Source organism: Caretta caretta, chromosome 5 (genome assembly GCF_965140235.1).
Source record: "Caretta caretta isolate rCarCar2 chromosome 5, rCarCar1.hap1, whole genome shotgun sequence".
In the NCBI taxonomy this organism is placed as follows: domain Eukaryota; kingdom Metazoa; phylum Chordata; order Testudines; family Cheloniidae; genus Caretta; species Caretta caretta.
The window spans coordinates 3,001,405-3,061,149 of NC_134210.1; the positions used below are offsets into that span (position 1 = coordinate 3,001,405).

Below are 59,745 nucleotides of genomic sequence, written 5' to 3' on the forward strand. Positions count from 1 at the left end.
GTCGAGCACCCCCCGGGAACTCATAAAGTCGCACGGTGCCTCTGTCTCCCAGACAGCCTCCAATTAACACAGCGATTTAATAACGGCAGAGATGTGATCGACTCAGCCGCCCGGCCGCACGACACTTCAGTGAGTGTTAACGGGAGGTCGGAATTAAATCCTGCCGGCACATTAGCATGAGAAAAGGCTGGGGGGCTGGCGGGAAGGTGCCATCTGTGTCACTCCTGCCATGTTCCAAGGCCTGAGCAGCAGGAATCACCGTTCAGGTTTGAATGAATTTGCCGTCTTGCCAATCCGCTGGAGGTAAAAGGCGAGGGCCCTGGGAGGAGCTCAGTGTCTGGAATAAATTAAGCCCAGCACTGGAGGGCAAAGAGGAGAGACGCTGGCTGAGAGAGACCACCCTTGGAGCTGGACGGGAGGGGACCCCTCGCGGAGCCCAGCATTGCTTTGCTTAGACTGGCCACAGGGGGCACCACGGAGTGACACGAGCTGCCACCTCTTCCCCTGAGCTGAGCATGCGGCCTCCACAGCTCTCGCGATCCCTCCCGCTTCAGTCCAGCCCTGAACCTGGGGTGGCTGCAGGTTGTTCCCCGGGAACCGCACACACCGTGCTCTCGCCTGGAGACTTGACTTTGGTTCTTTCTTGTTTCCCTGACTCTCGCAGCAAAGCCTGTTTCCACGGGAAGTTTGCATCTGCTCTGAGTGCGTGGGAACGTAGCCCTGCACCTGCGAACAGGCCGGAAAGCAGTAAAGGCCCAGGACAAAGCGCCAGATCTGCCTGGAAGGGCTTGTTGGCATGGGAACGTGTTTTCAGGGGAACTTTAGATTTCTGGCATGAGCTGCTGTTCCCCCCCACACACACGGCGTTTTCTCAGCGGCTCTGGCGCCCCATCCCACTCTTGCTAAGCCACGTTGGAAGTGACGAACCCTGGTTTGGCATGAGTGATGCTGGCATAAGGTGTGTGTGGCTGCATCCCAGATTCGCCAGAACGCTTCGGGCAGTCCTCCCCCTGCTGTCCCACACTGCATTGCTTCCTGGCCTTGTGCCTTCGACGGCTCTAAGCTCCTCTTGCCCAGATGTCGCCTCCCTTTGTCAATGCTGGCACACGGCCGGCCGTGCCCCTTGTGATCCTAGCGTGCGGCGAGTTCACAGACTGCAGCCATTCCCCGGGCCTCTGCGTGCCTGGTCCGCAGGTGCGGGCCGTCCTTGGCCTCCGGGCTGGTCCCAGCGGAACAGAGGTCAGCAGCACACGAAGCTATGGGAGCAGCTAGTGGAGAAAAGTGGGGGGAAGGGGCAGGGTGGCGGGCCGAAGCCAGGGAGCTCGGGCAGAATCACAATACCCCTGGGCACAGAACAGGACCTGCCGTGATGCTCCCATTGCCTGCATTTCCTCTGAGGGGTGCTGGGCTTTGGTAAGCACGCGGTGGGTTCGGCGTGCTGTGGGCACGCAGCAACCTTTGGGAACGAGGTTTAGTTTCCGGAGGCCCTGCACTAACTCTAGGGCTGTTTGCACAGGAGGGCTACTCCACCAGCCCCAGCTGCAGGGCGAGTGCCACTCAGAATCCTGCCCGCCCTCTGTCCCTGGTGCGGCGCCCGTTCGGAGGGGCAGGGTCCAAGTGTGGGTGCAGCCCTTAGGCTGGCCTGGCGGGTTGGCCTGTAGCAGCTGTGAGTTGGGAGCCTCCCCCAGCCCCACGCTGGCACTGCTCTCCCAGGGCTGCCAGCGTTACCCCTCCAGTCGCCCAGCCCGGCCTCCGCCAGGATCGCAGGCTGCTGGCACCGGGCATCCCACAGGGCAGCACGCTGAGTTTCCTGGGCATCACATTTCTTATGGCAATAGGCAGCTCAGGGTGCTCTCCCGCTAACACCGGCCGGCTCCAGAGGTCTACGCGCCGTTCGTGATCACAGCGAGTGCACTGGGGGTGCCCCCTAGGGGTGGGGCTTGGCTTGCTGCCGCCAGGCTGGGCGTGCGGGGTGGGCCCGGGTTGACTAGTGTGCTGACACGTCATAGCTCCGTCCCCCCCGGGCGGCACAGCCGTGCTTCATCCCCAACGCGCCCCTGACTCCAGGGCTGCAGGGCCAAGCCGCTGGGCGCGGGCAGACCCCTCTGGAGCTGGCATTGGGCCCAGCCCGTGGCGGAGAGTCACTGTGCAAACATTGCTGCCATCTAGCGTTTGGCACAGCCGTGCACCCTCACGGCCCTGCGCACTCAGGCAGCATCCCCCAACGCGGGCGGAGATCCTGGCCCCGCTGTGTGGCCCGAAGTGGAGGGGTCACCCCCTACTTGCAAGGAAACGATCCTGGGTGCGTCTGGCTCAGTGTCCGAGCAGAGCTCGCACAGGAGGGGGGTTCGTTGGTGGCTGCTCCAGACCAGCACAGCACACTAGGGAACAGGACGACGGGCTCCTTACGCGCCCGGCTAGAACGTGTAGGGGAAATGCTGCGTGAGCACAGGGGACGGCCACTTGCCGGACACATGCTGGGGCTCTCCTGCTGCCAGGGCTAAAACACCCTGGGCTTTATTAACATTACAGACGACAGTTTCCTAACTCCGTGTTGCATCCAACACGGAGAGTTCTAGATCGGAGCTCGTCTGAGGCTGGTGCAACCGCTGCTGGAATACTGCCCGGTTCTGTGCCCACCTTTCCAGAAGGATGTTCTAAATTAGAGCGAATTCACAAAACAGCCTCAAGAATGATTAAAAGGTTAGAAATCCTGCCTCCTAGTGAGAGACTCACAGAGCTCAATCTATTGAGCCTAACAAAGAGAAGGTTAAGGGGTGACTTGGTCACAGTCAATAAGTACCTACATGGGGAACCTGTACTCAAGTGAGACTGGCTGGGGAATCAGTTGGGAGTCAGTTGGGAACTTGCCCGGATGTTGGGATTAGCTATCCTGCCCTTGCTGGAAGTCTTTGGGAGCTGGAGGGTCACTGTCTCCCCTAATGAGGGTGCAGTGGGACAGAACGATCCCTAGCAGAGTTTGTGATGACTGGAGGGATCTGTCCGGGGGCAATGTATGAATTGTGGCTGATGGCACGGAGCTGTGATTATGAAATGGTTGTACATGAAGGGAGACTGGACAGAGGAGCCGTACCCTGAGAATGTACCCAGGGACCCCAGCCCAGGGGACATGTCTGGGCTCTGCTCAGACTCTGGAGGGTTAAAGCACACGGGGCACGGTCGAGTGGGCCCCAGGCACAGTGGGCTAGGGAAGGTTCGGCCAAGGGGAGCTCTGCCAGGGCGCAGCGCGGAGATGCAGGGGACCAGTACTCTGCGAAGGGGAAGGGCTGGAGCAGGGTCCTGGGGACAGGCTGCAGGGAGCCGAGGGGCTGGACTGACTCTTGCCCACCTCCAGTGCCTGCCCTGCCGTTGTGATGTCAGGACCCAGGCTGGGCCTGGCCCCCTATGATGCGCCTTGGAACAAACGGCCCCTCAGGGGAGATCCAGCCACAGCAGCAACCCCAGCGCGCGTCATAGAATCAGAGAATACCAGGGTTGGAAGGGACCTCAGGAGGCCATCTAGTCCAACCCCCTGCTCAAAGCAGGACCAATCCCCAATTTTTGCCCCCGATCCCTAAATGGCCCCCTCAAGGATTGAACTCACAATCCTGGGTTTAGCAGGCCAATGCTCAAACCACTGAGCTATCCCTCCCCCCACACTGAACTATCCCCCACTGAACTATAAAAATCATGGAGCAGGTCCTCAAAGAATCAATCCTGAAGCACTTGCATGAGAGGAAAGTGATCAGGAACAGCCAGCATGGATTCACCAAGGGAAGGTCATGCCTGACTAATCTAATCGCCTTCTATGATGAGATTACTGGTTCTGTGGATGAAGGGAAAGCAGTGGATGTATTGTTTCTTGACTTTAGCAAAGCTTTTGACACGGTCTCCCACAGTATTCTTGTCAGCAAGTTAAGGAAGTATGGGCTGGATGAATGCACTACAAGGTGGGTAGAAAGCTGGCTAGATTGTCGGGCTCAACGGGTAGTGATCAATGGCTCCATATCTAGTTGGCAGCCGGTATCAAGTGGAGTACCCCAAGGGTCGGTCCTGGGGCCGGTTTTGTTCAATATCTTCATAAATGATCTGGAGGATGGTGTGGATTGCACTCTCAGCAAATTTGCGGATGATACTAAACTGGGAGGAGTGGTAGATACGCTGGAGGGGAGGGATAGGATACAGAAAGACCTAGACAAATTGGAGGATTGGGCCAAAAGAAATCTGATGAGGTTCAATAAGGATAAGTGCAGGGTCCTGCACTTAGGACGGAAGAACCCAATGCACCGCTACAGACTAGGGACCGAATGGCTAGGCAGCAGTTCTGCGGAAAAGGACCTAGGGGTGACAGTGGACGAGAAGCTGGATATGAGTCAGCAGTGTGCCCTTGTTGCCAAGAAGGCCAATGGCATTTTGGGATGTATAAGTAGGGGCATAGCGAGCAGATCGAGGGACGTGATCGTTCCCCTCTATTCGACATTGGTGAGGCCTCATCTGGAGTACTGTGTCCAGTTTTGGGCCCCACACTTCAAGAAGGATGTGGATAAATTGGAGAGAGTCCAGCGAAGGGCAACAAAAATGATTAGGGGACTGGAACACATGAGTTATGAGGAGAGGCTGAGGGAGCTGGGATTGTTTAGCCTGCAGAAGAGAAGAATGAGGGGGGATTTGATAGCTGCTTTCAACTACCTGAAAGGGGGTTCCAAAGACGATGGATCTAGACTGTTCTCAGTGGTAGCAGATGACAGAACGAGGAGTAATGGTCTCAAGTTGCAGTGGGGGAGGTTTAGATTGGATATTAGGAAAAACTTTTTCACTAAGAGGGTGGTGAAACACTGGAATGCGTTACCTAGGGAGGTGGTAGAATCTCCTTCCTTAGAGGTTTTTAAGGTCAGGCTTGACAAAGCCCTGGCTGGGATGATTTAACTGGGAATTGGTCCTGCTTTGAGCAGGGGGTTGGACTAGATGACCTTCTGGGGTCCCTTCCAACCCTGATATTCTATGATTCTATGATCCCTCCCCCAGGCCACACTCCCCAGCATGTCTGGCGTGGTGGTGGGGATCGCGCAGAGCTGGTTCTCGGTCTGCTGAGCAGAGCCAGAATGTCGCAGGTGTACGCTGGGTAGCCTTGGAGACCCAGCACAGCTTCTCCGGGAGACGCAGGATGGTGGGAGCAACCCCTGAACCCCTCTGCAGCCTTCCTGCACTCTCAGCACTGCCCTGACACAGCCCATGGGGTGCCTGAGGCCCCTGTTCTGACCAGGCCCCATTGGGCTGGCATGGCACATCCGCAGAGAGAGACACTGCACAGACAGAGCTCGTGGCTCCGTTCATTGACCGTTCCTTACTGCCCCCCGCCACCTCGCCCCAGCTCGTGCTAGAAATGCCAGGGCTCTCCCTCCTGGTCCCAAGGTTCCCCGGAACCGACTGGGCTCTGGCGATTTAGTTCCCTATGCTCAGAGAAGCTGAAGCCCTGTAGCCAGGTGATTTCCCCCTGGGACTGAGTTGCTAGCTGAGCTGTGACCAACAAACCCTCCCAGCTCCCTCCCAAAGCTGCAAGCTTTCCTGGGTCCCTGCCTCCCAGCTGGCCAGGGAGGGGGCAGGCCAGGGGGGAGAAAGGGAGAAGGCATGGACAGATCTTTGGACAGCCGTGGGGATGGTCGGATGTGGCTCCTGGCTCGGGCAGGCAGAGTCCTGGCTCCATCCCAGATGAGCTGGGGAGCTGGCTCATAGCTTGGGAACCAGTGGAAATGGTGAGAGAGGAGGAGGCAAAGCCCAGTCCAGGACCTGCCAGGGCTCACTGTGAAACCCAAGAGACAGCCTGGCCTGAGGGTCAGTGGGCCTGGTCCCCATTAGACACATAACACTGGGAGGCAGAAATCACCCCCCACAAGGGTCACACCCAGGGCACAGAGACAGCAAAGGAGGAACCTGCCGGCCCTCTCCCGCCAGGTTACTCTGGGGCTGATGCTGTTTCGGCTCAGGGCAGGGTGCCCAGCCGGCTACAGTGTCTGTGTTTGTCACCCAGCTCCCCAAAACAACAGGGCCTTGAACGGCTCAGCCAGCCCCAGCCTCATAGCTAATGTCCCAGCACACAGCCCTGCTTGGGCTTCCTGGGCTCGGGGTGCAGGGTTCCCCAGAGCCCCAGGGGCGATGCAGCAGCTCCTACGGCCTCGGCTTCTTGAACACTCTGTAATCCCCAGCTTGGCTGGGCTAAGTGTAAGGGGACTGTTGGCCCCTTACTAAAACTCAGTGGGGTTTTTGGTTGGCCAGTGCCCAGTACCAAAAGGAAGGGGAAGGGTGGATGCGAAATGAGGGCCCTGAGACTGACAATCCCCAGGGGCCATGGGGAGAGGCCAATGCTCCAGGTCAGCCTGACCACTGAAATCCACTAACTGCCGTGCCAGACTGACCACTGAAATCCACTAACTGCCGTGCCAGACTGACCACTGAAATCCACTAACTGCCGTGCCAGACTGACCACTGAAATCCACTAACTGCAGGACAGGTGCAGAACAGGCAGCAGCGGTTCAAGTTTCTCCAGACTGTCCCAGACGTAAAAGGGTCCTAACTCGTCCAATCTCTTTGCCTATTCAGTCCTGGACTCTTCAGCTGAGAGAGCCAACATCCAGCTGTTCACAGTGATGGCCAGGTTCCAATGCCAAGCTGAGTTTCCAGACTTAGGAGCATAAGAACGGCCAGACTGGGTCAGATCAAAGGTCCATCCAGCCCAGTGTCCTGTCTGCCGACCGTGGCCAATGCCAGGTGCCCCAGAGGGAGTGAACCTAACAGGTAATGATCAGTGATCTCTCTCCTGCCATCCATCTCCACCCTCTGACAAACAGAGGCTAGGGACATCATTCCTTACCCATCCTGCCTAATAGCCACTAATCAAGGTTTTCCCTCCATTATGAATCTATCGATGCTGAACTTTATGTACCATTACATCAGTCATTCCTCTAGCTTGGTTAAATCCCACATAAATTCTTCACAGTCTTCTCTGGACTTCACTAATCTAAATAAATGTCATCTCAAATTTTGCTACCTCACTGCTCAATCCTTTCTCCAGATCATTAACAAATATATTACAAATATGTCGTGGACAGTATGCTTATAAAATTTGTAGCTGACACCAGACTAGTGTTGCAAGCACTTTGGAGAACAGGATTAGGATTCAAAACAACCTTGACAAATTGAAGTATTGGTTTTAAATCAACTACATTAAATTCAGGAAAGACAAATGCAAAGTACTACACTTAGGAAGGAAAAAATCAAACACACAGCTACAAGATGGGTAATAACTGATTTGGAGGTGGTATGGCTGGAAAGGATCAGGGGTTATAGTGGATCACAAATTGAATATGAGTCAACTTGTGACACAGTGGTGAAAAAGGCTAATATTTTTCTGGGGGGTATTAACAGGAATGTCATATGTAAGACATGGGAGGTAATTGTCCCACTCTGCTTGGCACTGACCCAGCTGGAGTTCTGTGTCCAGTCCCGGGCGCTGCACTTTAAGGAAAGTTGTGGACAAACTGGAGAGAGTCCAGAGGAGAGCAACAAAAATGATAAAAGGTTTAGAGAACCTGACCTCTGAGGAAAGTTTAAAAACACTGGACGTTTAGTCTTGAGAAAAGAAGACTGATCGGGGACCGGATAAGAGTCTGCAGATATGTGAAAGGCTGCTGTACAAAGGATGGTGATCAGTTGTTCTCCACGTCCTCTGAAGGTAAGACAAGAAGCAATGGGCTTAATCTGCGGCAAGGGAGATTTAGGTTAGATATTAGGAAAAGCTTCTAACTAAGGGTGGTTAAACTCTGGAACAGGCTTATCAGGGAGGTGATGGAATCTCCGTCCTTGAAGGTACATGTACCCCATGTACCCCTGGTTGAGAACCTCTGACATGTTCTATGCATATTACAAGCCTCGTTTGAGAATGCTGTGTGGTCACCTCTGAGCTTTCCCAGTGCTCAGCTCTCACAGTGGGACTGTTAATTCCATCTATTCACCGTCCTTTTATTTGCATCTTTAGCCAGGGGCAACACAACACCACAACATCAGCACCCTGATCCAAAGACCTTGTTGTTCCAGGGGACAAATCCTAAAGGTCGACAGTGCACCGGCGACCATGTGCATGCAGTTCGAGCAGAGTCTGTTGCTTCTTTGGTTAGAGGCGTCACAGTGGCACGATTCCTCATGATGGAAGCCCTCGAATGACAGTTAAAAGGGCACAAATCATGGAGCCTGGGGGCAGTTTATTCATTGACAGGTTAGATAGCATGCTTTGCTCCATGATATCGGGGAGCTATCAGCTTCCAACATGCGATGCTCTGTGTCTTGCACCATGGGGGTGAAGGATTCTAGCATGCCATCCTGCTCCCTAAGCCAAGTGGCCTCCAAAGACAGCAGCTCCCTGCACCTTGTAGCCCATGGGCTAGCCTGGTAGCTTGCTATATTATACCATCTCTTTTTCTTTATTGGTTTTATTGATTACATTGTTTTGACTGATGTTTTTGTGCTGAGTAATTTCAGTAAATATTACTTCATTTTATTTGGCTGTAGTGCAAGGAAATTACAGGCCTATATCCTGTATAATTAGCTAGAGCAAGTTACCATGAGTGTTTATAATCTTTGGCACAGATAAATGGCCTACCAGTTACCCCTTTTTAACTTTGGGGAACTGAATGCATTTACCAGAATTCTGGAACATACTGGTAACCATGGGGTACAGCAAAAGAACATGGAAGTAACGGCTCAAGTCGAAGGTAGCACTTATGAGAATGAGATAATCAGTATCAATATGTAAGAATATTCTATCCTATAGAGTAAGTGTACTCTAAGATTTACCTGGGTGAGGAAATTAGATAGGACATGGAAAGTTGGACACGGATATGAATATTCAAGATAGTGTCAGGACCCGAGAAGAGGGCGAACAACCCTGTGTAGATGCATCTGAAGAAGTTTTACCCACGGGGTTTTACCCACAAAAGTGAGGTTTTACCCATGAAAGCTTAGGCCCAAATAAATCTGTTAGTCTTTAAGGTGCCACCGGATTCCTCGTTGTTCTTGTGGGTGCAGACTAACAGGACTACACCCGATACCTGTGGAGAGGGCTCCTTTTAGAAGAACGGCCAGACTGGGTCAGACCAATGGTCCATCCAGCCCAGTCTCCTGTCTCCGACAGTGGCCAAGGCCAGGTGCCCCAGAGGGAATGAACAGAACAGGGAATCATGCAGTGAGCCATCCCCGGTCGCCCATTCCCAGCTCCTGGCAAACAGAGGCCGGGGACACCAGCCCTGCCCATCCTGGCTCACAGCCATGGATGGACCTGTCCTCCATGGACTGATCTAGCTCTTCTTTGAACCCTGGTATAGTCTAATATTCATATCCTTCGCAGCGCCCTCTGGCAAGGAGTTCCGCAGGTTGACGGGCGCAGGGCGAAGGAATACTTCCGGTTGTTTGTTTTAAACCCGCTGCCCCTTCGCGCCCCCCAGCGCTTGTGTCCTGAGCCGCAGTAGACAACACTTCCGGATTCGCCCTCTCCCCACCCGTCACGATCGCTCAGGCCCCTCTCCCGGCCCCCTGGGGCGCTTCGCCCGGCCACGCCACACCGTCTCCATGGCAACGCTCGGGGGCTGGGCAGGGACATAGCCTCTCCGGGGCCACACTCTGTCGTTTTAAACTAACCACTTCCGGGTCATTGGCTCCCCCCCCCCCCGCCTTCGCCTCTGAGTTCTGGAGAGGCCGCCTTCGATTGGCTCCTGTCACGGGGGAGTCCCGCCCCCGCTTCCGGCCGGCCGGGTGTGGACAAGATGGCGGCGGTCGGGGCGCTGCAGGACCGGGTGGAGGCGCTGGAGCGGCGGGTGTTCGGGGCCGGGGCGGCCCGGGTGGGGCCGCGCAAGGTGCGGGGCTGGGCGGGCCCCTCAGCACCCGCCCCCCGGCCTGTGTGTGACCCCCGCTGCGGGGCCGGCTCCCCCCACCAGGGGACCATCCAGGGCCCCTGGGCTGGGCCCGCGCGGAGCCTGCGGCTCGGGGCCTTGCGCCGCTCCAGGGGCGGGTGGCTCCAGCCTCCGCATTGCCCGGCAGCAGCGCCGGGGGGCTCGTGGGGGGCGGGGATTGGGCCCGGGGGGGGGCCGCGCTCTTGGAGGGGCGGGGATTCGGCCCGGGGGGGGGCGCGCTCTTGGGGGGGCGGGGATTGGGCCCGGGGGGGGCGCGCTCTTGGGGGGGGGGGCAGGGATTGGCCTGGGGGGGGCGCCAAGCTTTGGCTGTTGGTTCCTTCAGCAGCGCGGCCATAACCCCCCCCCCCCGGCTGCGGGTTCTCCTCCAGGGCCTTGCTCGCTCCACTCCTGCCCCCAGCGATGCTCCCCGGCGGGCAGAGCGCTCCCGGGCCGGGGGGGCAGGCCCTGCACGGGGGGCAGGAGGACTAGTGCGGGGCCTTTTGTCCCAGTGCCCCGACGGGCTGCCTGGCTCGGGGCTGCTTCGTTTACTTCTGAATTGCCGCCCCCTCTGGGGCACAACACGGGCTCTGTTTAGCAGCCCCTCGGAACGTCACGTGACCATTCGGGCAGCTCCTTGAACTATGCTGCCTGTGAATGTTAGTAGCTGAAACCGTTTTAAATAGGTTTCAGAGTAACAGCCGTGTTAGTCTGTGTTCGCAAAAAGAAAAGGAGGACTTGTGGCACCTTAGAGACTAACCAATTTATTTGAGCATAAGCTTTTGTGAGCTACAGCTCACTTTATCGGATGCATTCATCCGTTTTAAATAGACATTTTATCTCCTGTCACTGCTGGTCTGTTCCTGACAGTTTAGTCTTATTGGGATCCAGGAAGTGTCACTTAATCCCTGTTTGGTTTATACCATCTCTTACCTTCTAGGCAGCAGACAGTTTGGTGAAAGTTCAGGTGGCTTTGGGGAACATTGCAAGCAAAAGAGAGAGGATTAAAATTTTGTATAAGAAAAGTAAGTATTCATCCAGCATTTGTGTGTTGTGGTTTTTTTACCCCCAGGATTTAGATCCAAATTGTATTTTATGTGGTGGTCTTGTTGGGTGGCCTGTCTGAGATCATTTGAGGTGTGTTTTGCAGTGGGTTTAAAAACCACCTTAATTTGCCTCCCAAGGAGCTAATTATGGCTGAGTAGACAAGCTGGCATCTCTCTTGCATGCAGTGTACCTCTTGAGAGGTGAGAGTAAGGTGTTTTGGTATCCGAGATCTAAAACCTAAGGTTTCAGCTTTATTCCTTCCCTAGGACTGTGTGTGCTATCCACTGTCATAGGCACCAACCCCATGCATGCTCTGGGGCTGGAGCACCCATGTGGAAAAATTAGTGGGTACTCTGCACCCACCAGCAGCCAAGCTCCGTGCCTCTCCACCTCCTCCCCTGAGCATGCCCCGTCCCGCTCTTCTGCCTACCACCCACTGCTTGCTGCTGCCAAACAGCTATAGGGGAGGGGGGAGGAGCGGGAACATGGTGCACTCAGGGGAGGAGGCGGGGAAGAGGCAGGGATTTGGGGAAGGAGTCAGAATAGGGGCAGGGAGGGTGCTGAGTTGGGGTAGGGACTTTGGGGAATGGGGGTGGAGTCAGGGCAGGGCTGGGCCAGAAGGGGGGTTGAGCACTCACTGGAGCCAGAAGAAGTCTGCACCTATATCCTCTGTGATCAGATCCTCCTAGAAATCTGCAGCCCATCAGGCCTAGTGTTATCAGCAAGGGGTAGTACATATTCAGTGTATGTCCACCTGCAGAAAATTATGGGCTCTGACTTCTCACTGGCATTGGAGCTTATTTCTCCCTGTTGGATCTATTAAGGACAACTCCTATTGCAAGCAACCTTGGGATTTTTGTATCAGAGGAGAGATGTCGCTGAAACGGCATGCTGTGCCTGGAGAGGACACTGGTGCCACTTCAGCACACCCTCAGCCAGCTTCAGAAAGCAAGACTTGCGTGTGTAAAGGAAAGACATTTCAGAGGGCAGGGGAAGTAGCAGGCCACATGATGGAAAGGGAGCACTCGCTCTGTGCCTTCCCTTTAAAGAATGAATTATGACTTCTGCAGTTGAATTTAAAATTGGCTAATGTGATACTTAGCAGGTTAGTGGGACCTTGTGTAAATAATGGGTGCCTATTGGCTTTGGGCCATGTGTGTACACACTTTTAAAATAAAATCAAACAAGGAAACTTACAGGCTTGGTGCAGCAGCAACTTTGTACTGTTGAGTCAAAAGCCATTCCTCTCCGATCCCCCACTGAGGATGTCTCTGCATCTTGGTACATCTGAATTGTGATCTAATACAGTTAGCCAGCTCAGATTTGTAAGCTCTCTGAGGCTGAGTGTCTTTCAGATGTTCTATAAAATGCTGTGTAAGTTCATGGTGCTGTAGAAATACTGTAGCTGCTGATTCTTCTTAACAAAATCTTTTACTAAGTGGGAAATTGTGACAGGCAGTACTTCCAGAACTAATCACTTCTCTCTCCCTCCCTGTAACCTACTTCTGATCTTAGTTGAAGATTTAATAAAATATCTGGATCCTCAGTACATTGATCGAATGGCTGTTCCCGATGCCATGAAACTGCAGTTCATCTTAGCAGGTACGTCATGAAATGGAAGGAGTATGCTCATTCACCAAAAGCTCACAAGACAAGTTGGGGTGGGGGGTGGGATTTTAATTGAATACAGTTCTTTTAATCTCTTAATCATGGGTTTAGGACAGAAATGCCTCACTTGGCGTCTCGTCTTCCGCTGTAAACTGGCTAATGCTTCAGTAAAAGATCAGAAATGGAGAAACTACAGTATGAATTGTATAGAGAAGAACAAGCCTGGTTCAGTCCCCAGTCTCTGGCTCCCTGGCAAGCACTTGGAATGCAACTGGCACCGTGGAGCTTGTTCCTGAATGAGGGGTGCTTTTCTTGCTATCAAAGGCCTTCCCTGAATAAGTAATGAGTAACCTTGACTCCCTCTGAGTCTGTCTAGCCTTTGGTCAGGAGCTTGTGTTGGGGAGAAAGGGGTGTGTGGAATTGCTACCCTATGTCTAGAAACTGTTGCTGTAACAATAGTTTTCATAACAGCAGTTAAGTGTATATATACTGTGATGTGCATTAAGTTGTCATACCTTGAGCTTGTAGCCCTGCCCAGCTCTCTCACAGGGGACCTGAGTCGCCCCCTCCTGTGGTAGGCGTGTGTAAATCCATTGTCTGAGTGGCGTTTTCCCCGATTCATACTGGTGTAAGTGAGGGAGAGTTGGAGCCACGAGGTTGACTTTTAATGGGGCTCAACAACTGAGCCAATGAAAGAGCATGTGCCTTTTCCATCACTAGCTTAGTGAGGAACATCCTGGCTTCTGCTCCTGGTTCTTCCCTTTATGTACTGTGTGCTGCCTTTGAGCTTCTGTTTCCCCATCTGATAATACCTACCCCAGAAAAGGGTGGGGGATGTTTGCGAAAGGCACAGAGATCCTTGGTTGGTTGGAGGGTGCGATAGTAACCCCTCAGTATCATTGTGGTGAAGTCTTTCTGCTGCATGTAGGTTTGATTGCCTTATGAGAAGGGGAAGCTGAACCAGGCCAATTAATCAACTTATTTTTTCTCATCTGTGGAAAGCTGAAATAGTGTTTGACTTAAACTTCTCCTTCTCTGTCTTTTAAACCAGAGGAGCAGTTTATTCTTTCCCAAGCCGCCCTTCTGGAACAGGTGAACAACCTCCAGCCGTTCTTGGACAGTGCACACATCAAAGGTAACACATGCTTATCTGCAAGCTAACTTTTCATAGCTGCTGTCTTGCTGTTAGCGAAGACCAGTGGCCTCTCTTTCGTTACCCTTCGTGCTGAGAAGACTGTGGAAATGCTGTTTTTAAAAGTTCTCTAGCTGTCTGCCTCAACTAACCAGAAACCATTGTAAGAGTTTCCAGCCCTGAAGAGTTTGCAGTCTAAGAAGGCTAAAGCAGTGCAGCAGCATGCAGAATGTGGCATGGCTGTCCTCTTCAGCAACATGGGCTTGAATGTATTCTCCTGGCTATGATACTCCCACTGTACAGGAAGGATGAATTTCAGTGACCCCAGAGCCATGTTATACTGGCAGGACTGTTAAATATTCCTGAGATGCTGGTCCAGTAAGCCAGTGTAACTATGAGGAAAAATGGAGGCCAACAGATACACACTTTAGAGAAGCCTTAGAATCTTATAGGGAAAAACTCAGTAGAAAGTCTCCATTCTAAGGGGTAGCTTCCTGTTCACTGAGTATCCCTGCCCCTTACACAGTGAGGTGTCTCTAGTCTCCATGCAGTTGCTTATCAGTAATATTCACATATAGTAATCCAGTTGCATGCTTCATACAAGTCTCTTGGGCATCTAATCCTCAGCTTGGGACCCATATCTCATGGCTCCAGAAGCAGCAGAGGGGTGACTTTGGAAAGTTGTTTTAGGTTGGTTCTGATCAGCGTGTACACAAACAACTAAAATGTTGGCATTCCACTTATTTTGCAGTAAAGTGACAGTAACCAGTGGTGATATGGTGGCCAGCAGTATTTCTCTTCAGGGCATTCTGAGCTGTAATGTGCTTCCTCTGACAAAGAAGTGTATTAAATTAATCCCAATAGAAACACTTTAAATATGACAGGTTTCAGAGTAACAGTCGTGTTAGTCTGTATTCGCAAAAAGAAAAGGAGTATTTAAATATGCGTTTACACAGTCGTCTCTACTTTGGTAACTGCAATTTCCTGGATGTAAAAACTAAGTAGTTTTTCTTCTTTTGTTCTGTGTGCTTTGCAGCTGCTCCTGACCATGCTGCCAAACTGCAGCGACTTGCTCAAATCCACATACAGCAGCAGGTAGAGTGAATACTTATCATGGTTAATCTTCAATGGGCAGGGATGGGGCCTTTTGTTAACCGTAGGTAATTCGTGGGCAAGGATGGGGTAATTAGTAGCACAGACTAGAGCCACTCTAGTTAAAATTATCAATATTGTTTTCAGTTTGTCCAAATCATGGAATTTGCCAGGAATCAGATGAGATCTCTGCTCAGGAACAATCTCTGCTCAGTGTACAAATAACTTTGGGTGGCTTTTTAAAAACTGCAGTGGATTTAACCGAGTAACATTTCTACATTAGAAAGAGGGTAACAGGCATAGAGAGGTGAAGTGACCAGCCCAGCATCACACAGGAAGTTTGGGGCAGAGATGGGAAGTGAACCCAGAGCTCCTGAGTCCTAGACCAGTGTCTTACTCCCCAAACCATTCATCCTTTTACCCTGTTGTGTTCCTGTTACTAGCTCCTTTGTCTCTTCTTCCCCCAGTTCTGTACCTCCGCATTAGGGTGTGTCTCTTTTGCAATCTTAGGCTCCTTGGGTGGGTCATTCCCTGACTGTGTCTGTAGACTGCCTAGCCCAGTAAGGCCCTGATCCCAGTTGGGGCATGTGGCCACGAGTGCAGTGTAGATTTTGTAGTAGTTACAGTAGCACCTGGCGGCCTCGCTCGGGTCCTGTTGTGTAGGAACTGTACAGAGTGCACGAGGGTTGCTGTCCCAAAACACTTGCGCTTTGGGGAGATGAGCCATGTACAAAGGGTGCAGCGAGAGGGAGGCAGTCAAATATTATAGTGGTGCAGCAATGCCACGTACAGTTCAGGTTGTGTCACAACATCTGTTTGAAGGTCGACCTTTCCAAGTCCTGTAAAAACGACATGCTTAGTTCCATGTCTCTGAAATTTGGTGTGTCTCAGCAAGGTGCAGGGTAAGTGGTGACACACATTTGGAGTCATTTGATGGAGAGGTTCCTGAATTACAGCCGCCCCCGCCCTGCCGCCCCCCAATTTCCTTTTGCTGCTTTGTGCTGTTAAACAGAGCGGTACTAATAACAGGTGAATCTCAGACCTGTTGACAGCTGTGAACTCACCCTTCAATTAACATAATGAAGGATAAATTCATCACAAGCCCCCACCTAGGTTAAAAGTAGTTTTGGACTGAGTGACTGGAGGTTGCTATAATTTGTGAATCATGGGGAAAATTTTATTTTGTGGGGTATGTCTGGGGGGGAATTAGACAGGTGAAGGCTTCCTGGGAAGGGAGAGGTGTCTGGGGATGGGACAGTAGAGAAATAGAGGGAGACGGGTTTGGGGCTGCAGTGGGGGAAGTTATGGGGAGCGGAATAAATAGTGATGGATGGTAGGGGAGGCAAGAGAGGTTGGGGGGGGATCAGGTGTAGGAGGTAGAGCACCCCCTAGCTCTGCAAGTTTATCTTAACTGCTTTGCCAGTGCACCCCAATGCCCTACAGCCCCCCCCCAGCTCTGCCAACCCTATCCCACTATACTGTAGTTGCCCTTTGCTCCAGGCACTGCATGTGAGCTGGGTTATAGGCGGGGGAAGTAATGGAAATAGAAGTGTTTGTAGACTAGGGGATAAAGCCTTCAGGGAGATGCGTTCCTGGATAGGAGGCCTGGTTTAGTCGGGGGGGCTTGGTTGGGGGAGGGAACACCTTGAAGGGGTTAGGAGCATGGCTTAGGAGGTGTGCTGTAGCAGGGCTGGTGGGGTGCAGCTGGTGTGTGTGGAACTGAGGGGAGACAGGGACAGCTGGCTCAGAATGCTGATTGCAGGATGTGACACCTACAGCTGCCTAAAAGACCACTAGCTCCTACCAAGAACCTACCTTTTGTTTAAAACCACGAGGGAATTCCGTCATCCCCGTGCAGAACAGCAAGCCAAGCAAAACTCCACTGCCTGAAAACCAGGAGGTGCCCATGTGGGCTTAGCTCTGCCCTCTTTCAGCAGTGCCTCAATATACCCCATTAGAACACACACCTTTACTCTGCCAACCCCACAACTGCTGAAATGTACGAGCTTTTCACCTCGTGTTACAGCCCAGTCGCACTTAGCCACAGGATTCCATCAAACACTGTTAAAAGGACAAAAGAAGCTGACCGTGCCACCTTCCTGATGTTCCCCAGAGCTGGCAGTGGCTACTGAGAAGTATTTGGATGCACTCCAGCTGCAATCACTGTGAGGTGGAACTTCACTAAATGGTGGGGGCAGTAACTGGGCCTGAGGATGTGTGGGGATTCCTTTGAGGTGCATGGCAGAGCTGTGATTGTGATAGGAGATCTGTGTTTTGCACCCTCTGATACGTGTGAGCAAAGGGAAGAGGTTCGTGGGTACCTTCTGGATGCAGTATACATCATTTCTATGCACAATTGTATTGTGTAGGTTATGTCAATAGCAGGGCAAGGGGCTTTTTTAGTACAGGATGTCAGCAGTGAGTGGGAGTGAGAAGGTTCTAATGCTTTCTTGATGGATAAGTGAAATGAGATGGTCCCCGATGAGTAGGTTTAAGGGAGCTGTAAAAGGCTGAGAAGTGGTTCTTAAGTTGTACACTTGTGCTCTTCTTTTGAGGAGCTGGCTAAGGCTTGCTAGCACTTGAAGCACTGCAGAGGCCCTGCTGCCGTCCTTCGGTGTAGATACGACCTGCGCTGCCGGGAAGGGTTCTCCCATTGGCACAGGGAATCCACCTCCCGAGAGGCAGTAGCTCAGTTGATGAAAGAATTCTGATGACCTAGCGCTGGCTACGCTGCCGGTTAGGTCAGCTGAACTGCATCACTCGGAGGTGGATTTTTCTCATCCCTGAGCAATGTAGTTAAATCAACCTCATTTTCTAGTATAGACCAGGTCTAAGTGTGTGAGGGTACGTCAGGATCTGGAATCTTACAGTGCCAAGGGCCAGTATGAGTGTGTGCTATTGAGGCATTGCTTGAAAAGAGGAGAGGGAAGGTGACATGGAGCAGCCTTTTTCTCCTTCAGTATTGCTAGATGGCATCCTGTGGGTAAGAGTAAATGGGCTTTTTGTGACCATCAAGGTCCAGGCCCCCCAGGAGAGAACAGAACCCCAAAGAATAAGCAAGTGAATCAACTGGTTGTATACAGTGTTACTGTGAGAAATGTGTGTCAAGTAAGGTCTTTTATGGAAGCTTGCGATGGTCTGAACATGATGGTCATGAGGTGATATGTACACATGTAACAGTTTTGTGTGTAGAACAGTGTAACTAACTAGGGCCTGGCCTGCACTAAAGAGTTAGGTCAGCCATCTAATGCCACTGAGGGTGTGAAAATCCGTACCCCTGTGTGAAGTTGTTAAGCTGACCTAGCCCCTTCCATTAGCATAGGCACTGTCCATGCTGCCTCTGTGCTACTGTAGCGTTTCAGGTGTAGACAAGCCCTAGGGTGCACCTGCAGCATCACCTCACAACAGGAGGTGAAGTAGTCAGGCAGGGAGGGTTACAGGCTAGCTGTTTACAAAACTAACTGCAAGGATCTAGCACTGTACAACCTAGGGAAAGACAACGGGGACTATTACGTTTAATGGAAAGACACTGAAACTGAAAAGAAATCCTTAGGTCTTGGAAAACTAAGGCCTGGTCTACACTAAACAGGAACGGTGTAGTGAAGCTGACATAACCCCCAGTCTAGACAGTGCTAGGTCAGTGACCTATCTATAGCTTCCCAGGGACGTGGATTACCTACGCCAATGGGAGAACCCCTCCCATCAGCATAGGTTGCATCTGCAGCTGTAGCATTTCCGTGTACAGCTGTAATGTTTCAAGTGCAGACCAGCCCTATAGAAGAGGAGGGAGGTCCTCCACCCTTCTCACCGCTGCTCTGCTGTGTAGCCGTAAATTATTACTAGAGTCTGAGCGAGTGTGGGGGGAACCCCCCCCCCCACACACACCCTGTTAAAAGGGAAGAGGGTTTGAAGTGAAGGTTATCCAGAAACCACGGGCCAGCATCTAAGCAGATGCTGTCTGTACGAGACTGGATCCTCTCGAGGACACGGTAACTTGTACTAGAAAAGGGAATTTAGTAGGGCTGTCAAGTGATTAAAAAAATTAATCACAATTAATCACGCTATTAAACAATAAAATACCACTTATTTCAATATTTTTGGATGTTTTCTACATTTTCAAATATATTTCAATTACAACACAATGCAAAGTGTACAGTGCTCACTTTATATTTTTATTACAAATTTTTGCACTGTAAAAAACAAATATTTTTCAATTCACCTAGTGCAAGCACTCTAGTGCAATCTTTGTCATGAAAGTTGCACGTATAAATGTAGAATTATGTACAAAAAAACCTGCCTTCAAAAATAAAACAATGTAAAACTTTCGAACCCACAAGTCCCATCAGTCCTACTTCTTGTTCCACTAATCACTTGGACAGACAAGTTTGTTTACATTTGCAGGAGATAATGCTGTCTGCATTGCAAGATATTTATATACCATATGTGCTAAAGATTCATATGTCCCTTACTGCTTCAACCACTATTCCAGGGGGCATGCATCCATTCTGATGATGGGTTCTGCTCGATAACTATCCAAAGCAGTGTGGACCGATGCATGTTCATTTTCATCATCTGAGTCAGATGCCACCAGCAGAAGGTTGATTTTCATTTTTGGTGGTTTGGGTTCTGCAGTTTCCACATCAGAGAGTTGCTCTTTTAAGACTTCTGAAAGCATGCTCCACACCTCGTCCCTCTCAATTTTGGAAGGCACTTCAGATTCTTAAATCTTGGGTTGAGTGCTGTAGCTATCTTTAGAAATTTCACATTGGTACCTTCTTTGCATTTTGTCAGATTTGCAGTGAAATTGAACATGTGCATCATCCAAGACTGCTATAACATGAAACATATGGCAGAATGTGGGTAAAGCAGAGCAGGAGACGTACAATTCTCCCCCAAGGAGTACAGTTACAAATTTAATTAACACATTATTTTTTCAACGAGTGTCATCAGCATGGATGAATGTCCTCTGGAACGATGGCTGAAGCATGATGAGGCATATCAAACTTTAGCGCAACTGGCATGTACATATCTTGTGACGCCAGCTACAAAAGGGCCATACAAACACCAGTTCTCGCTTTCAGGTGATATTGTAATTAAGAAGCGGGCAGCATGATTGCCCGTAATGTAAACAGACTTGTTCGTCCGAGCGACTGGCTGAACAAGAAATAGGACTGAGTGGACTTGTAAAAAAAACTCTAGAGCCTGCGTTGTTTCGTTTTTGGGTGCAGTTGTGTAACAAAAAACCCCCCACATTTATAAGTTGCACTTTCATGATAAAGAGGTTGCATTATAGTACTTGTATGAGGTGAATTGAAAAATATGATTTCTTTTGTTCATCATTTGTACAGTACAAATATTTGCAATGAAAAATATAAAGTGAGCACTGTGCACTTTGTATTCTCTGTTGTCACTGAAATCGATATATTTGAAAATGTAGAAACCCATCCAAAATTATTAAATTTCAATTGATATTCTATTGTTTAACAGTGATTAATTGCAATTCATTTTTGAGTTAATCGTGTGAGTTAACTGTGATTAATCGACATCCCTAGAATTTAGCTAATACAGAAGTGAAGCCTCAGATGGCATCTGTCTCTTTTCTGTCTAACTTTGCTTTTCCTCACTATTGCATCTTTGGAACTGCATTTTCTGTGAAATTCTGTTTGCTTTTATCCCAAGCAGGTGTCTGGTATGCAGACTGTGGGGAGTGTGTGCACCAAAGTGAAGTGATAACTGGGGGCAGGTTTCACTCCTTCGGGGGTGACAAACCAGAGGGGAAAAGTCTGAGTGTCTGACAGTTAAGAACTCGGGGAGATGGATTTGGGGAGTGGGGACAGCTCGGGACCAGAAGGGCTAGTGGATCACCCTGCAGGGAGTAACTAGGTGGGTGGAAGCCAGGGTTGAGAACCTTATGTTTGTAGGCTGGCTAGTGGTGTCAGGGCCCTGAGCCACAGCAGCACAGCCAGAAGGCCCCCAAAGTTACAGGCAGGCAGTGACAACCCCTTACTGGTCTAGGTGGTCCCCCAGAATGTGTGTGTTGTACTGGGACACTGCTGGAAGGGGCAGAGCTAAGGTTGTTGCCTGCGCAACCTGAGCATTGCCTGGGGCTCAGAAGCTTGGGTTTTGCTCAGCTCCGTGTCCTGCAAGGGATGACGTTCCGCCCAGCAGCCTTATCTCTGCATTAGTGTAGATGTTGCCATTGATGGTCCAGTACTGCCAGCTCCTGTGCTTTGGGGTTTCCTGCACCTCATCTGAGTGTCCTTTTCCCGCAGTAACCCCTGATCACAGCCTGGAACGGCCAGATGCTAAGCCAGGCACTGACCTGGGCTGAGGCTCCCCCCCCGCCTCAGTTTCCCTAGGATGGTTACCTTCCTCCCAGGGGGCTGGGAGGATAAATGCTTGGAAGTGCTTTGGAGCTGGAAAGTGCTGTATCCAGATCAGGATGTCACTTATTGCCTGCTCACTGAGCGCTCTCCTCCTGTTGCAGGACCAGTGTGAAGCAGTAACTGGAAACGTCAGGGTGCTCCTAGAAGACTACAATAAGATGGTATCCTTTAACCCCGGGCACAGCCCAGCCAGGACAATTGTTAATCTGAAAATAGCTGTACTAAGTGGCAGAATGACATTCTAAGGATTCTTCAGCCGGTCGGATATCTTGGGTAGCCGACTGTTCTAGCCCCTAGTTTTTGAACAGGGAGAACTGTCTGCGTATCGTATTGTCCCCTATGGTGCATCCTCTGTTCGGTGTGTGACACACAGCGCTGTGTCATGTTACCAGACAGAGAACCCAACCGCTCATAATGCCCTGAGGGTCCAGCTAGCCCAGTGAGTGAGTGTCTAGATCTCCCCTTCACTGAAAGGAGCTCTAGAAGCTCATGCTGGGCTAGGGGCCTTGACAACCTCACAAGGGCTGGTCTCAACACAACAGTGGAGAAACCTGTACGTTTGCACTCTCCATTCTGACAGCTTCTTGCCCAGAGCCCATCCTGGACGGGCAGCTGTCAGCAGGTGGGTCGCTTGGACTGCTGATCACTGAGAGCACCTGCCTGAGCTACATTAGACTTCCTGGCTCTGCTACTTTCAGAGTGAGAAGTGTGGATCCCAAATGAAGGCTCTAGGCCTCCTTCCTGTGGTGTGGCAGGATAGAGAGCAGGCCGTTCTGACTCTGTACTAAGCCCCACTGTTGTCTTGGGCCTCTTGAAATCCCACCTCCGGGAGAGACTCCTTAGGATCAGCACAGTGCTTCCCTGGGCTTGAATCTGATCGCTTGCTCTCTACTTGCCTTGGTGCATGAGCCCAGACTCCACTGTTACCCATCACAGGGTAGAGGCGGAGGCCCCAGGCCTGTTGTGTTCACGTCTGTACAAATCAGGTGTCTGACAGAACGGCAGGGCTCAGTCTGGCTTCTGAGAGTCGCCTGGGTTCATTCTCCGGGACCGTGGCGCCTTGGCTTTGCTGCCACATTCTTTGCCATGTTCTACCACTTCTTCCTTAAAAGCCTTTTTCAGACTCTGCTTCTGTCTAAGCAGTTTGTCCAGTGGGATGAAATGCTGACGCAGCTGGAAGCGGCCAAACAGGTGAAGCCTATGGCAGAGTGATGGCAGCGATGTATCGCCAGGAGAAATGCAGCCTGCAGCCCCAAGCTTGGGTGAGCTGGGGAGGATTGCCGCTGTACTGGTGCCAGCGTGCAGTGCTCTGGCCTGGCTGCTTGGCGCAGAGTGCTGCGTCCTGGGACTTGTCTCAGGGGGCTGCACCTACATAGTGAAGATGAAGGTGGCTTCCAGTGATGGCATAGGCTCTTGAAACCCACTTTTGGCCCACAGGCTGCACTTTGCCCTCCCCGACTTTCTTAAAAATGAAGCCAGATGACTGGCGTCCTGTTAGAACTCGACTGTCTGCGCTCCTCCTGACTTGCACTTCCATGAAATAACTTTGACTTCTAATTTATTTAAAACTCCCGGCTCAGCTCACTGTTTGGGATGTGATGGAAACACGGATCTGTTAAACTTACTTGTGGACCAGAATAAAATCCTCAAACATTAACTGCATTGTGGCTCACTTGCTGTTCTTTGCTAACTTCTGGAGTTATGGTAAAAACATAAGAACGGCCATACTGGATCAGACCAATGGTCAATCTAGCCCTGTATCCTGTCTTTTGACAGTGGCCAATGCCAGGTGCCCCAGAGGGAATGAACAGAACAGGGAATCCTCAAGTGATCCATCCCCTGCCGCCCGTTCCCAGTGTCTAGCAAACAGAAATGAAATCTCCCTTGTGTAACTGCAGATACCTGCTGCTGTACCAGTCACTGTCAGCTTCCTCACAGCTGTACCCAGATTTATGCTTATAGGTGAAGAAATAGCAGTGGGCGCTGGACAGGCTGGCAGGAAGTGCTCTGGCTGGCATCGGGCAGCAAATTTCAGCCTGGTCTCTGGCACGGGGGGGACTGTGCCCATCTGATGATCCAATGGGGGTCTGGGGAGAACTACTGAGCTGCTTTGGTGGGCTGGTGCATGTGCTATTAGGGACTCCAGTCAGTCTAGTCAGTCGGTTGCACGTCCTGCCCTGGGAGTGCCTGTGAAGGGAGACTGTAAACCTCTCCCCTGAAGAAAAGGGCTGTTTCCTCTGATGCTCACCCACCGTCCTTTTGCACAGGGCTGAGAGCCTGGGAAGTCACAGGGAAGGTTCTTCCCCTTCCCCTGCTTTGTAGCTCAGTCCCAAGAGGGGAAAATAAGGCCTGGTGCCTGCAGTGCAGGGGCATAAAAGTGATGGGTCCTCCCACTCTTCGGGAGAGGCTCTGGGAACTGGGGAGAAGCCCAGCCGGTAGGTGCAGGGTCCGTCGCAGGCTGACAGGCCCCATCCTCACTAGGCTCCATTTGGGCCCTTCTTAAACTTTTGTCTTGAATAGGTGAAGGTGGAGTGTCCTGGCTAAAGCAACAGGCTGTGAGTCGGGTGTTCCCAGTCTGGATGCATCGCCTCTCTGCTGCTGTTTTCCTGTGAGAGCTGCAGGGGAATGTTGGCCACCCATGGGGACAGCACACTACAAAGTGCCCTGTGTCAGCAGACGACTGCTGCTCGTAATGGCTGCTGAGGAAGGCTAAAACTAAAGGCCTCTCCCCCCTCCTAGCTCCGGTGACTAGCTAGTGCTCGTGGCGTGTCCTGCAGGCGCATACTGGGCCAATTTCCGACAATGGGGAGAAGCGAGCTCCAAGCAGGAGGCTCCTCCGACAAACCTCTGCCAGCCTCTTGACCTTTTCCATTGCGGAGACTTGCACTGCAGTGCAGCAGCTGGGAGACGGGCAGCTCTGAGCCATGCAGGCCCAGATGGGTCAAAACCAGCACCTGAAGCTCCACGCGAGAGACAAGGAGGCAACAGCGAAGCCCCTGGGGCGCTGGCGTCATGTGCTCCTGCCCCACAGCGCCGCTCCCCAAGCAGACTGCCACCTTCTGCCCCAGCTCTGCTTTCTGGGCGCCCTGCAGTGGAGACCCCTATCCAGCACGTTGGGATGGCAAAGGGCCTGACGGGGATGAAGGGCTGCAGCCGAGAGAGATGGTCAGAACTTCCTATCCCATACACTGCTGCTATGGGACTGTGCAGCAGCCCCAGGGGGTCGGATAGCCAATGGTGGTAACAAAAGGCAGGCTCCCGTGGCGAAAGGGGGAGAAATCATCCTTGCCAAATGTTCCCGCTGCTCCTGCCAGCGGTGTGTCAGTCTGACTTGTGCTGAGCTCGCTCATCCATAGCCCCGGGCACTGGGCCAAGCATCCCAGAGAGCTGGGTGTCCACCGCTGCTGGATCCCCCTCCTTGCCCTGGCAGGCGCGAGGGGACAGGGAACCTGTGGAACTCCACGTGCCGAGGTCCTGGGTGTGGAGGGGAGGAGCGATTGGCTCATGCCCTCTCGGGAACACCCCAGGGAAGGAATGGAGTTCCCAAATGCCGCACCTCCTATGCAAAACGGAGTTAGGAAACTGTCGTCTGTAATGTTAATAAAGCCCAGGGTGTTTTAGCCCTGGCAGCAGGAGAGCCCCAGCATGTGTCCGGCAAGTGGCCGTCCCCTGTGCTCACGCAGCATTTCCCCTACACGTTCTAGCCGGGCGCGTAAGGAGCCCGTCGTCCTGTTCCCTAGTGTGCTGTGCTGGTCTGGAGCAGCCACCAACGAACCCCCCTCCTGTGCGAGCTCTGCTCGGACACTGAGCCAGACGCACCCAGGATCGTTTCCTTGCAAGTAGGGGGTGACCCCTCCGCTTTGGGCCACACAGCGGGGCCAGGATCTCCACCTGCGTTGGGGGATGCTGCCGGAGTGCGCAGGGCCGTGAGGGTGCACGGCTGTGCCAAACGCTAGATGGCAGCAATGTTTGCACAGTGACTCTCCGCCACGGGCTGGGCCCAATGCCAGCTCCAGAGGGGTCTGCCCACGCCCAGCGGCTTGGTCCTGCAGCCCTGGAGTCAGGGGCGCGTTGGGGATGAAGCACGGCTGTGCCGCCTGGGGGGGACGGAGCTATGATGTGTCAGCACACTAGTCAACCCGGGCCCACCCCGCACGCCCAGCCTGGCGGCAGCAAGCCAAGCCCCACCCCTAGGGGGCACCCCCAGTGCACTCGCTGTGATCACGAACGACGCATAGACCTCTGGAGCCGGCTGGTGTTAGCGGGAGAGCACCCTGAGCTGCCTATTGCCATAAGAAATGTGATGCCCAGGAAACTCAGCGTGCTGCCCTGTGGGATGCCTGGTGCCAGCAGCCTGCGATCCTGGCGGAGGTCGGGCTGGGCCTCAGCCAGCCCCGCTCACCCCTCTTCTGCAGAGACCGTGGCTAGCATGTGAGGGGGCTTAGTCCCCATTCGCTCCTTGACCTCTCCACAGCGGTGCCCCTCCGGGAGCCAGGGATGGCGCATTGGCTGGGGCATCGCTCTGTACGTCCAAGGCCTACCCCTGCCTGTGCGGCAACGGGACAGCTCCCAACAGCCCCCGCTAGCACCCCAGGGAGACAGGCTGAGGTGGGAGCCTCAGAAACCCAGGCCCTTCTGCGGCCGGGAGAGCCACCTGCGTGGGCCCATCAGGGTGGCTGTAATGGCAGTGGTGTCCTTACACTGCAGGGGGCGCTCTCCTTCCTCTGTAACAGCTCCCTGGCTTCTCACGCTGGCCTCTGATGCAGCAAAGGGCTGGGGGACCCCCATCAGGGCGGGGCGAGGTTTCCCTGGGGGCTGCACTTGACAGCTTCTTGATGGCCCTTCCGGCCTGACATTTCGGTTATTCTGTGCTCCACGGTGCATCCTCCCAGAGCAGCGCCCAGCCCCCCTGCCAGGGGAGGCAAGAGGTGCCCAGGTGGGGCCCAGGCTGTCTGAGGGCACCTTGCCCCGTGGGAGAGGCGACACCCTGCACTGCATGGCCCAAAAGGGTGGCATTCCCCCCGCTGAACCCTGCGAGCTGCCAGGACCTCTGCACAGGACCACGGACAGCGACACCACTCGGAAGCCAGGCAGCGTCAGCGGCCGTCTGCTCCCGTGTCCCGGCTCCACTGGGGGCCAATGTTAGATGCTGCGGAGGAAGGCAAACAGCTCCTGTGCTGCACTGACCCCACTGGGCCATGGCATAGGGGGTACGTGTGTGTCTGTGAGTGTGGGTGCGTGTGCATGCTTTTGTGCACCCGTGCATGTGTGTGCGAGGGCGTTTCCTCCTGACCCTGGCTGCTTGGGCCCTGCAGCATGAGGACTGACTGCCCTTATAACTTGGTCCTAGCTAGGATAATTGCAGACTCCGTTTCTAGGCACACAAACATCCACTCTGAAGATGGGCTGGACCTGCAGGGTTCGTTCCGGAGCTAGATCGCTGCTGCGGCTCACTTTAGGGGTGTTCGTAGCCAGGCTGTTGGTTCAGCTGCTATAGGAATAGGCACGAGCTCAAGGTTTGGAACTGGACCCGGACTCTGGCTTCCCTAAGGGGCTGGTTTCAGGGCTCGTAGTTTAACCCTTTTTGGGCTCTTATGAAGTGATTTGCCTCGGCAGTTCCCTGCAGCAGGGAGTTGCACATGTTCACCGCGCTCTGTGCAACGATGTTTATCCTTCTATCCATTTCAGGTTTGCTGCTGTCCGATGTCATTGCCTGCCCGCTTCTCGTTCTCTGTCTTGGACATTTCCAAGGCGCCTTTGCCCCCGGTACTCAGTGCTGTACAGCGACTATAACGGCCTCAGATGCTATGGTGATGGGCACCAAGGAAAGATTCCAGAGAAAGCAAGGTGGGTGGCCAGCCTGGGCTCTGACCCCATCATCTCTCCCCTTCTCCACTGGGCTTCTGAGCCTTCTTTCTCCTCCTCCTCCTGCCTCTCCTGGGTTGCATCTTTCCCTGTTCCTACCTTATGGGGTGGGCTGAAGGGACCCAGACAGGGCCTCCTCTTCACCCTCCATTACGTTATATCCCCTCTCCCATTCCTGGACTCTCGTTCCTGAGCCCTGCATTGTCTCACTAGGGTGTCTGCTCTCGAGGTCCCGAATGTTCTGGTCCGTTCCCTGCCACAGTGTTGCCTTCCCCAGCTCTGGGTCTCCTGTGACCGAACCGAGAGCAGGAAGGCTCAGGGAGATCGCTGTGGGGAGGGCAAGAGAGATGCCCGCCAGCCCAGCCTGACCTGGCGCTCTCCGGCCATCAGCTGCTCCGTGAACTCCCCTCCGCCTGCCTGCTGGACTCCAGCTTCCTCTGCTGCGGGGAGAGGCCAGGAGTGTCAGAATGACCCCAGTGGGGGCAGGGAGCCGGCACTAATACCAGCTGCCCCAGACGGAGGGCATTGGGCCGGTACCGGCTCCTCACGGGTCAGGGTCTGGAGTCCCTGCCCAGCACGTCTCTGCCACCTGCACCTGTCAGGTGCTGTCCTTGGGCACCTGGCAAGTGACCAGCCAGGCAGCGTGGGGCCCCTCTGACTTGCTCGTCCCACCAGCGGCACGAGGCCAGAGTACAGGCCTGGCCCAGGAGTCGAACTACTGGGGTAATTAGCATGCCAGGTGAGCCCCAGGCCCCCCAACGTGGTGACATTGGCATGATACCATGGCGACACAGAGACCCAGCCCTCGGCCTGGCGCTGCCATGGTGGGGGGCGGCTCCCAGCAGACCCTGCTGCCCCTGTTGGCGACACTCACTGGGGAGGCATTACATCTCATCCGCCCCTCCTGGGCTTGCTCCAGACTCCAAGCCATGTCCTGTGTAGCTTCCTCCTCTGGTCTATCACCAGCCGTGCTGGGGGCTTGGAGCCTGGGCTCCTCACACACCAGGGGATCCCTGGTGGAGACCAGGGCGGAGAGAAAATCCCTGGGGGAAGCGCCATGCTGTGACGAGCCCGAGATCGCCCTCCTCTTGGACCACCGTGGACTCTGGGGTGGAGTGGCCAGGTCTGGGCAGCTCATGCCAGCTGCAGACAAGGGCTCAGATCCGGCCCCGCTCTCAGTACCAGGGGCCCATCACCGTGGCATCTGGGACCTCCCTGAGCCATTCTAGCCCTAGCCGTGCAGAGCTAACCCGGCATCTCGTGGGCAGAGTGCTAGACCGACCCTGTTCCCGTCGTACGGAGAGTTGCTAGCAGCTCCCTGGGGGAGCTCGCCTAGTGTAGGTAGCTGCTGTACGAGGGGACCGAGGGGCCATGCTATCCTTTCAGACTGAGGATGTGGCCAGGTTTCTCTATGGCCCCTCTGCTGATGGTGCCATGCTAGGGCTTAGCCAGGAGTGGCCCGTGGGATGTGCTGGAGCAGCTGTTCGGCTGCACAGACAGCTTGGAGACGTGTCCTCGCCTGGGCCCAGCTGCGGTGTCCAGGGTGGGGAATGGCTACAGGAATGTGGAGAGAAGGGCCGCAGGGACTACAAATCCCTGCATGCAATGTTCCCTCGGGATCCCCGCATCCCTGGACCCAGCAGCTCTCCCTGAGCTGCATGGAGCTGCTGGCTGGTTCTGGAGCACATGCAGGGGCCTTCTCCAGGTGCCAGTCTGGCACTGCGGCAGCTGGGGGATGTCACTAGCTCAGATGGCTGCTTGGGATTGGATGTGGCCAGCTGGCCCCTCCCTGCCAGTGCAGTGATCCAGGGAAGTCCGGGGAAGTTCTGCTCTTGGCTCTGGGTCCTGGTGTCTAAATCCCTTTGCAGCCCCCAGAGCTGCCGTGGAAGACATCCTTCTCCTGGGAAATCCCCTGGCCTCCAGGAGGGGGGGTCACCCCCTCGGATCCCTGGGAAGTTCCCCCATTGTTATGTGATTCGTGGCCCGGGAGCGTCTCAGATTGGGCCCGCACTGTCCCACCTCTCTTCCACCTCTGCTCAATTCAAGGGAGGCTGAGGCAGGCAAATCCCTTCTTACCCAGCCACCTGGGGAGCTGCGGGGAGGCTGTGTCTGTGCCTTGCTCTGGGCAACTGAAAGACACTGGGGCCACGGGGGCTTTTACACAGCAGTGCTCATTGGGAGCTGGCTGCAGGGGAGAACCCTCCTCTGTCTTTTTTTTTAATTTGCAACCAATGAGCTGCTCAGGGCATCCGCTGTGGAACCTCTTCCCATCTGCGGTACTGGTTTGAGTCCCAGTGCCAGGCCCATCTGCCAGTGGCCTGTGGGATCTGAGCACGATGGGCTCATCACAGTTCCTAGCAGGGACGTGTCAAGGCCAAGGGCTGGAGTGGTGATGAACAACTCCCAGTCCCACTCTGGGAGGCACGTCGGCAGGGTGAGCACCGGGGAAGCGTGCCTTGCCTCTCATTCTGTGGCTAAACAGACCGTTCCCAATGCTGTCAGTGCGCTTCCTTCACTGACTGGCTAAGGGGCAGATCTGCAGAAAAGGCCCTGGGGATTACAGTGGACGAGAAGCTGGATATGAGTCAGCAGGGTGCCCTTGTTGCCAAGAAGGCCAACGGCATATTGGGCTGTATGAGTAGGAGCATTGCCAGCAGATCGAGGGATGTGATTATTACCCTCTGCTCAGCACTGGTGAGGCCTCATCTGGAGTACTGTGTCCAGTTTTGGTCCCCCCACTACAGAAGGGATGTGGACAAATTGGAAAGCATCCAGCGGAGGGTAATGAAAATGATCAGGGGCCTGGAGCACATGATTCATGAGGAGAGGCTGAGGGAACTGGAGTTATTGAGTCTGCAGAAGAGAAGAGTGAGGGGGGATTTGATAGCAGCCTTCAACTACCTGAAAGGGGGTTCCAAAGAGGATGGATCTAGACCGTTCTCAGTGGTGGCAGATGACAGAACGAGGAGCAATGGTCTCAAGTTGCAGTGGGGGAGGTCTAGGTTGGATATTAGGAAAAACTTTTTCACTAGGAGGGTGGTGAAACACTGGAATAGGTTACCTAGGGAGGTGGTGAAATCCTTCCTTAGAAGTTTTTAAGGCTCAGCTTGACAAAGCCCTGGCTGGGATGATTTAGTTGGGGTTGGTCCTGCTTTGAGCAGGGGGTTGGACTAGATGACCTCCTGACCTTCCAACCCTGATAGTCTATGATTCTATTCTATGATTCTATGAAAAACAGTATGATCCGGAGAAACTTTGCAGACTGGTCCGTACTGAACTTCAAAGATAGCATGATAGAATAAACATTAAATGGCAGGAATGTAGAACTTAAAAGAGGGAGATGTGATGGAATGATAAAACTGTATTATACTATTCAGCCACTCGGTGGCGCTGTGTGACAGATCTTATTTACGCTAACCTTGGCCACACCTGGCAGAGCATTAAAAGATCTTATAATAAACACATCTGGGGTGTATCTCTCTGGGAAGGAAGCTTTGTGGCCAGTCCGTATCTGGTGTTAGCCTGACTTGCTAATAGCAGCCCTGCAACCTATCATATACAAGGGATACGTGACAACCACCAGCCTCTCCCCTTCCTGAAAGAATCCAGTGTGCAGATTGCAACAAATCCCAACACAGGCCCACTCACTGCACCCAGCGCACACATCTTGGGAGCAGCACCAGGAACCCTAGTCATTCGGGTACCTAAATGCAGGCCTCCAGCTCTGAGAGCTCTCCCTTTGCTAGCACTGGTCGTAAGTCTCTCATCCTGTCTGTGGCCACCTCACCACCCCACACGTTCACAGCATAAGCTGGCCCATAATGCACCTGTCCCTGAGGCTTTCCTCCAGGGGCATTTAATCCATTTGATGTTATGAGAACGAAATAGGCCCAGCTTGACCTGAGCGGCAAATCAAACGAACAGGTGCTTTCTCTTGCCTTGTTTGGATTTAATGAAACGGCAATAAAGAGGCAAAGCTCCCAGCTGCGGCTGCCAAAAGCATGAATTCTAGCCAAAGCATGTCTTGGGAGGCTGTCAGGAGAAGGTCATGGGGAACTGAGTTGGGTTTCATGACAAACAGGGATTGGCAGCCAGGGTGAAATCAAACCCTCTCCTTGTAACCCTTCTCATTACTCCTTGTGGGCACAGAATTGTTCCTGGCCCTCCCCAAAAAGCAGTTTTAAAGGCTCCTTTATCTCCTGCCCAGCAGATCAGATCTCTGCCCTGGAGAGTCTGATCACCCTTGCTAGCTACCACCAGGGGCTGCAAGCCCCAAGCCACATGCACCCCACTGCAGTGGGTGCTGTACCGGTAGGATCCTAGGGCTAAATCCTGAGGCCCTTCTTCAGTTCTGGTGCAGGCAAACTTCCACTGAAGCTTTGTCTGAATCCGGGACTGCAGGTCTGGCTCTGGACGCTAGGGCTGGAAATGCCCTATCAAGTCATCTTGGGCTGGATCCTGCTCTTGGTCAGACCACTGTGAGCCTGCAATAACCCCAGTGGGTGCAGTCACTCCGGATTCAGACTGGTTTAACTGAGATCAGTCTCTGCCCCCTTGTGCCCCTGGGGTCAGGGTGTGCCCCGTACCAAGCAGCCGAATCTGGATGGGTGGGAGCAGGTCAGGTGTAGACTGATATTTGCAGCGACGAGTGTGCCAGAACACCCTCACTCTGCAATCCATATGGATCTGGCTGAGGAGTTAGCCCCGCATCTCGGTCTTTCTGTTTAAAACTTGAGACCACTACTCCTCGTTCTGTCATCTGCCACCACTGAGAACAGCCGAGCTCCATCCTCTTTGGAGCCCCCCCCTTCAGGTAGTTGAAAGCAGCAATCAAATCCCCCCTCATTCTTCTCTTCCGCAGACTAAACAACCCCAGTTCCCTCAGCCTCTCCTTGTAATTCATGTGCCCCAACCCCCCTCATCATTTTTTCTTAGTACATTACCCAGGCCTATAACAAGTTGGTCATCTGGCTGTCCCTTAGTTACAACTGGCTGTGGTCGGTTTAAACCCTTGAGTCGTCTTCTGGTTCTGTATCTGCCAGCTAGAGAGTTTGCTCTGTTGTTTGTTCTTTCTGAGGGACAGTCCATGTTGACAGTTTCTGTTGGACTCTCCATTTTCGGTTTTGCTCACATGTGATCAAGGCTCTGAATTATTTTTCTTTGTGGCAGTTGGAGGTCTCCATCCTTTCCCTCCGTCCAATACGACATGAACACTGTCACCGGGTTCTGGACCCAGCAGGTTTCTAACCACGGGGCAGCTGTTTTAAAAGCGTTTGCAAGCTCGTTTTACCTTTTTATCAGATTTGGCTGTTCTCGTCAAGTCTGGCCATTTCAGAGAGAGGTTCTTGTCCAGAGTTGGAACAGTAGTTCTGAGTTGTCTTCCCATCAGGAAGCTTCCAGTAGCTGCTATTGGTGCTGATCTGGAACTCAGAAGAGCAAGGAGTGGATCTTCCTGCTGTAGGATTTTCTTGGCTGTCTGCACAGCTCTCTCAGCCTCTCCATTCACTTGTGGGTAATGGAGGCTCCTAGTAATATGATCAAAATCATATTTAGTTTGGAATGACTTAAATTCTGCTGCAATGAATTGAGGTCTGTTGTCTGTCTCTCTAGTTATTCTGGAATGCCGAAGTGAGTAAAAGTACACTTCAGTTTCTCTATTATACAGCAACATATTATGTCTTTCAAATACGTTATTTCTAAATACCTGGGGAAATAGTCCATTACAATAAGGTCATGATGTTCTCTGAATTTGCATAAATCTGCAGCTAGTCTCTGTTAGGATATAGCTATTCAGGCCTGTCTGTAAAGGCCTGTACTCTAAGAATTTAGGTGTATTCTTATCACTTAGCTAGTTCTAGAGGTATAAAAGAAAGAATCAAAATCACTGTCTGCCGGTGTAAGGTCCTTCTCGTACCGTGACAGTCTGAGGCGCTGTTCTTAGGCTAAGGCCTTTGGCTGAGCAGCAGAGGCAGCCATAAGCTGGGAAGCGACCGGTCACCTCCTCACATTCCAAACTAGTCCCATTGAAAGAAGGTGCTATTGGGCTGTTAGGCACTATCAGGACAGGATTGTATCCTATCATCTCCAGAGAAAGGGAAGTGTCTAGAAAATGTAAAAGGAAACTTAGTTTGATAGCATCCTGTCTGGCAAGAACTCACTTATCAATAGCTGGGATGTGAAATCCTCACTTCTGTATTGTTTTGTCATTATAGTTCCCACTTTGCTATTGTTTGTCTGTATAATCTCTGTCTGGTTCTGTGATTGTTCCTGTCTGCTGTATAATTAATTTTGCTGGGTGTAAACTAAGGTGGTGGGATATAATTGGTTACATAATCATGTTACAATATGTTAGGATTGGTTAGTTAAATTTCAGGAAAATGATTGGTTAAGGTATAGCTAAGCAGAACTCAAGTTTTACTATATAGTCTGCAGTCAATCAGGAAGTGGGTGGGTGTGTGGAGGGGAAATGGGAACAGGGAATGGGGGTGGGCAATTGGAATCATGTTTGGCTAAGGGCAGGAATGGGAACAGGGACACAGGTGTAAGGCTCTATGGTGTCAGAGCTGGAAAGGGGGACACTAAGGAAGGAAACTGGAATCATGCTTGCTGGAAGTTCACCCCAATAAACATCGAATTGTTTGCACCTTTGGACTTTGGGTATTGTTGCTCTCTGTTCATGCGAGAAGGACCAGGGAAGTAAGTGGGTGAAGGAATAAGCCCCCTAACAGTCTCTTCCAAGGGCTTTCTGGTAGGTGTGTTTGTACAGTATATGGTTCAGCATTGTTTAAGTTGATTTGTACTGAATGTCCTTTCAAATGTCCAATATCATCAAATCCTCTATCCTTCCACCTGTCTCACTAGGTCCATCATGGCTGTCACAGTTTTGCAGAGAAGGTTGTTGGCCTTCAATCCTTTGATCACATGCACTCTGAGTGCATAGCTTTTATCTTTGTAAGTTGTTTCTGTGGTGAACTGGCCCATGCAGTTCAGAATCCCTCCAGGGCTAATCGAGGCTATGGCAGGTGATTTCAGCTGTGGGAAGGGTTAAAGGTGATTTTAAGTCCCTTCTTCGCTGACTGTGATCTTTGCTCCTGAGTTAATTTTAAAGTCAATAGTCTTGCTATGAATATTCAGTTTCACTCTCCAGGCAGGCTCTGTGTCACGAGATGTGCTAGAGCTCAGAAACAATGGATCTCGATTGTCTGTAATATGGGCCAACTCCCCGATTGCCTGGTACGACAAACAGCTGCAAAATGTCCTATTTTTTGCATTTATTACACCTTGCACCTTTGGCTAAACATACATCTGTGGGACTGTGCATTTTTCCACATCTTGTGCATTTAGGCTCAAAGGCTTTGGGTTTTGACTTGAATTTGTCCCTCTTAGCCTGGGAGTTCTCTCTCCTTGCCTCAGGAGCTTTAGGATAATGACTTTTAGCCATCATGCTCTTTACAGTTTCTAAGCTAGTTTCTAAATGGTTCCGGCCTTTCGTTCTGCTGTTTGACTAGTTCAGACTGCTTTGCTATCTGTATAGCTGTGGATAGGATTAAGTCTGTTCGTAATTGTAGCTGTTGTGACAGATTTTTGTCAGTTAGCCTAATAACCAGCCTTTCTGGGGCATTTTCATGTTTTACATTCCCAAAATCACAGTGTTCTGACAATGTATGCAAAGCTTTTATAAAAGATTCAACATTTTCTCTTGGTTCCTGCATTCTCTGCTGAAAACATGCTCTTCAGTAAAACACATTTCTCAGAGGTTTAAAGTATGCACCAAACATACCCAGGAAGGACCCTTTATAGTCATCCTTGTGACTGTCTTCAGTAAAGTCAAAGGATTGAAAGATATGCTCTGCTTGCTTCCCTGTAGCATAAGTAGAGCCCTTCGTTTTCTTTTTTCTTTTATTTTTCCTGGGAATTTATCAGTGTTTATTATCACAACAACAAAAACAGGTGAAAATCAGTGCAAAAAACTATTAATAATTTTTCTGAATAAATATTAGGGTTTATTTTGGTGGACAGAAAGACAGGGGGAAAAGTATTCAGTAGATTAATGCTTTGAATGCCATTAATCAATGTGGCAGAACTAAAACAGAAGTCAAAACACCTCTGAGTTTAAGAAGACCATATATCTCTAATCCCCAAATAAAACTTTTCATTTGAATAAACAGTTTACTGTCATAGACTTAGAACTATAATTAGACTATAAATATTTACATTTAATAAATGGGCCACAGCATATGTGGTGCATACGCTCAGCTTCATCGTTTTTCTCCTGGTTTTGTTTTTCTAAAACTTTTGAATACTTCCTTGTGTTCTGAAATGTATTCTGATACAGATTTTCGTTTTCTTCCCATTTTAGTGTGTTAAAACTGCTGACAGCTTGAAATGTGTACGTGGTGGGTGTGAAATTCATCAGTACATTGAGAAGCGCACGCACTTCAGAGCTTGCATGCGTGCCTGTTTGTTTATAGTGTGTATCTTCTAGACTAATACAGAGCCTTACTTCAACAGGCAGCTGAATCAGAAAAATCAGAAAAAAACGAAGAATGAAGAAAAAATGAAGAAAAAACTGGCATCTGAAGAAGTGGGGTTTTTACCCATAAAAGTTTATGCCCAAATAAATCGGTTAGTCTTTAAGGTGCCACCGGACTCGGTGTTGTTTTTGTGGATACAGACTAACACGGTGACCCCCGATAGAAAAAACTGAATAATACTTTTTGTAATACGCAGGATTTTTTCATAAAAGTCAGTTTAAACTGAAAACGAAGGGGTTTAAGCATAAGTTAAAGAAGATACCTGAATATCTCCTGTTTAATTAGGGAGTTTTGTAGCAATGCAAACTACTGCTTCCTGTCTGTCCATTCTGAAGGAGATGTCAAAGCTGAAATTCTCTGGGGGCATTGAAGAGTGGCATGTTGATGAGATCCTGCAACCTTTGTTGGTTTTTTTTTTCTTCAGCTTGCAATATTTGTTGCTTTGTTCCTTTTGTTTGCAAGCGGGGTTGCTGTTGTCCTTCCGTTTCTATTCTCCTCTGGCATTAGTTTCCTTCTGGCTCTATGTCACATATCATAGAATCATAGAATATCAGGGTTGGAAGGGACCTCATGAGGTCATCTAGTCCAACCGCCTGCTCAAAGCAGGACCGATCCCCAATTAAATCATCCCAGCCAGGGCTTTGTCAAGCCTGACCTTAAAAACTTCTAAGGAAGGAGATTTCACCACCTCCCTAGGTAACGCATTCCAGTGTTTCACCACCCTCCTAGTGAAAAAGTTTTTCCTAATATCCAACCTAAACCTCCCCCACTGCAACTTGAGACCATTACTCCTTGTTCTGTCATCTGGTACCACTGAGAACAGTCTAGAGCCGTCCTCTTTGGAACCCCCTTTCAGGTAGTTGAAAGCAGCTATCAAATCCCCCCTCATTCTTCTCTTCCATAGACTAAACATCCCCAGTTCCCTCAGCCTCTCCTCATAAGTCATGTGTTCCAGTCCCCTAATCATTTTTGTTGCCCTCCGCTGGACTCTTTCCTATTTTTCCACATCCTTCTTGTAGTGTGGGGACCAAAACTGGACACAGTACTCCAGATGAGGCCTCATCAATGTCAAATAGAGAGGAACGATCACATCCCTCGATCTGCTGGCAGTGCCCCTACTTATACATCCCAAAATGCCATTGGCCTTCTTAGCAACAAGGGCACACTGCTGACTCATATCCAGCTTCTCGTCCACTGTAACCCCTAGGTCCTTTTCTGCAGAACTGCTGCCGAGCCATTCGGTCCCTAATCTGTAGCGGTGCATGGGATTATTCTGTCCGACTCTGCACTTGTCCTTGTTGAACCTCATCAGATTTCTTTTGGCCCAATCCTCCAATTTGTCTAGGTCCCTCTGTATCCTATCCCTACCCTCCAGCGTATCTACCACTCCTCCCAGTTTAGTGTCACCTGCTAACTTGCTGAGGGTGCAATCCACACCATCCTCCAGATAATTTATGAAGATATTGAACAAAACCGGCCCCAGGACCGACCCTTGGGGCACTCCACTTGATACTGGCTGCCAACTAGACATGGAGCCATTGATCACTACCCGTTGAACCTGACAATCTAGCCAGCTTTCTATCCACCTTATAGTCCATTCATCCAGCCCATACTTCTTTAACTTGCTAGCAAGAATACTTGTACATGGTAGGTTGTGGGGCTGCTACTAGCAGGCTGGGCTTCTGGAGTATATAGGGACTGGCCACAGAGCTTCTTCCCAGAACCTAATGGCTGAACTGTAAAACACAGTTTCACCTCCCATTACAGTGGTTAAGGCCCTGGGTTGGGATTCAGGGAAATTTGGTTCAGTTACCGTCTCTGCAACTGTTCTCTTGGCTGGGTCTCCATGCCAGTGAAGAGCCTGTCTTTCTCCCACCCCCTTGTGCTTTGAATCCTGACTCCCTGCTGTTCATGTTGTTCCCACTCACATCACTCCCCATAGCAGGGTCAAGCACACTGAGGTCTGACATGATGCTTTGCACTTCGAGGGGCTGCCAGCCTCACAGGTGTCAAGGACCAGATTTAGCAGTCCTTGGTCATGAGAATCCCTTGAACAAGGGCTGATTAATCTGGTCCTAGTGAAGTATCATCTTCATGTCACTGTCCTGGAAACTGAGGCACAGAGCAACAAAGGGGTCGATTCACAAAGGGATATAGGCACCTAAGTCCAACACTGAAGTGGCATTGACACAACACTACTATTCAGATGCCATCTAATCCTGTAGGTGCCCAAATCCCCTAAGAGTTTAAGCTTCTGCTGATGGGCATATGCAAAACTGCCTAAATCCTTATGCCATCCCCACAGCTAATGAGCTGCTCAGAGCCTTCTATCATACCTAAGCCCCAGCAGGACTCTCAGACCCTAGGCGTTCCCCCACCTATCTCGCTTGTGGGAGCTGACGCGTTTGGCATGCTCAAAGCACCCTTAATTTGCACTAAAGACAGCCAGGTTGAGAATTTTGGGAATTGGTGTGGCCAGAATACCCAGGAGCCCTGGCCCTCCGATGGGATGTAGGAGAATTACGTTTGCAGCCACACTCGCCTGCGTGTAGGGCAGGGACTTGACCTCTCGTCTCCCCTATTACAGGTGAGTGCTGTGACACTGTATGGAATATGGGTGACCATTTATAATGTTATGGGTACCAATAGTACAAAATTGCAAGGAGTCGTACAAGATATGCCATGTAAGGTATCAGTGGAAAAGTTGTGATTTGCTAAATATGATAAGCTGATTTATATGCATGTATCATCTTTGTATCGTGAGTTATAAATATGTGTGATATATTGACATCTCAAACTTGTGCTGTGTTTCTGGGTGAACCCCCCAGACAGATTGTCATCAGCACTACCCAGCCTGCTTAATGGCCTATCAAGGGCAATCAGCTGTACAACGAACCCATTGAGAAAAGCCAGGGGCTACGCCTATGAGTCAGCAGACGTGTAGGGACGTGCCTGTGGACAGGGCACTCCCTGTACCTTTCCATGCCCAAGTGCCGTGAGCTTGGGTTTGGGACAGAGGATGTACAAGCCACGTGGTAAAGGATATAAAAGGCAGCTGCATCTTCTCCATGTTGTCTTCAATCCTGCTTCTCACCTCTGGAGAAACTTCTCTACACACTGAAGCTTTGAACAAAGGACTGAATGACCCATCCAAGCTTTGGACATTTCCAGAGGGACTGTACAGGCCAGCAAACTCACCAGTGCTGCTCAGAACCAGATACATGGACTCTGAAGTCTTGTGCATGTATCTGATGGCTTTGACCATTTAACAATTCTCTTCTCATTCTTTTCTTTTATAATGAAACCTTTGGTTTTAGATACTAAAGGACTGGCTGGCAGCATGGTATTTTGGGAAAGATCCAAACCTAGACTGACCTGGGACTGTGGCTGGCCCTTTGGGGATCAGAAGAACATTTTTGTACAGCGAATAGAGTTTGAAATAACTTCTTACTGTACTGGACCTATGTGCTGACTGGGAGTCAGAGAACTGGAATGCACTAAAGGGGGCCATGTGATTTCTTTTGTTCAGCTTCTTGATAACCAGTGTGGGGGATCAGGAGCACGGATGGTGACTGGTGAGTGAGTCTAACTTCAGTGTTAACCACCAGCTTTGGGAGACTCTGCTCTCCTCTTCGCAGCCTGCCCTGACCTTGGCTTTTTCAGTGTAGGCTTCCCAAGGCACCTCGACTCACAAGTGCCCTAACTCCCAGCCTAATGGGGGCGCTGAGGTGAAGCTGTTCCACTGTATATAAATAATTGATTATTCGTTGGAGCAGAGAGTTAAACCCAACTCTCCCACAGCCTGCCTGAGCCACACAACCACACTCAACCCCCCCGAATATCTAATTTTTTACAATAGGTGGCCCAGCTCCAGCAGGAGCGAGTGAGAGAGACCTGGCCCTACTGCCCAGTGTTTAGAGCACTCAGCTGGGAAGTGGGGGTACATCTTCACAGCAACCCCACACCCCTGGGGCAGCAAGCTTCAGAGCCCGGGCTCACGCTGTGGCACCAGAAGTAGCCACGCAGATGTTCTGGCTTGGGCTGGAGCCCCGACTCCAAAGCCCAGGGGGCAGGTTTCAGCGCCCAAGTGGGAACCTCCGCATGGCTATTTTTAGCGCTGTAGCCCGAGCCCCAGGTGCAGCAGGTTTGTTTGTGCTGTGTAGACGCACCCTTCCGGACCTGGGCTGAAGTCCCAGCTCTCAGTCAGGCAGCGTGGGTTTGAAAACAGTCTCCTCCAGCCCAGGGGCGTGCCCATGTCACCAGGCTACTGGGCATAAGGACATGCGGCCGGGCGAGTGGGTGGGCATCACGCTACCTTCGATTCCCACAAGAAAGGGGCGGGGCTGATCTAGTTTAGGTACCTTTCCCGGGGCTCGTCACGTGATCAATCAGAGACATCAGCCAATCAGGGACAAAAAATGGTTCTCGCTCTACCCTTCTTTCCCCCTTATTACTGAAGGAACAGCAGCCGTGGGCTCTTTGATTCGCTGGGCTGGGCCAGGCCAGGCAGGCAGGGTGGCTGGCTAGACTAGGGTAGGCTAGGGCCGTGCAGTCCTGTCCCAACCCCTCCCCCCACACCAGCACTTGAGTGGCCATAGATTTATAGGAGCACAAATCAGGGGGAAGGGGAGACACAAAAGAAGCCTTGAAGCATTTTCTCCTTTGTGGTGCAGGGCGGGTGGCCTGTTTGCTTCTGATGGGAGAGGGGCCCACCCTGTGGCTGGTTTGACATCTCAACCCACCACCAGAATTTTGCCGGGACTTGGCTTTGTAACGTTGGCCCGGAACTGCAGGGCGTCGGAGTGCAGCTGCAGGTTTTGCAGCTTGTAAAGGAGCTAAATAAGCAAATCCATCCAGCTGCTGACTGGAGGGACTTGGTAACAGGGCCTTCTGGAACAGCATCACAAGCTGTCTGCAGGAGCATGGCCTAGTGGTTAGGGCTTGGCAGAGCTGGGTTCGAGTCCCTTAGCCTCACCTGACCGCGGGGGATCACAGCACGGCCCTCCCTCGCAGAGGGGTTGTGAGGATAGATACATTACAGCTGGCAGCGCTCGGACACGCTGGTGCTGGGGGATAGATAGCTCCACGCCGCGCTCCCCTCTGGAGCTGGGATCCTACAGCACTGGCAACTGTTCAGTGGGGGAACTCGCTGTCTCAGATTACAGGGTGTGCCAAGCTGTTTACAGTCTCTGGCAGTGTCCCCTTTAATGCACTGAGCTCCAAACCTCCCCTTTTTTCCCCAAGGGAAACCCCCCGGTCTCCACTACTCTGAGGTGGGCTCTGGGGCTCCAGCAGCCCGATGTCTCACCCTGGCTCTCCAGCGGGTCCACGTGAGTTCAGACCCCTGGTAGAGACTTCACCCCTGTGAGAGCAACGCAACCAGCAGACCTTTGCAGTGCCACAGGGCAGCCAGGGTTAATTAGCCAGCTGGAAGGCTGGGCCCTCCGGTAGAATGGGACAACAGAGTCTGTATGAGAGCCCACGTTGCCAGCAATTCCTGTCCTGCAGTCTAGAATCTCCGGGAGCCCCCCCACCCCTGTCTCTCTCTAGGCAGCAGCCATGCTAATCCCAGGCTGCTGCACCGGCCACCTTCATCTCCACGTGCAGCTGGGCTGGTTCCATGTGGTCTTCCTCCCTTGGCTGCCGGTCATTAAACTCTAATGCCCCGTTACTGGTCCCCATCATCTCTCCAGCCACATGGGGACAGGTCCTGATAATTCATTTGCACCAACCCAGCCTGCCTGTGTGACTCCAGCACCCCATCCCCCTGTCCCACGGGAGAAATTAACCCCTTCACACCCAGTGGGTGGCCATACACACTGAGTGGGGAACCTGAATTGCTCATATTTTCCATAAAAATATTACCAAAAATGTCCACATTCTCCATGCTTGGGGACCAGGAAAGGGATGGGCAGACAGACAGACAGGGGAGAGTGCCCAGCGCTTATGGGAAGCCATTCACATAAGCACCCACCGAGTTACTGGGCTATCAGAAGTGTCTAACCTAGGAGATGAAGCCACAAGTAGGAGCCAATTGCGACGCTCAGCAGCAAATGCTGTGTCCCAGGGGTGGGGGGCCCAGAGCTGCATGGAGAAATGATTCCTCTCCTTGCTCCGGGTCACAAAGCTGCGTGTGTGGCCCGAAATCTCATCGCCTACCGCTGCGTCCCCCCAGCACCCTGGATTCCGGGTAAATGGCCCCTACTCCTGTGTGGCTTTCCCCGCGCGGGCCCCTGCTGGTTGGGCTTGCTGAGTGCCTGGAATCATCATGACCCCACGCTTGGGCTCCACACAGGGCCAAGGCCTGCCTGGAAATCCCCTGCGCGGATGCCACTGGATTTATTGACGGTCCTGTCAGCTGTGTTTAAAGTGGGAAATGGGGCAGCATTAACACAACTGCTGATTACTGCGCCGTGTTGCATTCTGGAGTTGTTTGTTTGCAATCCTCTTCTGGCTGGGTCCTTGCCTTAATCTCTACCATTAGCTGCAAAGGGAGAGACCCAGCCCTCCGAGCCTGGGAAGAGGGACATACGCACGGGGCTTTTCAGAACTTCCCAGAACAATATGCTTAATTTGGACTGAGCCCTGGGAGGACACAGCGCCTTGGGAGGTAGCGTGACAGGGAGGTCTTGGACCACACAGCGTGAGGATCATGCATCAGTTTGTAAGCGCCAACAGAAGAATACGGGTATAAGGAATATCCAAGATGGATTTGTCAAGAGCAAAAAAATCATACCAAACCAACCTATTTTCCTTGTTTGACAGGTGTCACTGGCCTAGTGGGTGGGGGGAAGCAGTAGATGTGCTATATCTTGATTTTAGTGAGGGCTTTTGGCACAGTCCCCCTTGGCCTTCTCACAAGCAAACTAGGGAAATGGGGTCCTGATGAAATTACTTGAAGATGGGTGCCCGACTAGTTGAAAGACCGTAGCCAAAGAGTAGTTAGCAACGGTTCACTGTCACACTGGGAGGGCGTATCTAGTGGGGTCCTGCAGGGGTCTGTCCTGGGTCTGGTGCGATTCAGTATTTTCATTGATGATGTGAATAATTGAATGGAGAGAATATTTATAAAATTGGCAGATGACACCAAACTGGGAGGGGCTGCAAGCATGTTGGAGGACAGGATTAGGATTCCAAACGACCTTGATCAACTGAAGAATTGGTCGGAATTCAATAAGGTGAAATTCAATAAAGACAAATGCAAAGTATTGCACTTAGGAAGAAAAATCAAATGCACAGCTAGAAAATGGGGAATAACTGGCTTGGTGGTGGTGCTGCTGGAAAGGATGCGGGGGCTATAGTGGATCTCCAATTGAATATGAGTCAACAGTGTGATGTAGTTGTGAAAAAGGCTAATATCATTCTGGGGTGTATTAATAGGAGTGTCGTATGTAAGACATGGGAGGTAATTGTCCCACTCTGCTTGGCACTGGTGAGGTCTCAGCTGGAGTACTGTGTCCGGTTCTGGGCCCCCCACTTTAAGAAGTATGTGGACAAATTGGCGAGAGTCCAGAGGAAAGCAAACAAAATGATAGAAGTTTAGAGAACCTAACGTCTGCGGAAAGGTTAAATACATTGGGACTGTTTAGTCTTGAGAAAAGACTGAGTATAGACCTGCTAACGGTCTTCACATAGGTCAAGGGCTGTTACAAATAGGACAGTGATCAATTGTTCTCCATGTCCACTAAAGGTAGGACAAGAAGTAATGGGCTTAATCATCAGCAAGGAAGATTTAGTTTGGATATTAGGAAAACTTTCTAACACTCAGAGTAGTTAAGCTCTGGAACAGGCTTCGAAGGGAGGCTGGGGAATCCCCATCTGTGATGTTATTGACATAATCTGGGACCGTATAGATCATCGTTGCAACCAAGGTCCTGCAGTGGCACCAAATCTTGTATAAAGGGGTCAAATAAGGTGTCTAAGACAAGGTTATGGTTTGCTGGTTATGCTCATGCTGTCTGTTTGCATGTGTCATTTTTGTACTTAAAGATATAAGTATTGGCTCTAGACTGTCTGTATTTCAAACTTATGCTGTGCTTCTGGGTGACACCCCAGACAAGCTGGTGTCAGCTCTGCCTAGCCTGCTGGATGGCCCATTAAGGACCATCAGCTACACAACTGACCCACTGAGAGAAGGCAGACACACCTTGTGACTCAGCAAGGTATGCAGGGACCTGCCTATGGACAGAACTCTGTGGTTTTTCCAGGCTATGTGCTGGACAGCTTGTCTTTGGGACAAAGAAAGAAAGACCACATGGCAAGAGACTGTAAAGAGCTGCTGCAACTCTGCCATCTTGTCTTCAAACCTGCTTCTTACCTCTGGAGGGACTTTGCTACATAACGGAAGCTCTGCACAAAGGACTGAAGGACCCATCCCAGCTGGGGATGTTCTCCAGAGACTTGATTTGAACCTGCAGTTTATTCCATCACTGCTACAAGCCTGAACCAAGAACTTGGCCATCACTGCCTGTCATTGATTCCATTGAACCAATTCTAGCTCTCATCTCTATCTTTTTCCTTTTATGAATAAACCTTTAGATTTTAGATTCTAAAGGATTGGCAACAGCGTGATTTGTGGGTAAGAACTGATTTGTTTATTGACCTGGGTCTGGGGCTTGGGCCTTTGGGATCGAGGGAACCTTTGTTCTTTTACGGGGGTATTGGTTTTCTTAACCATTTGTCCCCATAACGAGTGGCACTGGTGGGGATACTGGGAAACTGGAGTGTCTAAGGGAATTGCTTGTGTGACTTGTGGTTAGCCAGTGGGGTGAGACCAAGTCTTCTCTGTTTGGCTGGTTTGGTTTGCCTTAGGGGTGGAAAAACCGCCTTGGGCTGTAACTGCTGTTTTAAGCAATTTGTCCTGAATTATCACTCTCAGTTGGGTCCCGCCAGAACCAGCACCGTTACACACTGCTCACACTAAACACACATGGACAACCAGTGCCACATGGTGGCAATACTAGGAGCTTTGGGGCAGGCCACCTCTCTGACCCCAGTGTGTCCCTGCTGTTGTTCTATCTACAACGTCATTGGTTTCAGGCCAGAAGGGACCATTAGATCATCTGGCCTGATCCCCTGCACAGCATAGACCCACTCAGGGAGTCCTGCATCCAGCGCATAATTTGGGATGGAGCTGGCGCGTGTCTTCAGCAAAGAGAACTATCACATTTCAATCTAGAGACGCCAAGTGATGGAGAATCCACGAGGTCCCCGGGATGCTGTTCCAATGCCTAATCCCCCTCCCTGTTGGAAATGAGCACCTTGTTTCCTGTTCGAACTTTGCTGATTTCAGCTTCCAGCCATTGTACCTCATTCTGCCTCTGGCTTCTAGATTAAAGAACCCTCTGCTATCAGAAATCTTCCCATGGAGGCACGTTCAGACCATGATCCAGTCACCTCTTAACCTTCTCTGTGATAAGCTAAATAGATTGAACTCCTTGAGTCTCCTGCTTAAGGCAGCTTTCTTGTCTGCCTCAGGTTTTTTCAAGCTCTCATCCCTATGGCTATGTTTGAGCGGGGGTGGAGGGAACAGTAGAGAGACCCCTATGGAGCCAGCACCGCCGTCCCCTACAGCACCATGGGTTTTCTTTACACAGGAACAGGTGTGTACTCACTGAGCAGGTTTGTCTCAATCTTGATAAACGACGTTAGAGGTGACCCAGGGACTCAGAGAGCAGTGAGCCTCTCTCCAGCATCTGGGAGAGACCATGGGATCTGCTCTGGTGGGTCTACATTAGTAGCAACCACTCCGGAAACCATGAGGCATGCTGGATGACAGCTGCGGGAAAACCTCTGCTCAGTGCACAACAGCAACCAGAAAGGCCAACCCCAGGCTGTGGGAATACAGGGCCAGAGAAAGCACACAGCAAACGTGCACCCGGAGAACTCTCTAGCCAGCAGAGTTAAGGACAATAAGAAGGCGGGATTTCTAAAGTCTGTTAGGAACAAAAGGAACCGTAACAGCGGCATTGGGCCATTGCTGGCTGGAAATGGCTGGATTGTCAGTGGCAGGGTAGACAAGACGGAACTGTCCAGGAGCTATTTCTGTTGTGTATTTAGGAAAAGGCCAGATGAGATCTCTCTGTTAGATGATGGTGATAAGGAAACACTTTCCATCCAACTTTAACTATGGAAAGTGTTCATAGAATCATAGAATATCAGGGTTAGAAGGGACCTCAGGCGGTCATCTAGTCCAATCCCCTGCTCAAAGCAGGACCAATCCCCAATTAAATCATCCCAGCCAGGGCTTTGTCAAGCCTGACCTTAAAAACTTCTAAGGAAGGAGATTCCACCACCTCCCTAGGTAACGCATTCCAGTGCTTCACACCCTCCTAGTGAAAAAGTTTTTCCTAATATCCAATCTAAACCTCCCTGTGACGGGTTGGGTCACAGAAACCCCCTTGGGGCTGCCAACTGATGTGCCAGGACTACTTCTGTCCCGGCTTTCCTGCCCTCCCAGCCGGGGACTTCAGCGCCCTGCCTGGTTTGAGCCAGACCCACTAGCCCGCTGCAAACCCAGACCCAGCTCTGAACCACGTCCCCTGACAGCTGTAGGCTTCAACTGAAAGCAGCTTAAGAAGTGTTCCTGTCTTTAACACTCAGAGGCTCAACTCCCAATGGGGTCCAAACACCAAATAAATCCGTGTTACCCTGTATAAAGCTATTCTCTGGGTTAATTAATAAGTAAAAAGTGATTTTATTAAATACAGAAAGTAGGATTTAAGTGATTCCAAGTAATAGCAGACAGAACAAATTACCAAGCAAAATAAAACAGAACATTCAAGTCTATGTCTAATACAGTAAGAAAACTGAATGCAGATAAAAACCTCACCCTCAGAGGAATTCCAGTAAGCTTCCTTTTACAGACTAATCTCCTTCTAGTCTGGGTCAAGCAATCACTCACACCCCCGTAGTTACTGACCTTTGTTCCAGTTTCTTTCAGGTATCCTTGGGGGTGGAGAGGCTCTCTCTTTAGCCAGCTGAAGACAAAATCGAGTGGTCTCCCAGGGGTTTAAATAGACTTTCTCTTGTGGGTGGATACCCTCTCCTCTCTCCTATGCAAAGTCCAGCTCCAAAATGGAGTTTTGGAGTCACATGGGCAAGTCACATGTCCATGCATGACTCAGTTTTTACAGACAGCAGCCATTGTCCACATGCTATCTTGAGCGTCCTCATGTAGACTTCTTATGTGGATTGGAGCCTTCCAAGATCCATTGTGCGTTAAGTGCTTCTTGACTGGGCCCTTAACTTGCAAATTCCTTTCTAAAGAAGCTGACCAAGTGCCTTTCTAAGGTTATTTAAAATCAAACAAGTATACAGCCAATATTCATAACTTGGAATACAATAATGACACGTGGATACAAATAGGATGAATAGATTCAGTAGATCATAACCTTTACAGAGATATGTTACATGGCATATGTAGCATAAAACATATTCCAGTTATGTCATATATACATTCATAAGCATATTTCCATAAAGCCTTATGGGGAGCACTGTCACACTCCCCCACTGCAACTTGAGACCATTACTCCTTGTTCTGTCATCTGGTACTACTGAGAACAGTCTAGAGCCATCCTCTTTGGAACCCCCTTTCAGGTAGTTGAAAGCAGCTATCAAATCCCCCCTCATTCTTCTCTTCTGCAGATTAAACAATCCCAGTTCCTTCAGCCTCTCCTCATAAGTCATGTGCTCCAGTCCCCTAATCATTTTTGTTGCCCTCCGCTGGACTCTTTCCAGTTTTTCCACATCCTTCTGGTAGTGTGGGGCCCAAAACTGGACACAGTACTCCAGATGAGGCCTCACCAATGCCAAATAGAGGGGAATGATCACGTCCCTCGATCTGCTGGCAATACTCCTACTTATACAGCCCAAAATGCCGTTAGCCTTCTTGGCAACAAGGGCACACTGCTGACTCATATCCAGCTTCTTGTCCACTGTAACCCCTCGGTCCTTTTCTGCAGAACTGCTGCCTAGCCATTCGGTCCCTAGTCTGTAGCGGTGGATGGGATTCTTCCATCCTAAGTGCAGGACTCTGCACTTGTCCTTGTTGAACCTCATCAGATTTCTTTTGGCCCAATCCTCCAATTTGTCTAGGGCCCTCTGTATCCTATCCCTACCCTCCAGCGTATCTACCTCTCCTCCCAGTTTAGTGTCATCTGCTAACTTGCTGAGGGTGCAATCCACACCATCCTCCAGATCATTAATGAAGATATTGAACAAAACCGGCCCCAGGACTGACCCCTGGGGCACTCCACTTGATACCGGCTGCTAACTAGACATGGAGCCATTGATCACTACCCGTTGAGCCTGATGATCTAGCCAGCTTTATATCCACCTCATAGTCCATTCATCCAGCCCATACTTCTTTAACTTGCTGGCAAGATAAAGTGGGAGACCGTATCAAAAGCTTTGCTAAAGTCAAGGAATAACACGTCCACTGCTTTCCCCTCATCCACAGAGCCAGTTATCTCATCATAGAAGACAATTAGGTTAGTCGGGCATGACTTGCCCTTGGTGAATTCTGACTGTTCCTGATCACTTTCCTCTCCTTGAAGTGCTTCAAAATTGATTCCTTGAGGACCTGCTCCATGATTTTTCCAGGGACTGAGGTGAGGCTAACTGGCCTGTAGTTCCCCGGAGCCTCCTTCTTCCCTTTTTTAAAGATGGGCACCACATTAGCCTTTTTCCAGTCATCCAGGACCTCCCCCGATCACTATGAGCTCTGCAATCACATCTGCCAAATCCTTTAGCACCCTGGGATGCAGTGCATCCAGCCCCATGGACTTGTGCTTGTCCAGCTTTTCTAAATAGTCCCGAACCACTTCTTTCTCCACAGAGGGCTGGTCACCTCCTCCCCATGCTGTGCTGCCCAGTGTAGCAGTCTGGGAGCTGACCTTGTTCGTGAAGACAGAGGCAAAAAAAGCATTGAGTACATTAGCTTTTTCCACATCCTCTGTCACTAGGTTGCCTCCCTCGTTCAGTAAGGGGCCCACACTTTCTTTGACTTTCTTCTTGGTGCTAACATACCTGTAGAAACCCTTCTTGTTACTCTTAACATGCCTTGCTAGTTGCAACTCCAGTTGTGAATTGGCCTTCCTGATTTCACTCCTGCATCCCCGAGCAATATTTTTATACTCCTCCCTAGTCATTTGTCCAATCTTCCACTTCTTGTAAGCTTCTTTTTTGTGTTTAAGAAAACCTGTTAAACCAAGCTGCCATATTTACTATTCTTTCTACATATCGGGATAGTTTGTTCCTGCAACCTCAATAAGGATTCTTTAAAATACAGCCAGTGCCACACCCTGATGGCCCACTCCCTCAAGGGGTCCCCTGGGGAAGGCAGATGAGCACTGTATATTGCTAATGCTGTTGCAAGCATTACAGGATATTTTGGGAAGGGTCAAAGGTGGGAGTGAGGGTGGAATGGAGGATTCCTTTGCGGATCACGAGAGGCCAGAGGGGGAAGACAGAAGAAAGCAGAGAACGGGTTAACTCCACGCTCCTGCTAGGCCCGAAGATAAGACGCTGACTCCAGCCAGCTCAAGGCCACAGCACACATCTGACTCTCGGCTTCCTGCCAAGAAAGAGGGGGGCCTAGAATCCACCGACCAGCCATGACAAAGGAAGATTCAACTGAAGAACAGACCTGCAGAGCCAGCCCATAACAAGGGAGGCAAGCAAAGGCCAGCACGGAGGAAAACAAAGAGGACAACAGAGTCTAGCCGGTGTGTTTTGGGAAAGTCGAGGTGGCCACAGAGAGCCGGTTTTGACTGGTGCAAAGAGCATCAGGCGCAGAGTGGATGGAACACCCCCAAAGGAGCCCAGGACTTAAAACCCTCCTGAGAGCTGGAGCAATTCGGAGATCACAGTGGATCCTGGATGACCTGTGCACACAGGACAGAACTCCTGTCCACCCCTCTCCCTCTTCTTCTTATGTTACACCCAGGCCTGGCCAGCCTCGGGTAGTGAGTGTGTGAGTATGAAAGTGGGTTAGGACTTGGGGCACTAAAGCCTTCTTCCTTCCTCTGAGTGATGTGGGAAGCACCCATCACTCTCCGCTGTTATTTTATTATTCTATCAATAAAGCTTTAAAACTTAGACACTTGGTGTGTTCTGTCAGCTCCTCCGTTAATGATCCTGTGTCTTCAGCCTGATCACCTGATGCCTCAGGCAGATTGGTAACAGAAATCTGTCACACCAGCTCTCCCGGACTCCTTTCCCCCTCATGTTATTCTCCCAGGGGATCCTGCCCATCCGTTCTCTGAGGGAGTCAAAGTCTGTTTTTCTGAAGTCCAGGGTCTGTATTCTGCTGCTCTCCTTTCTTCCCTGTGTCAGGATCCTGAACTCGACCATCTCAGGGTCACTGCCTCCCACGTTCCCATCCACTTTTGCTTCCCCTGCTAATTCTTCCCGGTTTGTGAGCAGCAGGTCGAGAAGAGCTCTGCCCCTAGCGGGCTCCTCCAGCACTTGCAGTGTGTATGGTGAAGCATCGCAAACCAAGTGCAAGTAGCAAAGCAACACAATGTGTACGAACTTACACTGATGTCAGCTGTTTCTTTGCTTCCTTAAATGCACAATTGCACTCTTGAGTCCATTTCAATTTTTCCTGTGCTTGCAACAGTTCATGTAAAGCCGCCAATACTGTTGTCAGATTAGGCTGAAATTTACCATCGTAGTTAAGCAGTCCTAAGAATGAACGTAACTGTGCCACATTGCTTGGCAGTGGTGCTTCAGGAACCACCTTCTCTTTCTCTGGCAATTTCCTTAAATTCGTGGTATCAGTTACAAGTCCAAGGTATTCAGATGAAGGTTTGAAAAAACCCACATTTGCCTCAGTGTACTCTCAGTCCATGGTCTTCCAAACATTGCAAGACAGCATCCACATTTTGAAGATGATCCTCTTAATCCTTTCCTATAACAATGATGTCATCCAAATAGCACTGAACTCTGTTCAGTCCCTTCTGGCTCTCATTCTTGGCTTTCTGGAACAGGGCAGGTGTCCATGTGATACCAAAAGGCAACAAAATAAGCATTTTTGTGTGTTGATTGTGAGTTATTTGCAAGATGCCAAATCAGTCTCCATTTGCAGATATGCATTGAGCAAATCTAATTGACTGAAATACTGTCCTCCACTAAGAATAGCAAACAAATCTTCAACATGAAGTAGTGGATACTGGTCTGCACATAAAATTAGATTCAGTGTTATGCTGAAATCTCCACAAATTCAAACTGAGACATTCTTTTTTAACACTGGTACGATGGGTGTAGCCCACTCACTGTGTGAAACCGGTGACAGGACTCCAATGTTCCCTAAACAGGCCAAAATCAGCTTCCACCAGAGGCTTTGAACAATAAGGCACAGCTCTGGGCTTGCAGTATTTTGGCTGGCTATCAGACGTAACAGTGAGCTTCACTGACACATTGCTCATCTGTCCAAATTCCGTTTCAAAAACTTTGGAGTGTCTGTCCAGTATTTCTTGAAGATTTTGAGGTGTTTTGGTGATCTCTTGATCTCAGTCCAATTCACCTTCAGCTTTTCAAGCCAAGATCTGCCAGATAATGGTGGATACTTTCTTTCAATCACATCACCTTGATCACCTTGATCACTCGGTCCTTCAGCCCTTGTATAGATTGCACCCATCACAACACATCTTCCATTCTTCTCGTATCCTGGCCTTCCTTCTCCATGTGCGGCCATGTCTTTTCACTATAAAATCTTCCTATCTCTTTGGAGGTTGGCCGAGTGGTCACTTCAGTTCCCGTGGGTACCACACGGCGACAGCTGCAGTCCATTGATTGTCAGTGAGCCTCGCTATATGTCCAGCCCATTGCATTTTACTATGCCTGCTCTCAACAACGACGTCCTGCACTCCACTCTGCTGTCTGATCACTTCACTGGGGACTCCGTCGCAGATTGAAAGTCCCAGAATTCTTCTTTCCATCACCCCCTCCATGGCAGACAGTTGCTGCTCCTCTGTCTCCATCAGCACCCACGTTTTGCTGCCACACAACATTGCTGGCAGTACTGTTGAGTTGAAGAGTCTGGCACGTGTTGCCTTGTTGATTTTTCCTTGCAGGACATCCTTGATAGAGCTGAATGCACGCCAGCCTGCTTTCTTTCTTCACGAGAGTTCAGCTTCCTGATCATGGCGCATGTTAATTTCTTGGCCCAAATAAACATATTGCTCAACTTCTTCTGTTTGTTTTCCCTTGATTGTTATTTGGGTTTTTGGCAAGGTATCAGACCACATAAATTTTGTTTTGGAGTAGTTACTTTTCAGTCTGATTTGTGTGCTTTTTGTGTTGAGTTCTTGCAGCATTTTCTATAGTTGGATGGTATTTTTGGCAATCAACACAATATCATCTGCAAATCTGAGATGGTTTAACTGTTCTCTGTTGATGTTGATTCCACCCTTCCAACTCATGCGTCTCATTACTATTTCGAGGCAGGCTGTGAAGAGTTCCGGTGAAACAGTGTCTCCTTGTTTCACACCTTTCTTAACTGGGATGCAAAGGGGAGTATCAAATAAAGTTATATCTGTAGTGCAGTCAGAATTTGCTTCCTTTAATAGTTTGATGTAGTTTGTGTCGATGCCCTGCTCTGCAAGAGCTTTCAACACTGCATTGATCTCTATGCTATCGAACACTTTTTCATAGTCAACAAAGGCAATGCAAAAAGGGAATTTGTATTCCCTTGATAGTTCCAATAGCTGGTTTATAGTGAAAATATGGTCCAATGTGCTGAAATTCCTTCAAAAGCCTCCCTGCTGCCTCGGCTGCTGCTTGTCCAGACTCTGAGAGAGTCGGTTTGTTATTATTTTGGTGAACAGCTTGTAGAAATGTGAGAGCAGGCATATTGGATGATAGTTCTTCAGATCTTCATGATCATCCTTCTTGTACAGCGGAATGGTGTTGAACTCCTTCCAGCTAGATGGTATCTTCTGCATTTCCAAGTAATGGCTAAACCTCCGAGCAAGGGTTTCCCAGAGTTCTTGGCCTCCAGCTCTTACCATTTTGATTGTCAGTCTATCTTTACCTGGGGGTTTTCCTTCCTTCATTTGGTGAGCTGCATGTCGAACTTTGCTGACAAGGACTGGGAGTACATGCTTATTGATCTGTTGAAATGTTGGTCCGAGGACATTTATCTGAGACACGAACAGTTCGGTGTAGAAATCTTTGCAGACTGCTTCCATCCCTTTTCTGTCAATTACTGGTTTTCCGTCCCTGTCCTTCAGCACCGTTATTGTTGACCTGTACAGCGTCAGTTCCCCTTTGCATTTTTTGAGGCTTCTGTGATCTTCAGACGTCTCTAAGAGCCTTTCATTTTAGTACTTCTTGAAGTCCTCCTTTAGTCTTCTTCTTATCAGCTTGCAGAGGAGGGAGTACTCAAGTTTGTCACCATCATTTTGTGTCATATTCCTCCACTTCTCTAGCCAGTTCCATGTTTCCTCTGAGATTCTTCCCTTTGCTCTTTTTGGTCTTTCTTTCTAGGCTAATTTCATGCATTGCCTCAATTTATCAGTGAAGTTTTTATAATCCTCATCGCAGTTATCTGTAAGACTCCAGTCTTCCTTGGAAATGTTCACTTTCAAGATTGCTTTGTTGACTATTTTTGGCCTCTGTCTCTGATTTGCCATCTGTCGCGCTTTCTTCTCCACCTTTTCATTGAAGCTGAGCCATGCTCTGAGCAAGCGATGGTCACTAACCAGTGTTAAATGATGGTACTACTGAGATGTCTTGTACAATGTGCTGCTTGTCGATCAGAATAGAGTCAATCTCATTCTTGTTCTTCACATTGGGTGCAACCCATGTCCACCTCCTCTTGGCCTTCTTCTTAAACCAGCTGCTACCAATGAACATTTCTTTCGTCTCCACCAGAGACGGAGTCGCTCTCCTCATGGATTCTGTTTGCCAATGCCATACCTTCCAATGAACTTTTCACCTTCTTTCCGTCTTCCAACTTTGGCATTGAAATCTCACAGTGCAATCCTATATGTGGATTTTTGAGTGAGGGTTTCCTTGAGCTCCTGATAGAATTATTCCACATTGTCATCTTCGCTTGTGCTTGTGGGAGTGTAGCGCTGAATAATCTTGAGGGTGCTGACAGCATAGCCAGTGGGTGGATGAAGAAATGACTAAAACAACACTAATAAATGGGCCCCAACTCCTTGTGCATCCCTCAATCCATTCTGCGACAGTGGTGGGGAGTTCAGTCGACAAGAGGCTGTTAAGAATCTCAGGGGCCAGAAAAAGGACTGCCCTCTCAGTGTGCACCTATAACTGCAGGACACTGACGAGAGACGATTGAATCAACCATCTAATGGAGGAGAAGGCAAGGACAACCTGTGGCATCCTTGGTCTCTGCAAAACATGATGAAGAAAGGAGATGGAAGTGAAGTGGAGAGACCAAAGTACCATCATGCTGGGACAAGGGAAAGATGCAAGAACCGTTGGAGGGATCGGCTTACTCATCAACGAGGAATGGTCTCCAAAAATCATAGAATCATGCATAGAGGGGTGATTCCTGCTTGGGTTTCCTGTGAGTCTTCCCACTGTAGCCCAACCATCGGATCTCCTTTATCCTGTTGTTATGGCCACACCTACACCTTATGTATATGCATCAGGGTTTCAACCCTCTTTTCCTTATCTCTACTTCTACACCCCATGAATATTGGGGTGCACTGTTTTCATAGGTGGTTTCTTAGTTGCCCTTATTTTCATCAGCATCTATGCATAACATGTGTCCATGGTAACCTGCAGTGAAAGCAGGGCAGCCTATGATGTTGCAATCAAGTATCTTGTGGTCTTGGACAGTATGAGGTCATTTTTCTGGAACATCACCCATTGGCACATTGTTTCCAGTGATCTTGTAACCTCACCGGCACAGCGTTATTTCTAGGTCACTCATTCATGTCAAGTATTCTAAAACCTATGGCCCAGTATGGCTAAGCTAAAACCTTACAGGTCTCAAGCTGTAGGTCTTGCATTATAGTCATGCCTTACTTATATACCTAATACACACTCATCCCTCCTAAATACTTGTCAGTCTAATCCTTCTATAATCCTACAGTTTACATCTATTTAGCATACATTGATTATATATGAGCTAGCGTGTGAGTTGAGCATAATACTAAATAACACAACGATAAATGGATGATTAAATAAACTAATTGGCTACAATGGCAATTGCTCCTTCAACAGCCTTGCTGATACAGAAAGGAACATTTTCCAGCCTTGGTCATTGCATACTTGCATAATCCAAGGACTAATTAGTCACACCCTGCATCACTTAATGTTTGTCCAAACAACTTCCTTAGAGCAGCAACGAACTCTGCCACCGACTTGCCACTTCCCTGATGTCGGTAATAGAACCGACGTGGTTTTTCCGTCATCCATGGGGTCAGAGAAGAAGGTTCCGGCATGGCTGCAGCACTGTAGCGAATGTGGCCGTTCCGGGCACAGCTGGGGACGGTAAGGTGTGCAGCAGCCTGTGTGCCTTTGGGCCCCACACTGTGAGCAAGGCTGAAACTTGTCTGTCTGGAATGGGGTTGCAGGTTGCAAATGGTTAAAAATGTTCGAGGGACACCACCCCTGAGTGGTGGTTTTTGTCAAATTCACCAGCATTGCCCACAAGAGTTGCCATTTCTCTGCTGTGCAGTTGGATTTCACACCCCCTGGATGCCTTCTCTGCCACAGGGAACCTGTATGTTTGTTACTGCACAATGTGCCCGCGACCTGCCTCCTCTGGCTGCACAGAACACGGCAGACTGCCGAGTTCTCCCTTCAGCTGGACTTGGGCTCCCTCTGTGGGCAACAAACCTTCAGTACGGGCTGTTTCTCTGCCTGCCTGCCTGCCTGCCTGCCTGCCTGCGCAAGATCAACCAAGGATAACTGCTTACTCCCACCTCACTGCTTTGTTTCTGTAGCAGCTAGGCAGCAGTGGCAGAAAACTCCCCATCACTGCTTTGTTTGCAGTCGCCTGTTCCTTTGTTCTGTCGTTAATTGCCAAACACCCTCCCCCCCACCCGCTGGCTGGCTCGTGCTGTCCCTGCAGCAAAAGCACCAGTTGGTCACCTTGTGCCTCTAGGTGACCCTTCTCCCTCTTGTTATAGTTTGCTTGCTATAGTTTGTTGTTGTTTGCTTGCTGTTCGTCTTCATTTGGCAAAGGCAGCCAAAGACACTTACACTTAATTCAATAAATGTTAACTTAATTCAGGAAGGTTTGTCCAGGCTTTTGCATAGAATTGCCATATCTGACAAGCTACATGGTGGCCTGGTCGAGTAGGCACATTCAGACCTTAGTAGAAGGCTGCGAGATGTGTAACAAGTAAAAAAAGCCGGTCACCAGACCTGTACTCTACAAAATTACCTGACAGACCTTGGCAGTGGATTGCAACATATTTGTTTTTCTGGAAAGCACACACATACATTATTGTACGCAATTACTTCTCCAGATTTATTGCCTTGCCTGTATTTACACAGACCTCATCGGCACAGGTCAGCCAGAAACTAAAGTCAATATTTGCAAGACACGGAGTTCCTGAAGTCTTCACATCTGATAAAGGGCCTCAGACCTCTTATCTCTGACACATTTCTAGCATTTGCATAGGACTTTGATTTGTAGTCCGCATTAGCGCTGGAGCATCAGGGAGGTGGAGAGGGCAGTGTAGACTTTAAAAAGACTTCTGCACCAATCAGTGGACCTAAATAAAGCACTCCTGGCATATTGGGGAACACCACTTGCATCTGGATGATCTCCAGCAGAGCATCTGAGGGGGTAAAGACTGAGGATGCCTTTACCTGTGGCACTGATTAAGTGGCCTGATCTGAAGGAATTTCGAAAGTGGGATGCTGAAATAAAAGTTTAACAGCAATAAATCTTCAGTGTTCGGCACAGAACAAAAGCACGACCTGACCTGAGCCCGAGGGACAAAGTCTGGCCCAAAAGCTCCCAGATGTTTGAAATTTTTCGGAACTTGGACAGAATTTCCCAGCCTGGTGGAGACTCCAAAAGGACTTCTCTGGAGGAATCAGGATGAGCTGCAATATTTCATAACTCAACAAAGAGAGAATCTGGGAGCTGCAGGCTGGGTGTTAGGAAGTGATCCCCCTTCACAGGGATCTCCATATGCAAACTCGTTGGAAGTGAGAACATGGTCTGGAAGACTCTCAGACTCCTTCAAAGACTTGATCTTTAGAATATCGCTCAGGACTATTTAAATGCAATTGTTAAGGTGACACGAGTGTAAATAGTTTTAAGAAATTTGAAATTTATTTTGAATTGGGCTCGCTCTCTCTCTCTCTTTCTGTGTGCGTATCCTCCCCTGCCCCACATTGTTTACAATGTTTTAATTTTTTATTGTAAAGAAAGGGAGATGTACAGTGGTTATAGGGGTCCCGGCCCTCCACAGCTACCAGAGGGCACCAGGATGTGTTGCAGCTGAAGGGTAATAAACAGAGGGTTGTCCCTATCAGAAAGTTCTCCAGTTATTATTTAAGACATAGTGCTTTGTGCTTATATCCTCACACTACTGGGTCTCCATCACTGGTCAGTTTAAACTCAAGATTGGATATTTTTGTAAAAGATCTGCTCAGGTTCAAACAAGACTGTCTGGTTTGAAAGAAGGAGAAACTAAAGATCTCACCATTATCAAAGAACATTAATTCCCCAAACCAAATTCACCAGGCACTGGCATGGAATAGAACAACGAAGCCATACAACAACATGGAATGGCTGCTTTCCCAAAGACCATGACTTCAGGGAAGACCTATCGTAATCCCTCAGTGATGCTCACCAGAAAGGACAAATGCAAAAGAGTTACCAGAGACACTGTCAAAAGGCCAATGGGGAAACTCAACTGACAGATGTAACTATTGTGACGTGTGGTCACCGAGCACACCTGCAAGAGGATGTCAGATGTGTTCAAAATGTCTCCAGGAAATATGGTTCAAGGAATTGTCAAATGCAGCCAGGAGAAGTTGTCACATGAGTTTGAAAAGAGTGTTTAGTGCGGAATGTCAATGGTAGGAAATTAACAGCATCACAGGACCCAGGTGCCTGGGTATCCGTGATAAAAAATGGAAAGAGGACCATCTCCCAGAGCTGGATGTAAGATCCACTGAAGAACTGTCAGATATTGAAGGGACACTTGATGTCAAGGCAGTGAATGGCACGAAAGACCCTTTGAAAGGTTGAGTTGAAATAGAATCGTGCTCATCACCACCTACTGCCAGTCCCAGTTGGGAGAGACAGAGCAACCTGTCATAGGCTTCAGTGTCATTGAAGAGATCATTAGGGTGACTCCAGGAAAGGCAAATGCCCTTTTCTCACAGCGTGTGCAACTCTTAACCTCAGCTCTTCATCTAGAGGGAAATGGAGCAAAACTCACACCCAATTAAATACACCAGTGGGCAGAGGATATTTGCACAGTCAAGAAAGGAACAAGGGATCTCAGTATTCGGAGAAGAGAAGCAGTTGAAGTGATGCGCATAGCGTGAACCAATTGCACAGAGGGAGACAACCTGGTACTATTTATTCCCAATGAAACAGTGCCCTGGCCCAAAGGGCTGGATTTTACACAATACAGAGTGTGCCTCCCAAAAGGAAACTCTCATCAAACAGGAGTGAATGTCAGGAGTGTCACTGAACAGGGAGAACTACCTGAAGGAGTTTTACAGAGTTCATGCTCTGTCCATCCTCTGATCATGGCCTACCCAGATCTCCAGGAACCATTCACCTTGCATGCTGATGTCTGAAAGGAGGGCTTGGGGACCAGCATCAGGAGAGAGAACTCCAGGGGATTGCCTATGGATCCGGAACTCTGACACCTGCAGGGAAGAACTCCCATTTACAGTCTGGGAAAGTGGACTTGCTAGCTCTGAAGTGGGTTCAGAGATTCCCTCTTCTTTGCATCTTCACTTACAGTCTGTACTGATAATAATCCCCTGACATAGGGGATGGTGTCAGCCAAGCTAAATGCTTCTGATCCGAGATGGCTTTTGGAGCTTTCAGATCTCAACTTCACCATAAAATTCCATGCTGGAGAAGTGAACATTGATGCTGACTGTTTCTCCAGGGAACCTTTCAATATGGAAGCCTACGTGGGAGAATGCATGCAAGAGTATGATCCCGAGAGCATTTCAGCAACTGTTCCAGCTGCAAAAGCCCCAAATGAGGGTCATGTGGCATGTGGAAGAAGGAGGATCCTGGGAACTACAGGCCAGTGAGCCTCACTTCAGTCCCTGGAAAAATCATGGAGCAGGTCCTCAAAGAATCAATCCTGAAGCACTTGCATGAGAGGAAAGTGATCAGGAACAGCCAGCATGGATTCACCAAGGGAAGGTCATGCCTGACTAATCTAATCGCCTTCTATGATGAGATTACTGGTTCTGTGGATGAAGGGAAAGCAGTGGATGTATTGTTTCTTGACTTTAGCAAAGCTTTTGACACAGTCTCCCACAGTATTCTTGTCAGCAAGTTAAGGAAGTATGGGCTGGATGAATGCACTACAAGGTGGGTAGAAAGCTGGCTAGATTGTCGGGCTCAACGGGTAGTGATCAATGGCTCCATGTCTAGTTGGCAGCCGGTATCAAGTGGTGTGCCCCAAGGGTCGGTCCTGGGGCCGGTTTTGTTCAATATCTTCATAAATGATCTGGAGGATGGTGTGGATTGCACTCTCAGCAAATTTGCGGATGATACTAAACTGGGAGGAGTGGTAGATACGCTGGAGGGGAGGGATAGGATACAGAGGGACCTAGACAAATTGGAGGATTGGGCCAAAAGAAATCTGATGAGGTTCAATAAGGATAAGTGCAGGGTCCTGCACTTAGGACGGAAGAACCCAATGCACAGCTACAGACTAGGGACCGAATGGCTAGGCAGCAGTTCTGCGGAAAAGGACCTAGGGGTGACAGTGGACGAGAAGCTGGATATGAGTCAGCAGTGTGCCCTTGTTGCCAAGAAGGCCAATGGCATTTTGGGATGTATAAGTAGGGGCATAGCGAGCAGATCGAGGGACGTGATCGTTCCCCTCTATTCGACATTGGTGAGGCCTCATCTGGAGTACTGTGTCCAGTTTTGGGCCCCACACTTCAAGAAGGATGTGGATAAATTGGAGAGAGTCCAGCGAAGGGCAACAAAAATG

The 59,745-nt window shown here is 50.2% G+C and overlaps 1 protein-coding gene and 1 long non-coding RNA gene across 2 annotated transcripts; both read left to right on the plus strand.

Annotated features, from left to right (window-relative positions):
* The first annotated feature begins 9,759 nt into the window (after positions 1-9,759).
* LOC125636708 (dynactin subunit 3) lies at positions 9,760-22,862 on the plus strand. Its single transcript, XM_048850270.2, has 7 exons — positions 9,760-9,902; positions 10,876-10,960; positions 12,498-12,584; positions 13,642-13,725; positions 14,759-14,817; positions 21,302-21,361; positions 22,323-22,862. Exons 1-7 carry the CDS (start codon positions 9,813-9,815, stop codon positions 22,410-22,412), a joined length of 555 nt encoding a protein of 184 aa, XP_048706227.1. The 5' UTR covers positions 9,760-9,812; the 3' UTR covers positions 22,413-22,862.
* An 863-nt stretch (positions 22,863-23,725) lies between these two features.
* On the plus strand, positions 23,726-36,553 carry LOC142072090 (uncharacterized). Its single transcript, XR_012668347.1, has 3 exons — positions 23,726-26,410; positions 26,889-27,047; positions 35,577-36,553. It is a non-coding gene; the product is annotated as an uncharacterized LOC142072090 (long non-coding RNA).
* Positions 36,554-59,745: the final 23,192 nt, after the last annotated feature.

Excerpts from the sequence above, each read along its gene's own strand:
- LOC125636708 (XM_048850270.2), top strand. The coding sequence starts at position 9,813 with ATGGCGGCGGTCGGGGCGCTGCAGGACCGGGTGGAGGCGCTGGAGCGG. Across the intron at positions 10,961-12,497 it reads TAAAATTTTGTATAAGAAAA|TTGAAGATTTAATAAAATAT; the intron begins GTAAGTATTCAT and ends TTCTGATCTTAG. Across the intron at positions 12,585-13,641 it reads ACTGCAGTTCATCTTAGCAG|AGGAGCAGTTTATTCTTTCC; the intron begins GTACGTCATGAA and ends CTTTTAAACCAG.